The following is a 72,089-nucleotide window of genomic DNA, read 5'->3' as shown; positions in this document are numbered from 1 at the left end:
AATTGTCTCAAAGCTAATCAAGTTTTGTGTGGATAAAACATTGGATTATGATAAAAGCTCATCATCTTCTTATCAACAAACTGAGTTCTTGTTAGTTTATTGTTTTGGTTTGAGTAAAATAATTTAAAAGAAAGATTAAAATAAAATATCATCTACGTAGAGAATGGATGCATAAGAAGAAAAAACAATGCATCTTAATGTTTATCAAAAACTAAAAACTGAATAATACATATAAAAAATATTTGATAAGGATGCGTTCAGACATTAAAAACAGAATAATATATCAAAGAGATTTGATAAAGATATATACTTTAAAACATTAAAAACTGAAAAATTTTCTAAGGAGATTTGATAAATATACTTTTAGACTTGAATTCATATAGCTACAAGAAAATTCTAGAGACTACGATTCAATGTAAATTTATTAAAATAATGACGTGTAAATATTTTAGTGGTTCAGTATACGTAAAACTTTCCTCGTTAAGATTAATAAAATCTTAAACACTAAGAAAGAGATGAGACAAACTGATTGTGTATTCAAAATTCAAAACTAAATAATATATTCTAACGTGAAGCATATGAATAATACTTGGACGTAGGTGTCTATATAAATGAAATATTGATTATCTTTAACAAGTTACTAGTCCCTTATCTATCTATCAGGAGTATTACTTTATAAGAGCATTGTTTACACCATGGTTATCGCAAATTATGGGTTCCTAGAACACCCACTTTGTGTCCCTCAGGACTCATTAGAATGTTTGGGAATGATGAATTGGGAAGGCATGGATTCAATTGATTCCATGTTTTCTACCCCTTGGGAGAGTGAAAAGGAAAGATTGGAACAACCTGAAAAGGATAAAACGGAGAGGAAATCATTCACTGATGTGTCAAATAACCAAGCTAATCATATGTCTCTATTAACGCGGCTAGACGACGAGTCAAATTTAGCTGCTGAGAAGTCTCAAACTAAGATCTTGAAAACAAAAAACATAGCGGCTCGATCATTGTCCAAGTGCAAAATTGATTTTCTGAATTCGACACAGAGTGGGAGGGATGCTAAGATCTGGGAGAAAAGATGTGGTCACAAGGATGCTAGGATCTGGGAGAGAAGATGTAGTCATTGTGACGCCATAAAAACTCCTCAATGGAGAACCGGTCCTTTTGGGCGAAATACTCTGTGCAATGCTTGTGGTATACGATTCAAGGCAGGGAAGTTATATCCAGAGTATAGACCTGCAGATAGTCCAACGTTTGATGTAAGCAAGCATTCAAATGTTCATAAAGAGATAATGAAAATGAGAAACCACCTTAGTTAAGTTTACTCCTTTTTTTTTATAATTTAAGTTATGTTAGGCAAGATTTGGGTTATAGTTTCTTTTTCTTAGCTTTATTAATTTGAAATTTAGGTTAGTTTTTTTTAACCTAAATATTTAGGTTAACTTTTTTGTTAATAAGTTTGTTAGGCTTATTTCATTCATAATATTTTAACATCATTTTTAATAAAAGATCCCATTGTTACATTACTAGGTATTTCTTTCAATTTTGCGGAAAGAGAGTAAAAAATCAATTTTTTTTAAAAAAATAAATACAAATCTTGATGGTTCTTTTACAAGAACTACATCTCCACATGAAAATTCAACATCCTACTTCAATAATGGATCTTAACAAGATCAAATCTTAAGACTAAGATCTCTTTGCAAGATTTTATTTTATTTTTATTTTTTTTATATTCTCTCAATCTGGAAGCACAACTTTGCAGCATTTTACACACAATTAAGAATGGGAAAAAAAAGTTAATCATGACATATGTAGATAAATTATTCTATTAGTTTTTTTTTTATTCACCAATGTAAAAATAAATAAAAAATTGTTACTTATATAAAATTTAATATAAAATTTGGGCTGGTCCATACATAAAATATAGGGTGGTAAGCTTTCCCCTCCTTCCTTGGGCACCTTATACATAAATAAATAGAGAGATAGATAGTGGAGGGATCAAATTACATCAATGTAACTAAACAATCATTATACGATTTTATACCTTTTAATTAAATAATTTTTTTTAAAACTCACTTTTAGATTAAATTTTCTTTCACATGAATCACATATATAAAATTTTATATTAATTTAAAATTATTTCCCATCTCATTTGTATAAACTAAATTCGACATAACATAAATAATTCAAAAAATATGAATCATTAGATCACTTTGTTATTGTTCAGTTTTGACAAAAATTTACACAGCCCTCCTCATATATATATAGTGGGACCCAACAGATCAGCTCGCTAGCCTGCCCAAAATAACAATAAGAAAACAACGTTTTAGGATAAGCCGAAAGTTGACTTTAAAGAGGAAAACTCACTCTTAAGCGTTGGATTTGTGTTGTCTACCACTTGGACTCTAAAATACTGGAAGCTGATTTTGTTGGCATCCATTTTTGTTAGTGGTCGCTTTATAGTGTCGTTTACGCTAATAGAACAACTGTCGTGAACATGATTTGGCACTACCATTAATATTTTTATAATTTATTGTTTTTTCATATAGAGTCGGTTTTCCCAACTTTAATGTGATTAATGTTTTATATTCAATTTTTGTTTGTCTATTAAGTTGACTCAATATTTATCTTAATATTTTTTATTTTTAGTTTTTTGTTTTTGTCACTTTAGCCAACTCTTTTAATATATTTTATTATTTTTCATTTAGAGTCGGTTTGATCCATGTTGAATTTTTTTTAATTAGGAGCTCTTGTTTTTTCCTATTTCCATGCACAAACAGAGTACCAATTGTACAAAAGAATGAAAGAAGCATTTCTGTAGAATCCTATTTTTACATATATTGTACTAACATTACATACATTAGTAAGAATAATTAAATCATATTCTTGCTTAAACAATCCACAAGGATTTGCAGAAAATTATAAATTATTTTCCTAGTAGTCTAAGATGCAGTAAACTTAGGTTTGGGTCCTAATTAATTTGATCTTGTTTCCCATAAGAATAATAGAATAAAATAAATCTAGTTTTTTTTTTCCTTCTGACGTGCATTCTTTCATTTTAATGCACAACATATAAACTTGAAATACCTTTCCTCCAGGATCATCACTTGTCAATCGGTCAAGAGCTTCAGCTTGAAACTCCACTAAATGGCACAAATGAGGATATCTACAATTGGCTGAAATGAAAATACAATGATAAATACCAACAAAAAGCTTTATATATATCCTAAGAGTAAATTAAATCAGAAGAAACATAAATTTCCTGATAAATTATCATAGTGATCCAAGTTAAACATACCAAATTAAATAATGTGCACGAATAACCACCAGTCGGCTATGTAAGGAGAATTTGTCCAGCAACAGTTCACTCAAATTGTTGAACATTTCCTAATACCAGATATGCTTGTTTAGCCACAGAAAGCACAATTTCTATCAGATATTACAGGCACAAAAGTATATATCTGAATTTCTTTGAATCATTATTTAATCATCGAATTACCTGATAACCTTTAGTTTTGGTCAATCGGTGCAAAAGGGTATACATCGGTAAAGTTGGGCCATGTCACAGCGCAAGCATCATTTCAGTTTGTAGCATTCGGCTTCATTATACAAGATCCCAGTAGGATCATATTGTGGCATATTGAGAGATCTTTTGATTTTAGCCTATGCATGTACCTAAGGAATAAAACTGAAGTAAGCTTCCATAATGTAATCATATGAATTAAAAGTTTACAAAGAGGGATATACATATAGGGTGTGTCAGATAAGCACTCTTCCTAACTAATCGAGAAGGAATCACACTCTGAACATTTGTTGCAAGAGATGAACAGTGATATGAAGAAGACTTGAATAGAAATTAGCATCACAATCATAAGTAGTGGCACAAATGATAATTGTGAAATGAGGATATAACAATTAATCAAACTTACAGGCTTTCTACCACTAAAAACTTTGAAAAGCTAATCAACATCCTGTTATCACTTCAGTGTAATTCTCATAAAGACAAAAGAAAACCCATACATCATCTACCCATGCATATATAAGTAGCATTAAGGAACAATAATTATTAAACTACATCAAAAGGCTTTTAAGTGCATCCAAAAAAAATGACACCCAAATCAACATCCTTTTTCTTCAAAATTGTGATCAGATGGTTTTAATCATAGCTAAACTTCTCCCATGCATCATCACAAAATAAAAACATTATCTCAAAAGCAATATCATCTTGCATCAGGAATAACTTCACAAAAACAAACTTTGCTAGATAAATTGACAATATACAGTGTCATAACTTCACAAAACACTACTGCAAAAAAGACATGTAACGACGGTTAAAATACGCATTCAACAATGATTATAAATCGTCTTTATAATTAACATTGTTAAAAACATGAGACTTTTAACAACGGTTATAAAACAACCATCTGACAACCATCTTAGAAAGAGTATCTTTCTAAGACAGTTGTTAGTTGATACCGTCTTAGAAAATATATTTTCTAAGACAATCGTTAGCTAACAACCGTCTTGGAAAATCCACTGTCTTAGAAAGTACCCTTTTTAAGACTTTCTAAGACGTTCAACCAACGACTGTCTTAGAAAGTGTACTTTCTAAGACGGTCATTAACTAATAATTGTCTTAGAATGTTCACTTTCTAAGATGGTTCAGATAAGAACCGTCCTAGTATTCATCATTAAAATAGATCATCATTATTGTCAAGGAAAACTTCAATTTTGTTTTTACATAAATTGCAGGAATAAATGCCTTACCATGTGAGATCCAATCAATAAAGCTTTAGCTCCATCAACACGACCATGTACATTTCCCATTTGGTCCACCCAACTGCAAATAACAACAAAAGCATCTGTCATGTCCTCAGAAAAATTATTCAGAGTTGAACAAGTTAGAAGGCTAACGTTCTCAAACCAGCATCCTCCATTCATTTACGAATAAGATTGATTGCCCTCATGGATGCAGGACTCAAGAATGTCCTCTCCAAATAACCACTAGCATTATATCCAAAAAGCAACATTAACTTCCAAGAACAATAAACAATTCATGGTCCACCAGCCACTGAATGAGAATAATAAGCACAGTGAATTTTGACTATGAAGTTATGTGCATTTTCCTGGAAGGATTTGGATCATTCAGGTCAAGAACAGAGATTCATTCGAACTATTTTGACTATGAATAGAAATATTATTATAAATAAAAAATTATCAGACAAAAGTAAAGCTGTGTTTAGATTAAGTACCTTCCCAAGCTCATAAAGCCTTGCCACTGGCTCGTCTCTTAGAATATGTGGAAACAAATCATTTTTTTTTTCTAAATCTCCTGTCTCAATACCTAATCATTTCATTTCAAAATAGGTACTTAGCCCATTCACGCAATCAATCACATCCATCAACAAGAACTAACAAAGCTAACTTGTGCTTCCCGTTTTCTTTTCCCCTTTTTTTAACTACTTTAATCAAGCCATACACACAATTTCTCATTACAAATTAAGAAAAAGAAGAAAAAAACATTTGTCATCATCAAAAACAAGATACTTAATTACTTACATCATCCTCATTCTCTTTTGCTAACTGGCCCCCATATTTAATTTAATTACTTAAGATATTTATTCATGTTGTTATAAATTAATTCATGCACTTCAACAAAAAGTACTATTTTTCAACTTAACCATATCTTATACAAGTCTTCAACTTAACTAATTAACTCAATTAGACAGATTGTAAAAATATAAAAATACTATTTTTCATGGTATAACTAATGATTAATTAATTGCTATCCCCCAATTTATACAGTTGTTCATCATGCCGATAAGAAAACAAGATATTTATTTTTTTGAATAATTTCAAAGTAATCATATTATATTGTTATTCAGTTTGGCTAAAATATATTATATATTTTTCTTATCATGCTAAAATATTTATATACTTATATCATGTGAGAGATCAAAATGTGCTCTTCTCTATATTATATCAGCAAATAAAAAGCAAGAGAACAAAAGTCAAAGGAACAAGAGGAAGGTTAGAAACTTACCGAAGCCAAACTGCCTAAACGGAAACCCTGTAGCACGAATTCACAAAGCAATGGAAATAGATGAGTTTAAAATACAAACAGAGGAAGCCACTAGAAAGTAATGGAAGTCGAGAATGAGAAACTAAGAGGAAGTTGTGAGAGCCAAGTATCAACAACAGCATATAATGAGAATCAAGTCGAGAATGAGAATCTAACACAGCATGTAATGAATAATATAAATAAAGTGTTAACATAATAACATAATCGATCAATAAAATCATACAGATTATTCCCTACAAGTTGCTCCATTGAATGGATACATGTACCAAATAGGAACACGAGCACGTGAAACAGAGAGACTAACTATTAGTGATATCATACCTACCTCAATTGATTACCCATTTCCGTTTCCTCAACCAGTAAAAACGCCACAGACATGCATCTCGTACAAAGCCACCACTTCTTGAATAATATCTTCTCAACAATATTAATTCAATTGCCTTTCAAAGAAAACACTATTAATTGAATGAGTTCATTTGTCAGATAGTGCTAGACAAGAATCATATTCACGGTAAAAAAAATCTGCAGTTTATGACAATTAAAAACTATTTCTGAAAATTTAAAAATCGTCACACTGACAAATTGTGAGAATACTGCAAATTTCAGAAAAATTATAAAAACAAGACTTATATTAGATCTAAAAGTGAGTAGTTATAATTTAGCTCCAACCCATCAATCTTTACTAATTTCTTTAATTTTAATTATTGTTTCCTTAATCAAATTAAATCCAAATTACAATATCTTTATACTAATGTTTTATTTTTTTATATTATTAAAATATTAAATAATTCTATATTAAATATTAAAAATATTAATTAAAAAATCAATTGTAAAAGTACACCAATTCTTCAGTTTTCTTTTATTATTCATTATATTATGATTAGAACAGAACATTTTATTTTCCTCTCCTAAATATTCTTCAGTTTCAAAAAGTAACAAAAATTAGAAAAAAAAACTTGACAATTACACCAATTATGTAAAAGTACTACCTAGTTATCATTTTTGCTTTTCACTTTTCAGCTTCCATGATGCTACCATCATCCAGCATCTCATCATTGTATTATCAACTTGATCAATTTGTTTAGTGTGCTAAGGTTCTACTATTCTCAAATTCAATTTCATACTAAACTGAAATGTTAATTACTGATGACAAACCATTGCTGAACAATAAACATAAGAATAACTCCTATGAAAATAACAAAATGAATTTACATTCTACAACTCAATAACTGATTCTGCCACTCAATATGTTCAATTAATGATCAAACATTTAGTTAATTTTGTCCATGTCAATAAGGGTCTACACTAAAAAAGCATCCACAAGAGTCAAATGACAACAACTGAAATCAGAGTAAATATGATCAGCTTGGCTCATAAATATGAAAAATAAGAATATGAACAATTTAGCAGGAAGTTCATACCAAGTAAAGAGTAAAAGTACGAAACAATATACAAAGTTTGAATTAAAATCTTCTCTGGGGATGAAACAGCCACCAGAGCCTTAGTAGTCAAGCAAGTGGATAAGAAGGGCAAGTAGATAACAATAACTTCAATGTGACATTGGTATAAAAATTCAAAATGCAAGGTGTATAGCCAACCTAACTTGGTCAAGCTTGCTGATTTTTAAAAAACTGAAGTATGAATTCAGAAGAGGTAAAAATACTAACTACAAAATTAGAAAACAAGCTAAGAGTAATGAGACCACTAATATGAAAACTAAACATCAAAGCATGGCAGGGATATATGCTTAATTTTGAAAAGAGATAAAGTACTTTTTTCTAAAAAAGATAATCATGGAGTGAAAAATGTGAACCTCACGTAGTAGCCAAAAAGATGATGCTTGGTTTATGTCTTGTGCAAGAACACCATCAGATATCATTTCATTCTCCATAGAGCCAAGTAGAAATGCTTCAGGCTTTTGCCTGGAGGTATCAAAACAAAATGTGACATCATATGTGAAGGGACTTAATTACATGCTCAGAAGTGATAACTAAAAAAAAGGAAAATAATTTCTATGGACTATCACATGACTGAGGCACAATGATAATTTTCTGTTTGATCAAACACATTTATATTGAAAATAGCAGCATAGTAAAAGTTTCATGTATCCAAAGTAATTTATTTTTTTCAACAAAAGAGATTCAACAAATTAGCACCATAAAGTCAACACATACCTTCTGTAAAAAGGTATGAATATCAGCCAGTAAGAGATCAAGGCTAACAAAAGAATACATACAAACTTCAGTACCACTGTAAAATAAGACAATTACACAATTATTAGAAAGAAACTTAACCAACAAATTGATCTTAATTTAATGTAGTTCAAATGACTTACATGCCTGAATTTTGCCCCATTTTTGTGTTTGGAGTTAGTCGAGTTATGCTAGAGGAACCATTTCCTTTCAGGTTTATCTGATAATTGTGTATCTCGGTATCCCTGATGCCTACAATGTCCATAGACTGCAATAAGAAGTTCTGTGACAAAATGTTCCAAACAATACAGGATGGTAAAAAATACAAAGAAAAAATAATAACAGCATTCCAGTAAAGCAACATATAGTGCATATAATTCTTTCTTGCCTTTGAGGAGTACAACCAATAAAAAAAATTGTCAATTTCAGACAATATATTGCTTACCATTAAATTGTCAATTTTTGTTTTCAAAATATTCACACATAACAATATTACTATACTAGTACCTGTAATTAAGAATATAATTATAAGATGTCTCTCTGTACATAACAGCAATAAAATTTAAATTTATATACTAATTTCACATAATTTACTAAAATAATTATATATATATATATATAACTACGTAATATATTTTATTTGTTTTTATATAAGAATATATTAATAAATTAAATTTAAAACGTACTTTTATATATAAAAAAAGTATAACTTGTTAAAAGTAGGTATGGCTGGCAAAAACTTGAATACCTTGTTGTTAGCAATTTCCTTGGCGTGCTCCCTAGCTATCCATTCATCAGCTTCACGGTCAAATTTCCTTGGCTTGCACACAATCACAATCATGAAACAAACAAAAAAATGGGAGATAAAATAGGAGTAAAAGGCAAAAAAAAAATGTTTGGGCAAACACTCACACACTGCGGCAAGTACTTGGATCAAAACCAGGAGGCAGATTTCCACTTGGAATTGGTTCAATCTGCAAAATGAAGAAGTGAAAAAGGAAAGAAAGGAAAAAGAGGGCAAATCAAGAGGAAATTAGAAGGGATGGAAGCCAGAATTGAGGCTTGGGTAAGGGTCAATGTGGAAAAGAAATTGGCAAAAGAGGATAACCACATAGGGTGGGTGATGGCAAATTCTGATAGCATTTTTAATGGAAAAACCAATGGTATAATGTCACATGAAAAAACTGTAATTTAAAAAACAATTATAGTCAATAGAATATGAAAGTTAACATTTCCTTTTAGAATGCCTTGAACTCTAGACCCCATGCTATGATTAGACGACAAAAAAAGTTTGAATAATAAAGAAAAATATTCTAACCTCCCTTCTATTTGCAATTCTTACACAAGACCCCCTGTATTTCTAAAATCTACCAAAAATCTCTCCTGTTTTTGCAAGTACGCAACACATAATACCCACCGTACCAACCTTTATTTTTTTGTATTAAATTGGCATGAATACCCTTATTGCAGATTTTGACACATTACACAAACCCCCTCCTCTATTTGATAAGTATATTACAATTAAATCCATCTACTATAAAGTAAAAATTAAAATTATTAAATACTTAAATGATAAAAAATTTAAAATAACATCAGAGAACAAAACAAACAATAAAATAAATTATAATTTTGTATCTTCAAAATAACAACAATTATTTCAAATTTATTTCCATAAAAACTTAAACATGTGAATTAAGAAATTAACAAAAGGATAGAATAAAACATATTTATTAAAAATAATCTTTTAAGTCCATGCCGCCATTATCATGGTTCATTTCAGATTCACAAGAAAAGGAAAGGTCGAGTATGTGTTACACTTACCAGATTCCGCGTGCATTCATCCCGTTTTCCATGTCTTCCTTCTACGATGTTATGTCGGACCACCACCCATTCTCTTCTGAGAGCGTAGCTGAAGAAAGTGTGCTTACTACAAATGAAGAAGAAACATCTACTTTAGCTTCTGAGTGCCTCCCAACATCAACTTGGAGTATTGAGCCCACCACCGCCCTTCAAAGCCACTTAAACACAAGCCACGTCACCTATATACACAACTTCCAAACCCACTTGCACAGCTGGTCCGCACACTGGCCTCTTCGATTCTCATCAATCAGCTCAAGCGTCCAAAATCCACAATACTTGTGCACCGTTGGATACCGATCCTTCTCTTCCAGCATGTTCCTTGTCATTGAGGACAATGACCGTTCTGAATTGGCGGGTATTGACAGACCAAAAAGCGTCCTCCCCATTGTGTAGATTTATTACTATGTTATATAGCATAATAATAAATTGTTTTTATATTATTATAATTAAATTCATTAAAAATGGTATATAAAAGATTCAATACTGTAATTTTACATATGTCATCATCGATTTAATTATTTATATTTATAGTTTATATTGTCAATCCGTTCTAATTAAATTTATTAAGATTTAATAATGCAATTTAACATATTTCCTCCATCCATTTACGAATAAGTTATTCTTCAAAGAAACTAAGCAGATAAACAATTATAACCAAAAGAGAGCATTGATTTCAATATATTTAATTCTACTCAGAACCACGGAACATTTCATTCCATCATTTATTTAATTTGACACCTTGTGATAGAGTTTTGAGGAGGGTCCGCTTCGGCACCAAAATATACATTGTATACATTCATCATGTGAAGTACACGTGACTTACTTGTTCTCAAAGTTTGACAGCCATTTAATATAAGCAGCACCAAAATATACATTTACAAAGGGTTTGAATAAGAATTCTCGATTCTCATCTGCTTCATATGAACAATAACCTAATTCACTGCAAGCTGTAGTCAACCTTGGTGAAACATAATCATTAAATAAGGTATACAAGAAATAAGGTATTGACATCTAGCCAGTACCTCATCACCACCAAAGGCATATCCCACCCAAGCTCTATTGAAAACATTACTGATAATAGTTTTGAATTCTTAATACTTATAAACTAAAATTCAATTACAATTTTATCCCTCAGATCTTTACTCATGCCAAACACGAGAATAACAGTTTAGTCAACTCCAATTCTGACAGTACTAAAATTGAAATAAGAACTACACTCAGCAGAACCCCTCATCCTCATTCTTTAAACTTCTAATTAAAACAAAATGACACCAAGCCATTCTTCTAAAGCATATAAATATAGTCTTAAGTATAGCAATGGCCTTAGCCCTTATGGGCACTTAATAACACTATTCCACCAAAATCCTAATAAAACTATTCAATCAATGATCCTTTACTTAACTAATTATAAAACCAATCAAAACAACACAATCAGAATCATTACAAAATCCGCACATACACAGAGTTACAATTATACCTGCAGCTTCCGATGATGATTCTCCGTTCTGCAACCGCGATGGCGGCAACACAACCGGACTCTGCTCCCGCGATGGCAAGCTCCCTGACGTCGACACGCTATCGGAATTGCTCCCCTTATCGCCCCAACCTCCGGTGGCGGCGGCACCGCCGACGGAATCCTCATGAAACCCCACCCTGCTCTGGTTCCCCACCTACTTCTTCTTCCCACCGCCAGCGCGGGCACCGACACCCGGCCGGGAGAGGTTGTTGCCGCCGAGCACCGCCGTCCCTTTCTCGCCCCTGAATCCGAAGAAGCTCTCCTGCGGCAGCGGCCCCGATCTCGTCTTGATCCTGTTCAGCCCCAGCAACGATGCCAGAATCGGTGACACCGACAACGACGAACTAGATTCCCGTCCCTCCTTTGACGATGACGTCCCCGCCTCCGCCAGCGCAGCCACCACTGGCTTCGCGGCTTTGCTGACTGTCTCCGCCGCCGCCTCAGACACGCAACAGCAGCAACGCCAAGCCGAGAACAGAGCCCACAATGATTGCGACATATCCATGGCTGCAGTTTGGTGGTTTAGAGTTAGGGTTCATGAGTATAATAGCTACGAAAAGACGAGAAATAGGGAGCAGTCATTACTTTTATTTCCCTAACCTTTAAAAACAAAGATGGTCCTATACAAAACCCTTCCTTGCCGGCAAAATCACCAAATTGCGTGACTTGACAGGACGATGGGACAGGGGTGGAAGTGGTGGCCTGCCAGGCGCTATCAGTAGTGGTGGGACCCAGGCGCGTCCACTAGTGGTGGGCCTAGGCACGTCCCTCTTCCCTATAAAACCTCTTCCCCTCCGTTTCATTTTCACACAAAAACGTTGAAGTGAGCTGAGTTAAAACGTGTTAAAGCGCTTTATATCGGTTAGAATTACTCTAGATAAATTAAATTACTGTCACAACAATTTCCTACTTCGCACACTTATGACGCAAAACAATCGGCATTTATTTTTAATGTCTATGTATAAATTTTGGCTATTAAAAAAATATACCAACAACATCAATAATTATGAGCTTAACTAATAATAATAATAATGTGCTAGACATAAAAGCTACTACAATAAATAATTATTGTCATCAACAAACAAATATAACATAATTATAACCAAAAATTAAATTATTAAGTTACCAAAAATTACTAATTATCACACAAAAAATATAAACAAAATTACTATTTCATTTTATAGTTCGTGTCAATTTGTTTATGCACCTACAAAATATAATCATTATTATCATCAACAAAATAAATATTAATTAACGCTATAATATATTGAAGATAAAAAATATTTACTAGTTTTGAGCAAAATTTCTAACTGGTATAAAGCGCTTCAACACGTTTCAACTCAGTTCACTTCAACGTTTTTGTGTGAAAATGAAACGAAGGGGAAGAGGTTTTATAGGGAAGAGGGACGTGCCTGGGACCCACCACTAGTGGACGCGCCTGGCAGGCTACCATTAGTGGTCGCACCTGGGGCCCCACCACTACTGGTAGCGCCTGGCAGGCCACCACTAGTGGTCGCGCCTGGCAGGCCACCACTAGTGGTCGCGCCTGGCAGGCCACCACTTCCACCTCTGTCCCATCGTCTTGTCAAGTCACGCCACGTGTCGCGTTCTGGTGGAACGCGCCCCTCAGGTACGCGCTTTGTAGTAAAATAACAGATCCCCTTGGTAAATAAAAATGAAACAGACCCATTTTGGTAATTAATTTGTAAAAGGGACCCAATTTGGTGATTTTACCCTTCCTTGTATGCCTCCAAACAAATATATTATAACACGGTTTTATAAATAACCATCCTAGAACAACTCATGCCTTTATTTTAAATCTCAATATTTACAAAAATGTTATTGGTATGCTTTCTAAGATGGGTCTATGATAATTGTCGTTGAAACTTTTTAGTAGTGAAAACTTCCTTAAAAAAATAATTTTAAGACGGGTATGCTTTCTAAGACGGGTCTATGACAACTGGCGTCGTAAAAAATAATCTTTTTTAGTAGTGAAAACTAAGTATCTACCCATCTGTTGATACAAAAAAGGACATAAGAAAAAACTCAACTTCCTAAGTTATATATCCTTCTATTAAGTTAATTTACACAAAACTAGATATAACAAAGAAGTAAATGAAACTTCCTTAAACTTCCTAAGTTATATACCCATCTGATAGTTTACACAAAAGTGATGGACCTAAAAAGTCAATATACCAAAAAAAAAAGACTAAATAGTAAACTTAAAAGGAATCAGCTAATGACACTAACGTTGACGTGCTGGGGGCTCTCGTCATCTAGTGGTTGGGCATCCAAGTCCTTAGCTTAAAGAGGGTTCACTTGACTAGTACCCGTCGAGTTGCCTCCAGTTCGATTGTCCAAAACCATTTGTAATTGTTGTTGCATCAACCGCATTTGCTCCTCCATTAGTGGATACCTTTGATTTGCTTCAACTAATCTTGCAGTTGCTTCAACCATCTGTGTTTGAGTCGACCGCAAACCCTCATGGTATTTTTCCTGGTTAATTACAATATAGGAAAATAGTTAGAAATCTATGTTAAACGTTGTAATTGCACTAACAAATAATTATGTACGAATAACTTACATATGTATCGCGAGCACAATCATCAACCCAACAACCTTTCCTATTTGTGTGAGTGACCAAAAACAAGACATCTAGACCGGAAGGTCGACCATATTAAGCTCTTTAACAAAATGTATACAGTTGTCAACATTATCATATAGAACTTAAGTGGGAAAGAGAAACAAAAAAAAAAGAGAAAGAGGGGAAGAGAATAGAAAACAGAATAGAGGGAAATAAGAAAGAAATGGTTCGGTCTTTAATAAAAAGGCACCAAGTTTATTTTGTTTCGCCTTTCAATGAAAAGGATTAATAAAAAGAATCATGTAGTGACTTCTTCCCCCAATAGGTCAATACATGAACTGTATTACTGTAGGGGCATGAGTTTATTTTTACTAGAACGCGTGTATTTATAAAACGGATATGAACACGGAAATGACACGGATCGCCTTGAAGTTTTCAGACTTAGAAATTGGTTTAGTTTCCATTTTAAAAAAATATTGATGTTACACTTAAGAAATAGGCGAGAAGGTAAGTGATAAGTCATAGATTTGATCACCATAATCAATAAGATCAGATTCAGTTCTTTACCCAAGAATCAAAGGGAAACTCTCATAAAATGGAAAAAACTCAAACTTTTATTTAGACTCAAATCTCCTTCAAGGCTACAAAGTTTCTACTATTTATAGGTTAGGGTTCCTTAGAATTAAATTACCACTAATATTAAATATCTACTAGCAATAAAACCCCACTAACCACTATAATAACTTGAGAAGCCTTAAAACATGGAAACTTACCTAAAAGATGTCAACAACCATCTAAACTTATTACATGAAAATAAAATACGAAAATGAAAGGAAAATTAGAAAATGAGCCTTAATTAGTTCTTTAGATCAAAAGCTATATAATCCATCCAAATAAACTTCATCCCATAATTACATCATGAGTATAAACTTTTGGTCTCATTGTACTATTCAAATTATTATCTTTAAGTTTATTGAATTTATCTTCAAGTTGTACAAATAAGAGAATTATTGGTTTAGGCACTTGCATGACTAGGCTTTGGAAAGACTTCTTAGTTCTTTTCAGTCTTACTTTGGTCATTGGGTCTTTCATCCATTGTAAAAGATATTTCAAGTCATTGGACCCTTGTTGGATCATATCATTCCCTCCCTCTTCAAAATGAGTTGTCCTCAAATTGAGTTCATCATCTACATGAAACAAAGTGAAGTCAACATCCATAAAATTGACATTGACTTGACACTTACCATGAAACTGAAGGTTATAAGCAGTATCATTGATCTTTTCAACCAATTGGAAAGGACAATGCCACTTGGTTGCAACATCAAGTGTCTTTGAAAACTCAAGTTGATATTCATTTTATGCTTTACTTTCCACCTTTTGGAACAATTCTTCAAATCCTTTCACAAGATTATTATGACAATCGAACAATGGGTTAGAATAAAAATAAGAGCAATCATGTTTCTCTTTATCTTTTGCTCTTTCTTTTTTACTCTTTTTTTCAGTTATTTCTCTTTCTCAAATATTTTTTTCTTTCATTTCTTTCTCTTAAATATCTTTTTCTCTCATTTCATTTTCTTTTTCCCATTTTCTCTCAACTCATTTTCTTTCATCTCTTTTTCTTTTAACGCATTTGTCAATGCCTTCCACCTTGGGCATTGGTGTTGAAAAAGTGGCTTCAATAACTTAAGAGGAGGGGGGGCTGAATTAAGTTTTAAAGAATTATTCGATTAACAAGTTTTAATACCTTTTTAAAAATATTTGTGATAGGTTCAGAATATAAAAGATGAAGAAGCAATTAATTCGATAATGTTCTTCAATTATGCAAGACAAAATAAGTGCAATAAAAAAACCGAGATAAGGAAAGAGAGAATTGCAAACTCATTTTATCCTGGTTCGGCCACTTCTCGTGCCTATATCCATTCCTCAAGCAATCCACTTGAGATTTTTCACTATCTTTGTAAACTCTTTACAACCTTTGAACACACCTTGGGATCCCTCACCCTTGTGTTCAAGATTCTCATAAGCCAAGAGACGAATAGTCTCTTGATTACAACTATGTTTATAAGATATACAAAAAAGATTTCTCTCCTTTTGAGCAGATGATACAAATTGAAGATCTAAGAAGAAATCTTAATTGATTTGCAATTGTTTGGTCAAGTAGTAGTTTTTGAGAGAATTTGACAATTAGGTTCTATTTTGAAAAATCTCTGAATATTTTCGAAGTCAAGACAAGCTCTTTGATGGCTATTCAAAAACAATTTTGAAGAAATGTGTCTTTTTAAAATATTTTCTGAAATTCTTTCACTAGTAATCGATTACAGCATTTTGGTAATCGATTACACAGTTAAACACTACTACAAAAACTAGATTTAACATCGGTTTTGTCAAAACCGATGTTAACATAAACGCGTGGCATAATTGTAAATAATGTGCATTTGTTAACATCGGTTTTCTTAAAATCCGATGTTAACGAAGTGACGTCAACATCAGTTCTTGTAAAACCGATGTTAACATTAATTTGTTAACATCAATTTTGGAAAAATCGACGTTAATGTTTCTTCGTTAACATCGGGTTTGAAGAAAACCGATGTTAACCTATGTTCGTTAACATCGATTTTTTGAAAACCGATGTTAACGTATGACCAGTTAACATCGGTTTCTTGAAGAAAACCGATGTTAATGTTAACATCATTTTGTTAACATTGGTTTTGTAATGGAAACCGATGTTGGACATATAGTTTAAATTATGTCATACGCGACCTATTTTGCTCGCGCTCTCTTCTTCTCCGTGTAACCTCTCGTGTTCTCCATCACGCTTTTTGTTGTCCATCGCCAACTTACCTAGGTACATTTCGTCTAAGCTTCATATCTTCATTGTAACTTAGCTATGTCGTTTTGGTTAACCCTAGGTACATTTCATGGTGACCTGAGGTACGAGGAAACTTCAAGTCTCCGCGCCATTGTCACTGATCTTACATCCAGTCTCGTTGCCATTGTCACTATTGGGTTTAATGTAAGCTTCGTCTTTTTTTCATTTCTAGTTTAGTTAGCAAACATCTTCAAGTTTGTTTCTGTTAAGAGTTTGATTTTTCAAGGAATCTATTACTACTTTGGTTTGCTGCAACCCAACCTAGATATATGAACATCTTTAGATCGACTACTGTACCTCAAAATTTGGAATGGTTTAGTAAATTGATTTTGTTTAATTTTTTATCCCCATTGTTAGCTTAGACAATAATAATGATGCACGTTACAAGAAAGTAGGAACCTATCACTATCTAGTTAAAATTTGTAATCAAGTCCATTGAGCATTTGTTACTTGCAACTTATAACTTTAAATCGCATTGCATAAATTGTTGCTACTGCCAGGACGAAGAGATTCCTGATTGATAACTTGGGAGCACGATTTGTCTCCCCTTCGATGTACTCTGCCAAATTGAAGTTCCCTACACACAACTTATATTTTGTTAAAGCATCAAAATTTATATAAAAAAAACATGGAAAAGAGGATATGAAGATAAAATATAAGTGTCCGTGGAAAGTAGTTAAACTAGCATCCTGACCTCATTGTCATGAGTAGCTGGAGCCAACATTTAGTGCATATCCCATTTGTTGTAGAATAAGAAATTAGATAGTATGTTATCAATGCAATTCAGCACTAGGTGTGTTTTAGTTAGGCATGGTCCACTACAGGAAAAATCAGTGGCCTCCAGTGGTATGTTAATATTCCCAGATGGGTTTAATCTATATGCTTCATCACACCCAACATAAATCTGGGAAAAATTTAAAAACAGGCAAAAGAAATGGTAAAAGAACATGTTAGAAAGGAAGTGAGATTGTTTGTTAATTTTTTAACCAGTTGGGTTGGTTGAGACAAGGGAAGATGTGGACTAGAGAGTGGTGTGCAGAGTGCAGGTAGCTTGGCTAGTTTGTTCGTCAACAATGGTGCTGCTTCATCTAAGCAAAATCAAACCTATAACTACCATAGGATACTAGTTGCTTTGTCACTTCTATTTCCTTTTTCTTTCCTTGCTTTATTAATTAAATGGTTCCTTCAAAACTTGTTGATCAGTTACCAACTATATAGTAAATCAAAATGTTGTCCTCTATTTTATTTTAAGAAAACGGGTATAGTTTTATAATAGGGGTACAAAGAGCTTGTAATTGCATTACAACAATTGAAATCGGACATCCATTTATGTCTCTGTGATTGTTAGTTTCCTTGATTCACTGTCTTCTTCTCTATTCACCCGATAATAGTTAGTTCATTTGTTGTTTTGTTGTGCATTTCTCCCTGTTAGCTGAGTATTTTTTCTATATGATTCTCTTTCTTGAGAAATTTTACATACATTAGAATTCAAGACCTTGGCTTTCAATTGATTTTCTTGATGAATGTCATCAATATGTAATTTTAGTGTTTTTTAAACTTTCTATGGACACATGGTTTGCCTTCTAAGTCGATAAATCTCACTACCCAGACTCTTCAGTAGTGTGCATGTATTAGGGGGATTGTTTTTAGTCAAGTAGTCAACGAGAAGTTGCCTTCAGTTCATGAGTTTCTTCTGATATTAGTTTCTTGTGAGTTGACTTATGATTTCATAAACGAGACCCATAAATGGGGTCCATGTGTGTAAACTGTGAACCATTCGATCAAGATTTTAGCTGCCAGCTTTTTTATTTTATTGGTTATACTTTTATAAATTATATGTGACTATTTATATTTTGTCTTACCTATGTTTAAACTACCTAGGTTTAGTTTTTGAAAAATGAATGATTAATTCGAGAACTGTGACTAGCTTGCCATGGTAGGAGTAACATATTTTAGTTAAACAATCATCTGATACAATCTTAGTAGAAGATATAGGAATGGAAAGTGACTAATCAACATACATAAATAAATATTTATCATTTAGGTGAGTGACTTAATTAACTACTTACCATTAATGTTATCCTACAAATGTAACATGTTGGACATTCTCCCTTCACATTTTTAACCATGATTGCCCTCGAGACTAATCATTAGGCTAAGAACTATGATTCATATCAAATTAATAATTTTCTATGTTTGGCATTCGAACAGGGTGTAGCAAGAGGACTGAAAGATTCTTCTTTTCATGTGATTGAAAACCAATTTGCAATTTCATGAAATCTAGGAGAGGCAACAACAAAAACAAGGAAGTACCATAACAAGGAAGGAGCAGAAAAAAACCATTCAAATTGAAAGTATCATGTCCTTAAAGCAAATAAAGTAAAGTACCATAATTGAATATAGTGCTAAAAATGTACCAAAGCCTAAATAACCAAAGTCATGAAGTCTGAAATACAAAGAAATAGAAAGGCATATAGCACTACTAGAAAATACATTTTTTACATCGATTATTTATGACTTTTAACATTGGTTATTAACCGACGTTGAAAGTACTGATGTTGAAAAGTATTATCATTAACATCGGTTTCTTAAAACCGATGTTAACGTAAAATTGACAACATCGGTTATTTAAATAACCGATGTAATATAGTAAGAATTACACGAAAAAAATGTATCAATGTGCATAACAGCGTTGACACTTAACATTGGTTTTAGTTAAAAACTGATGTTAAATGTCAATGTTCACATCGATTTTATATAATATTGATGTTAACTGATACGTCAACATCAGTTTTGTACAAAAACCGATGTTAACTTTTGGAAGTTAACATCAGTTTTACTCAAAAACTGATGTTAACTCATACGTTAACATCAATTTTTGTAGAAAACGATGTTAAGATTCTTGGAAGTTAACATCGTTTTTTTAACAAAAATTGATGTTAACGTTGTTGAAAGTTAACATCGGTTTTTTTAAAAAATTGATGTTAATATACACAAACAACATCGATTTTTCCAAAAACCGATGTTAACTAACAAAGATTTTTTTAATACACTGTCTGTTTTTTCAATAAACCAAAAATTAACTTGCAAATTTCAAATCAAACCACACAACACAACATATATCATTTGCATTCTACTTTGAAACAGTTTTTAGCAAAATGCTAGGTAGTAAACTATGAATTGTAAAAAATGAATTGATAACTATCAATAAATAATTTATTAATAACTATGAATAAATAATATTCAATGTTAAAAGGAAACATGAATTGTAAAAAATGTAAAGGAAGCTAGTCAACTAATTAAGTAAAGTAAAATTACAAAGTTCCCTAACATCCTAAGTTTGATTTCTAACTTTGAGATGATACTATGCCCACTGGATGCAAAGTGCCTTCAATCTCTTTGCTTCCAATGATCTAACATCATTACAATATTGCATAATAAAATAAAACATAAGTTAATAATGTAATACCAATCATAAGAAAATCAAATTTGTTTGAAATAAACAATTATTGTTTCCCAATTATTCCTGAAACTTCCTAAGATTATAGTGGACATCCAATGCATCACATAATAGCCACACTCAGTGCTTCCTTTTTGTCTATTACACTAAATACATAATGAAATTTAGATATTAAACGTTAACTACAAATTAGTGTAGACACACATAAAATATATATAAGTAGAAGCTTTCTTTAAATCACTTACTTTAACAACAATCCACCTAGCACTAGCCTTGGATTTTTGTTGTGGAGTATTGTCCAGTTCTTTCAAAGCACTATTGAATACAAGAAACATTAAAATATTGATGTTGCTAAGCAATAGTAATTCAAATGTATTGAAAAACAACACTGATCTGTTAATTATTCCTTTAAGGTAGTATGACCTATTATGCAAGGAACAAAACCAGACAACAAGATTTTCCTTAGGCAAAATGACCACTATTTGTCAGTGTGCACTGCAGTGGAGACCAATATAGGTTATTGTAGTATTATACAGTATTTAAATTCATTTGTTCAATTATACTTACCCATTCAGGTAGGCTCCTAGGTAGACATCCCATTTTGAATTCTGCATCCAGTTCTTCATGTAACTTTTTTATTCAAATTGCGATTGCCCAAATCTGTGGATGGACTGTGGCTCGAGGAATTTATACACACCGGAATTCACCACTCACATACTTGTCTTAGTCAGATGCCTATTGTTGTGAAGACAAAGTAAATTATGTATCAATTTAAAACAATAACTTAGAAAATTAACAATAATGTAAATTGATCGACTTACATAATCCACAACTGTATAACAGAGATGTTGAGACATTGACCACCTTGTGCTATTTCAGATAGATCTTCATGCTTTATGTACAAGGGGATGTCTTGGTTAAACACCCCGAACGCCGTAGCATCCCACATAACCTGCAACGGCTTCAAAAAAAGATATGGGATGGTCAGTGTCATCATATATAGGGGATCATCTGTGAATGTATGTATACATGATTTTGATGATGTCTAAGAAGAATCAAACAAGGCTGCTTCAAATAATAAGCATTTGCTTCAAGAATAATTCAAGTTGCTTCAACAAACAAAGCCTTGTTTCAAGATTCACTAAAGACCAAATCTTGCCTTAAAACAAAGTGCTTTCAAGACATGCAAGGCTCTGGTAATCGATTACCAGGAAGTGTAATCGATTACCAGAAGACAGGGTTGAGAAATAACTGTTGAAAAAGGTTTTGAATTTGAATTTTCAACATGTAATCGATTACCATATGATGCATTCATGTGTTCCCCCATTGTATGCACTTTGTGATTTGTTTTCTCTTTTTAATTTACTGTCAAACACAAAACTAGAGCTGAATCAGAACAAGAAACTGTTTCCAACACAAAAGACTAGAGCTAAATCCAAAGAAACAGAAACAATCATGGCTAGAAATTAAAATAATAAATTAAAATAGAATTAGATTGATGGAAAATTTGGGACTACTATTCTTTCGTTGGCGAGACTGAGAATGAGGTGACAAAGTTAATTCATGGCTTATCAGACCAGCCTGGGATTTGAAATAGGCTAGGTCAGGCCTTAAGAATTGGTCCATAACAAGCGTTGGTCCATAACAAGTAAAAACCTTGATTTATTTTAATCACTAAATTGATAAAATTTACATTTTATAAAAACTAATTAAAAGTGTAACTTTATAAAATTTGGCAAACAAGCCAAAGACTAGAGAAGGTAGGTATATAAGTGACTTACATACTAGGAAAAGATAATAAATTAATAAGTAATTATTGAGTCATTAAATTAACCCAGCTAATATTCTTTTTTTTTTGGAAGGCAGAAAATATATATTATTAATAAGAAACATAGCAGTACCAGAGGTACTGGTGAAATATAAACAAATACAAGACACCTATGGTGCCACCCTCCAAAAACAAAGAAAAAACCCAACCAGGACCCCACCACATAAGATAAAGATACCCAACCCAGATTAACCAAAAGACTCCGCAAGATTGGAAGACCAATGGTTAAAAGGAGTTTTGAAATCTTTCTCTCTAACTTTTAGCCAGGACCATGCTAGGAATAAAGCATCATCCATCACTTTGGATGAGTCAAAAGGATTGCCCTAGAAAATCAATAGATTCCTATGCTGCCATATAGAACTAGTTAATGCAATCCACCATCCACACCATCTTCTATGATTTCTCCCTGCACCACCAAAACCATCACAGAATTGGACAAAGTGAGATGCTGGAGAAACTGAAAGTGCTCCTACAAATTCCACCTCATGGATTCCCACCATAAGCCTCTAGTCATTTTGCAGTTGAAAAACAGGTGACCAGCCTCCTCTTGCTCATTCCCACAGAGAGGACATCCAGATTCCTGAATGGACACATTTCTTCTAAGAAGGTTATGCCTAGTAGGGAGCCTATCTTTAATAAGTCTCCAAGAGAAAACCGCTGCCCTTGGGGGGATTTTCAACTTCCAAATTGTCTGGAAAATGTTTACATCTGAAACATGTCTATTGCAAGTCACCAATATTCTATAAGCTGACTTAGTGGAATACACACCACTAGGATCAGCTTTCCACAACATGTTATCATACAGATGACTCTGAATAGGGATATCATTGATTTCTTCCATAAAAGCCACTGCTACATCATCCTCATGGTCAAATAAATTCCTCCTCCACTTCAAGTCCCATCTCCAATTACCCTGAGAAAAATTTCCTATCATAGAGATGGTATTATTCTGCTGTCTACTAATCATAAACAACTGATTATACTGCTGCTCAAGGTTACAATCCTTCCTCAACCATTTATCTTTACAGAAATTAATTTTATCCCCACACCCAGCTAATATTCTTATTAACCTAATTTTTATTTTGCTCAACTTCTTTTAACTAACCTAAAACTTGAATAAATAATGGACCTAAAATTTTCTCAATATTTGTGTTATTTATGTTGAATTTAAACCTGTTTAACTCCTTATTATTTAGAACCACAAATGTTGATAACTAATTATTGTTTAATAAACTATTGTACCCAAAGATATATCACTGTCATTTTCTTTATTAAGTAAGTTGTAGCAATGTAGAGGAAGGATCCGTTGAGGGAGAATGAGATGATTGATCATTCAAATCAATGGTAGAAGATAGAAACCCCATCCCATGTGAGAATGGATATTAGGAATAGTGGGTGCATCATTCTATTTGCACCCTCCCACTCCTTTCCCTCTACAAGACATGCTCATATTTTCTTACTTGTTGTCCACTCTAGCATAATCAATCAGAGAGAGAGAGAGAGAGAAGTCTATGTATCCATCATCAAGGTAGTAGCAGTAGTAGTAGGAACACCCAAACGGTAGAGTAGTGAATGAAATTGGGGAGAGGAGAGGATGAAGGGCTTGTCCTTTACAGACTGTACTTACTCCTTCTCCCCCACCAACCAACACTCTCCATGCTCATTTCATTATTCTATATAAATAACCAAACCCTACTATACTATACTCTCCATTCTCTATACCAATGTTGATGTTAACCTCCTGCCCCTAGGATGTGCTGTAAAAAAAGAAGAGAAGAGATGGTGGGAGTGTCGTAAGAGAAGATTGTGAGGGAAGATGGTAGGTAGGTAATTTTACCAATGCTGGGGGATGAGATTTGGGGGTGAGACTAGAAACCCCCAACTAATTAAACTAGAGTCACTTTGGTTCAATTCTATATTTAATCTAAGCCACTTATGTATGACTGGCCACTTTTACTAGTAACAACACCTATTTTATTAAACTAATTAAGACATAATTTATTATCCTTTTAGTTATTCTAAGTACTAATATAATGTAAACAATTTATTCTAAGATTCCCATAAATAGACTTTCTCACGAATCATAATTTTCGAATATAAAAAAATTTCTCCCTTACCAAACGCGTCCTCAGTGTTGACAGATCTCTTTATTTCCCTTTCAAAGAGACACGTAAAAATGCGTCAATACAATTGTTTTTGGATTCAAGTGTGTAAGTCAACAAAATTGTTTTGAAGCGATATAATGGAAGGAAATGAAATTTGAACTTTATTAACTAAATTAAACTTACACTCAGGAAACTATATCACTTGTTAGTGGCTAAGTGTGTGTATGGAAACTCGTTTCACCATGACTGGACGGAGGTTTTACACATTCCAAAGTAATAAAATAAAAGAAAGGGGAGAGTTGAATAGGTCAAACACACCCTAAGTCTACATAACTCTTAGAAGCTGGTAACCTACTGCACACATCACACACACACACACTAGAGTTCAAGCTTCATACAATTCTCAACTGTTTTAGCCATTGGGAATGCAAAGCACATGAGTATGGCTTGCCTTGGGCAGTAGCCTTCTTAGAGAGAGAACAAAACCAACCATTTCTCCATTTGAACTGCAAGTTCAAGTATAACCAAGATAAGAACTTATATATCTAGTGACTCCAATATTTATTCCACTAACCCTATCATTTACCTCCTTAACTGTTGTGGGAAAGAGGGCTACAGTTGGAGAATATGCACATAAGCACTCTTCCATGGCTTCTTCAAATGTTAACCTCTTTTCATTTGTTGCTGTTGATGCTAGTTCTGTTATAAGGCTAGACAACTGAAAGTGCAAACATCAGTCAGTTCTCATTGCAGTGTTAACATTTTTAGCGTTGAATACGTTATCAATATTAGCTATAGATGTTTGTAAAAAAATCTCTACATTTTCTTCCTTCTCTTGTTATGGCCCACATTTTATGCCCAAATTTGTATGACAAACATAGTTTATTTACAATTTATATATCATAGATTTCATTCAAGGCAACAAATCAAGTTCAATATCAGGTCACCCATTTTGGACAGAGCTCCTTTAGTCCTGGATCAACCCTTCAAGCAAATCAAATCCAACCAAATTTGAACATATTTCATGTTAACTTGATTTCACCCAAGACTCAGCCATAGGAATTGAGAACGGTCATTGAGTAGTGGGTAGACACCTCTTCAAGATCCAAAACAACAAAACACACACACACACACACACACACACACACATACATATATAAGAGAGAGAGGATATTGATTGCAAACCATCCTATTAACTACCCAATTTTAATCAGATCATGTACATCTAATATTGTCTTCCAATCAAACGAAATGTCATTCATTAAGACCATGTTTGGATAAGTTTCTCCATAAGCACTTATGAGAAAAGAAAATAAAAAGAAAAAAGATGAAATAAATTGTCTCCCATAACCTACAATTAACTTAACATAAGTTAAAATGAACTTTTTGAAAAAAAGTTGATTTTAACTAATGCATAAGTTAATTTTAGTTTTCTGAAGAAACTTTTTTCCTTCTTATTTTATTCTCCTATATAAATATTAATCAAGAAGCTTATCCAAACAAGTTTAACAAAATTAGCATATTAACTTTGAGAATATGTCAATTCTGAAACTTACTTCAGTGCGAAATTCCTTTTCCACAACACCTACAGAAACCCCTCCATGTCGTGCTCCAACAAGCATAACGGAACAAATCCATATAAGCTTCTCCAACATCTACTTTTGAAACGCCTCCTTGTCAAGAACCTGGATTTTGAGACATACATCAGCGTGTGATATACATATCAGACGTGTAAATATTTGCTTTTGACATTGCACAAGGACATCCTACCACTTCAACCTCGAAGTTAAGCAAATCAAAAACACTTAAATCCCAAAAATTAAAAAGAACCACCCCCAACCTAAATGAGCACAACTAAACAATTCCCAAGTATCCTATAGTTGCTATCAAACTAAATAAACTACAACTATAATGATCCTCAAAGTACAGGCTCTTTAACAGGTCACAAGATTAACAACTTTGTGGATATGCTGTATTTAAGCTGCTTGAACATCTCACAATAACATAAAACATATCCAAGAAGTAAAGCTTATTCCATGTTTGTCCATATCTAAGAAGCTTTATGATATCTAATTGATATTTTAGGATATGTAAGTTATTTGTTTGTTTTTCCCTTTTATTGCCTTAGTACCATCCTTTTGCATTATCTCATATTGTTTTTTTTTCTTCATTATGTATCAGATTTGATAGTGACTGGAAAAAGATTGAAGCATTTGTTGTATCAAAGACAGTCATCCAGGTAATTTCAAATACAAGTTGTAATTGGTTATTTACATTAGCTGTTGTTTCTGGGTTGTTATCCATTAAATGTTGTGGATTGAATTAGGCATGTTATAGTTTTTGAAGTGTGTTTGATTATGTTACATTAAGGATTTTGGCACTTTCCAAATAAAGAATTGGTTATTGGACATGAAATGCCAAAAAAAAAGAAGATTTCAGGACATGAAGTGGTTCCATTTGTCAAATCACCTATTTTGGTGTCCCTAGGTGGCTATTTTTGTCCCTCTCCTTCTCAACTACAATTTCCACCTCAGAATAGCTCTTTTTGGAGCTTTATTATTATGCTCAGCACTTAGGTTTCAACCAATTCTTCCCTTTAAGCAAACTTTGCTCCAAGAAATTCTGAAAACTCTTCCTTCCTTTTCCAAATTGTTCCCTTCAAAAGTTAAACAAACTTCAATTACTCTCGTTCTGTTGTTGCCACAGGATCTGCACTAGAATTTATAGGATAACCACAGGATCTAACAATGCCCCTAGTGTTTATTAAATGCCTAAATAGAAACTCAAGCCCTTCTTCAAGATCTTGAGTAACAGACTCCACTTTCTCCAATTGGTTTTGCAGCTTATTCATGCTTTCAAATTTACTTGTCTCGGCAAAAACACACCCTCATGACGGGAAAAATCATACCTCTCTTCAATCCTAAGTATCTTTGTTTTCCAAATGTCCTCATTTTTCACAAGATTCTAAAATATGCCCAAGAAATTACAAGAAGCATTTTCTTCAAATCAGAAACAACTAAGTCACCAAAAGGAACTGAAACAATGAAGAAGGGAACAAAAAATATAGAAAAAGAAAAATACTACAAGTGGAAATCCACTATTGAATTGGTGTGACTAACGCTTCTGCTCCATCATTGCTTTAAGAAAAAAAATAAAAAAGAATCATCATAAATCTCAAATGTACGCAATCATACCAAATTTGTTATTCACCAAGAAGCACAACAGAAATCCAATCAGAAGCTGCCATTTGAATAACAGTCTCAATATGAGGAGAAATAGACAGTGGAGTCACTGTGACCTGTTCCACCAGATCACATGCAAGAATCGGTCAGAATGAGGGAAAATTGCTAGCACCGGAAGATACCGGCATAGTAGCATGCACCAATATGGAAAATAAAAATGTTAATCGAAAAGACACTATTCCAACTTACGTATCCACTTTCAAGTGACTTCATTAGTAGATAAATGTGAGCGAGATTTGAGTACCATCATTATACTAGATTAGAAGCATTAAAATCCCTTCAGATTACAGAGAACAAAAAGACATGATATGTATGTAGGACACCTACAGCTACAGAAGCATCTTGGCCAAGCTGTGCAAACTGAAGACCAAGGCCACCTTGATTGGCCAAGAAATGACCGGTTGGATAATGGCTGGTGGAAACAGCTAGCCAGTTTGGAGTGGATCTCCACATACTTTGCTTGGTTAATTTGAAGCCCTATTAAAAAAAACTATTACATTGCATACAAGTAAACAATAAACCAAAGAATATTATAAAACACTCCCCATCTAACTGTGAAATGTTTTAAAACATTAGAATCTAATCAGCAAGAATATTATCATGCACACTAAATTTTGTACACCATATGGCCCAATGCCTACAACATTTTCTTAGTACACCAAAACATATGGAAAAGTTATCCAATATATACAAAATTTACAAACCTTGTTACTCAAAGGAGATGTCGAAATTTCTACATTTAAAAGGCAGCTTTTGGGAAAAGTTCCCTTTTCAACATCCCTAATAGTTGTGTTTATTAATAGTAAACAGACTGATACAACATCCTTGAAATTGTTTTCCTGACTTTCATCCTTCTTCCTACAACAGGACATGATATTAGTTCATAACACCCAGCTTTAGCACAATTTTAAAAAAATGTGTAGAATCATCAATTTACCAATTTAATGATATTGATAATGTCGATACACCACATAACAACGCTTCCCTAGCTCCGGCAACAACCCCTGAGTAGAACCTGCATATTACCTAAGTATCTTTGTTTTCCAAATGTCCTCATTTCTTGGGCATATTTTCCAAATGTCCTCATGATAGACACACACACACACACACACACACACACACACACACACACACACACAGAGACACACACAGACAACTGTTGATGTCATTGTATGTTCTTGTATGTCATGAATGTTATATGGTATACAAACAACTATTGATGTCGATATTTGTCTGTAATTGAAATTTATATTTTGTATGTTCTTGTACATCATGAATGTAATTTTCTATATAAACAACTGTTGTTCATGCTGAGTGAACCTTAGATTTCCGTTTAAGACTGAATGCAATGATTCTTGCGGACAGTTTGCATTAGTCATTGTATTTGGTCTTGAATTGTCCCTTTGGACAGTTTGGGGAGACTAGCATTTTTATGTTAGATTCATTCGTTAAGGTTATTATTATTTTGATTAATTTGATGAAATTTTGGTTCAATGCATTTCAAGTTGTTCTCTGAGTGCATACTTGATTATCGGGAAATTCATTTCACCGATGTCATGTCGTGTACTTAGAGACCAATGTGAAATGCTGTCGAAATTTAGTCAAAATTTTCAAAATAATGCTAACCCTGACATTTGAAGCTAACATAAAAGACAGTCTTCCTAAATGGGATAGGGCCACACCTATAAATAAAAAAAGTGAGATTTTCATGCATGGAATTGGTTAGATGGATCGAAGTTGAATGAATCAAAGTCACATGAGCCCAGAATATGAGAATGGTGTCGAGCAGTTCTTGCAATTTGCTTCAAAAAGAGGTCGACCGAATGAAGAAGGAAAATATTATTGTCCTTGCATCAACTGTTTGAATGGAAGATGACAACTACTGGACGACATACGAGACCATCTATTGTGTGATGGGATTAAGAAGAATTACACGACATGGATATGGCATGGTGAAGTGACAGACATGCAGAGTGGGTCCCAATCTGATCTGTTTGATGTAGAAATGGGAGATCGGTTGGAGGACATGATTCGTGACCTTAGACAAGAGTCTTTCCAGCACGCACACGCCCCTGTGTATGAAGGATTGCAGAGTGATTCAAAGAAGCCTTTGTATATAGGGTGCAAGAATTCCTTAACCCTGTTGTCTACAGTGTTAAGTCTGGTTAATGTGAAGGCTAGGTATGGGTGGAGTGAAATTAAGAACATATTTGGGGATTGTGGCACGTGATAAGGTGGACGTCACCTACGAGAAGGTGGACGAAGGTCCCTACTGCTCAGAAGGACCTGATTTGGGAGGATATTCAGGTATTTTTCTTTTCTTATTTGATTTTGTTTAATTAATAGCTAAAAAATACATTATTGTAACAAATAAACCTTATTTGATGTTTTCACGGAGAATTTGAAATCCTAGAGGCTTCTAATAGTACGACGAAAAGGAAGTTACTTCAGACCATGGGCGAGAGATGGAGGCAATTTAAATCAGACCTCACGAGGAAATGAGCCCTTGCAGCCGATCAGGACGGTGTGGAGGACATTGTCTGTGAGAAATATGGCATCAGCAAGGAAAAATGGGTCCAGTTTTGCCAGACTCGCTGAGACCCTTCTTGGGAGGTGTGTTCCTTGCCATTTAAGTTGTTTTTCAAAAAACATTAACTTGTTATACTTCATTCTAGCAATTTGAAAGATTATTGTTTTATTTTTGTAGGATGTGCGCAAAAAGGCACAGGCCAGCCAGAAGCAGAACACTGCCCCCCACGTTTTGTCTCGTGGGGGTTATGACTATTTGGAGCAGAAGCTCCTGGCTGAGAAGACGAAGAAGAAGCTGGAGGAAGTTGCACAGTCAGGAAGCGTTGATGACGTCATCGACCCTCCATCCCCGGTCAGACGCCACGTGAAGTGGAAGATGGCCCGTACGAAGAAAACAAGGGAGATGATGACTGAGGCCGCAAAGGAAATCGCTGTGAAGATCGTAAGTCATTTTCAACTAACCATTAGAATTATATTTCAATATTTTGTGAATGCCATGTACAACTGTGTGTTTTTTGTGCAGGATTCCTTTAAGGAGCAGGTGACACAGGGATCCTTCATCCCCCACGGACGTCAGGATGTTCTCACCACTGCTATTGGACGTCCAGAGCACCCTGGACGTGTCTGTGCTGTTGGAACCGGTGTCACCATCAAGCAATACTTTGGATCGGCTCCACGGACGTCCCGCAGCTCTTCCTCCCTGCCTCCTGAAGAATTGCAGCAGCTGACCCAACAAATCAGGGACCAACTAGAGGAGTCCATCACAGAAAGAGTGACGCGGCAGCTCATGGCATCCTTCAGCCAGATGCAGTCCCAGATGCAATCTCAGGGACTTGCACTACCTCCCGAGCCTCTGGTTGGTCCCTCCGCTCCTCGAGTAAGCACAAAGGGGAGTTGTGTTGATCCCTCAGGAAACGATCTTGAGATGGGTGACTCAGATAGGTGCGGCTTGTACATTGAAGGAGATCATGCCCGCCTGGTTTCCCTAGGGAGAGTTTATGAGGGATCCACTGTTGTTCATAACACTCCTTTGTTGCCTGGCCAAGTAAAGGTGGGTGTCGAGGAGGTTACAGATGCAGATGCTCCAGTTCCTGTACCCACTGATGAGGTTTCCTTAATGGGGCAGGCACTTCACACCTTCCTTGCTTGGCCGACACATCTGGTCAAGTCTTTATCACAGCAGGTACTTTACTCTTACTATATGTTTCTTCTTTTTAAATCAATTCATTCAGCGTGCCTCAAATTAGGCCATTTAACTTTGTTTCATGAACAGGTAGCTGTGTCTCCGGCAAAACCACCTCCAAAGCCCGATCCGGAGGTCGATGATCTGCTTTATCTGATGACATTGAGCATCCCAGAGCTTTTCTTGAGGCCTTATCAGGTTACATGGGATGCCACCGTGTTCGGGGTCTTTAATCCAGATTTCCCGCTGTACATAAAGCACGAAGACCTCTCTGAAATCACACATGGTGGTCAATGTCTCAGCATATCAGTGTTACAGTTATGAATTCTATAAGTAATTTTATATTACTTTTAATTACCTAAGTTATTGCTTTCAATTCATAAATATTTAACTTTGACTTAACATAAACAGACATCTCACTGAAACAAGTATGCGAGCGGGGAATTCTGATATCTATGGATTCCTCAAGCCACAGTCCATTCAGAGGTCTGGGCAATCACAATTTGAGTCTGAAAGTTACAGAAAGACTTGGATGCAGAGTTCAAAACACGATGTCTATCTTAGAGCCTACCTAAATGGGTAAGTCACACAAAATAACTTAATTTAATTAATGTTTACTAATATACTAACTCATATTCGTCTCCATTGCAGCGTACACTGGCAGATGTTGGTCATCCTGCCCAAGGAACACCTAGTTGTCTCTGGTTTTGTTCATTGCATAACAGGCCAGACAACTACCTTAAGGGGATTATTAACATGTTAGTGTTCTTTTCAATACATTTGCATTGAAATACCTCAACAACACCACTTTTTAATTGTTACTCGCATGGAATAGTGCTTTAAAAGGTCTTGATGATGGTCCACAACCTAAATCAAAGGCTCCTGCTAGGTGGATTGTCGTCAAGGTACGTCATTTACATAAAACTTCCACTTATATATATTTCTTATGTGTCTGTACACTAGTTGTTTAATTAATATCTAAATTTCATTATGTATTTAGTGTAATAGACAAAAAGGAAGTACTGAGTGCGGCTACTATGTCATGCACTGGATGTCCACCATCATTTTAGGAACTTTTAGAAATAATTGGGAAGTGATACGTTTATTTCAAACAAATTCAATTTTTTTATAATTTATATTACATTATTAACTTATTATGATTTATTTCATCATGAATAAAATGTTTATTTGCTGTGAATTGGGTCTAAAATTGTATTTTACAGGTACAATTTTGGATTTATTGTAAAAACAGAAAGTTTATATAAAAAACACTTGAAAACAACATCGATTATTAACAAAAACCGATGTTAATATAGTAAACAACATCGGTTATTTACAAAAACTGATGTCAACATGCACCTTAACATCGATTTTACTAGAAAACCGATGTCAATGTTTACATATTAACATCGATTATTTATACATAACCGATGTTAACGTTTGTATATTAACATCGGTTATTTATAAATAACCGATGTTATATACAAAGAACTACAGCAAAATAAGTGTATGCATCATCAACGTTGACATCGGTTTTCTACTGAAACCGATGCTAATGTAATATATTAACATCAGTTTTGGTAGAGAACCGATGTCAATATATAACATTAACATCGGTTTTACTATAAAACCGATGTCAGCATTCATCATGCATACACTTTTTTTGTTGTAGTTCATTGTCTATAACATCGGGTATTTAGAAAACCGATGTTATTGTATTTATGTTAACATCGGTTTTTCAAAATCGATGTTAACAATAATACATTCAACATCGATACTTTCAACATCGGTTTTAGAACCGATGTAGAACGCCGTAAAAACCGATGTTGAAAGTGTAATTTCTAATAGTGTCTTCCTTTAGAATTGCTGCTGCTTCTAAATCCTACAAAAATTTTCTAATTCCCTCTTGATTTCGCCTCCTACAAGTGGCATTAATCTCCAAATCAATGGGGATCAAATCACCTGCAGTAGATCTTCTTTGCATAAAAGAAAATAGAACAACAATTATTCAGTTCAAAAGAACAATGAATGTGCTATAACTACTATGTTAGTCAAAAGAATCAATAAATCAAAGAAAGCAAAAATAAAGCAATGCTACAAAACTGAACTAAACTCTACTAACAGCTTAGTTCCCCGGCAGCAGCGCCATAAATACTTTGGTGGATTTCCCCTATAGTTGCTTTTTGTTCCACTTTTTCTTCATTCAAACATATTCAAGGGAAATCCGATTTGCCGGAAAGCACACCGGATCGTCAAGTATTTAAAAATTAAAATGGATGAATCTGAGTATCGAACACAGGGAACTAACGTTAGCCTGAATTAAGTTCAGAAATGAAGCATTGTTGAGAGAACATGTATGATTGATAATTTCTAACAGAATTTAAACTAAACTTTTATGCTAAATCTATAAAATGCAAAGTAACTAAAAGTGACAACAGTAGGTAGAAATGTTGGGTCTTTCTCACAAACAAGCTGATGCATATAAATATATTTCTCTAATCAATCATGCTTTTGTGTTCTATGTTGTAGCCGAAATTACTAAACCTCGATCCCTCGTGAGACCGAATCAATCAAAGCTTCGTCCTCAGATCCCTCTTGTTGAACTAAGCCCAATTGAGATAGCCCTCTTAGGTTTAGACTAACTTAAACTGAGTTTCGTCCACAGATCCCTCTTGTAAGACTAGACTCAGCTCAAGCAGCTTATGAAAGTTTAGTCTAATTTAGCCTAAGCTTCTTCCGTAGATCCCTCTTATAAGACTAGGCCTAGACTAAGCAGCATTATTGTAACAACATAATTAAAACCAAAACTTAATCCGCAAATCCCTCTTGTAAGATTAAGTTCCGATCCTGCTTCAATCAAGTTCTAAGGCAACAATACATTTCTCAATGCTAAAGTCACCTAACTATGCACACAAATGGATGATCAGACCAAAAACATACAAACATTAATCATTGAAGGAAGCATTGAACACAAAAAACATAATCAATTAGATATTAGGTATTTACATCAGATGTTCATTAGAAATCCCCAACTAGGGTGCTTAGCCAGCCATTACAAAGAAACCCAAACAATAATAATCTTACAAAACCTAGGTTTCAATGCACAAGGTGCTCCTCTTGATGCTTCTAGGGCTCTTTCCCCAAATAGGCATTGTGGTGTGCTTTGGAATCTGTGCCCTTTCTTTGGCCTACAATCATTCTAAAAGTCTATAAAAGTGTGTGTCAATATGTGTCAAAAGTGTGTACCCTAATTCTGCACAAGATAGGCTTTAAATAGGCTCTGAATTCGCGACGTTGCGCTTAACGCCACCCTCGTGCTTAGTGCGGGTAAGTGGATTCGAGCTTAGCGCCAGTCGTGCGCTGAGCCTGGCTGAAGACATCTGTTGCGCTTAGCGTGCGTCCTTGATGCTGATGCTCTGCCAGATTCTCCTTCGCGCTAAGCGTGCTGAAGCTGCGCTTAGCGGTGGATGCGCGCTTAGCCCAATTGTTGAGCTAAGCTCAATTGTCACTTTTTGTACTTCATGACTTAGCCTCTTTTTTACCTGAAAATGCACAGATTTCATCATTAAATCAAATGAACATATTCTGAAGACAACTTTAACCATAAAATAAGATTTATTTACAAGATTACTCCAAAACAACCATAAATTGGGGAACTATACAAGTTTTGGAAAATAATTTATATAAAAAAGTTAGTTGTATAAGACGACTAACACCTAACAATGGCTCCACCATGAACCATACTCAACTATCATGTTGCAATACATTTCAAAGGCTTCCTCCAGCATTAATATAGATAGTGGTTCTACCTTAATTTTACTATAGAAAGTCCATGCTGAAACAAAAGTATCAAATTAGTTTTTACAAATATAAATTATTCAACAATTAGACTCTATTGTTGACTTGGATAATGAATAATATGAGATGGAGAATTAAGAGTACAAAAATATTAGGATTTTTTTTTTAATTTCTTTATTTTTAATTAATATAATTAATTTAACAAAGAGCCATACTCACACAAAAAATCCACAACAGTCGGCCAGGGGCAGACCCATGTAGGAAGGAGGGGGGCCAAGGTCCCCCTTTGATTTTTTTTTCAATTTTAAAAAATAATATATTAGTATTTAACTCTTATATATTTATTTTAAAGAAAATTAATTTGTTATTAAGTATATAAATATAATTTAAAACTGAATATTATATATTTTTAAAATTTAAATTATTATGCAATTAGTTTTTTTTATCTCTTAACATATTTTTAAATTATTTAATTAATAGTAATTTTTTTAACAAATCTTATCTCAATATATTTTATCGAATTTAGTTATTATATAATCAATTTTTATCTGATAACTTTTTCAAATTATAAAATTAATGGTAATGTTAATTTTTTAATAAACTGGGATCTAAATATTATATTTTATTAAATTGTAGTTATTATATAATTAATATCTAATTGTTAAAGTCCATTTTATTGCAACTAAATGAGTTCTTGTTTTTCAAATCTTATATAAACAAGAACCCATAAAAAAACCATATAAATAAGTGTTATTGGATTGATTGAAGATTGCTATAAGTTTCAAACTATGAAAGCGCACAATATCAGTTGTTGTAGTTACAAGTTAGACATTGACAACATTAACAAAGAGAGAAAGACATCACACCACATGAAAGAAAGATATTTTTAACTTTTCATATTTTATATTTAGTATTTTAGTAACAAGATTATACTTCGTAATATATGAAAGATAATTTTTTTGTGACATATAAGAAACATGTGTTTTTTTGTGATAAGATGTTATGTGTTTTGATAGATTATTAATGTAATTTAACAAATTGGAAAATTAAATTATAAATATTTGTATAACAATTAATGATATATAATTATTGAATGAATTTTTTTTTATTGTCCCCCTCTCGTCCCAGTTTGGATCTGCCTCAGAGTCGACTAATATTAAAGTAACACAAACTGGGATAGGTTTTATATAGCAAAATAGCAAATGCTAGCTTTAGGTTGAATAAAATAATTTGTACATGTGGGGCTTGTGCCCATTATGTATATGCATGCATACAGAGGGAGAAAAGAATTAGACCATGCGTGCATAAAAGAAAAATAAATTAAATTTCAATTTAATTATCCCTCCATAATTCAAATGCAGAAAGTGTTATAGAAGTATAATAAAAAAAATGTTGGTCTAAGGGAAGTATTCGAATTCAATTCGAAAGGGCCTTGGTAGTGCAGTTTTCAATTTTTGGAGGATGTTTTTCAATTGTGTCAGATATGCACTTGCCGCTCTGGTAAGGCAGCAGAATGAAGAGCCTCCACGTAATGGCACTCTGAACAATCAGACTCTACTACCTTATTTTTATTTACTGAGGAATTGAAGAACACATAAGTTAATTACTGCACATGCAGTGCACCACCTAAGGCCCAATACAGCTTGTTCCATCATTTTAATGCCTCACTCGGGTCACAAGCCACCGTTAACTGGCTCGGCAATTTCCGTAGTTTGTGGGTTCTTTATATAGACTGAATTGTTTCCTTGTCTATTCAATGTGGGCCCTGATAATTAAAAGAAAATGCAAACATTGTTTATTATTTTCTGAAGTGTGACTACCTCACATATTCCTTTGCTTCTCCCTCATCTCTCACTGCCCACCTTAAAGTAGAGAATGGAAAGATACGTCAACAAACTTGTTCGCACGTTTAGTCCCATTTTTTATTTTATAACTTTGCTTTTTTTTTTTATTTGTTTTGTCGCACCTTAAAAGGAAAAACGTACGTTTAGCAATTTTATTATTTTTCCTTTCTCACCATTTTTTTTTTGCATAAGATACGGAATGAAATGGGTCTAGTTAGAGTTTACACAAAACCACAAGGCCAACTGCCTAAATTCAGTGATCATGTGGTTCTTTCTTGTTAAGAAAACTGTTTTATGGACTACACCTGACATCTTTATCTTTTATTATTTTAGTTATTGAATAAGTTTTTTTAGTTAAAGTAGTGGTTGCTAAACTTTAAGAGAAAATATTTCTCTTTAGCTTTTCTGTTTTTATTGTTGCTGCAAGCATTATAAATATATTGTGTGGTAGTTGAATAAAAGTACTCTTACGATTCTGTTTCTCCTCAAAATATTTCCATATTATTCTTTTTTTTTTAACATTGCCTTTTCATTAAAACCAACAATTGGTATCGTGAGCTTTATTCTTACGGGACCTGTACCATGAAAGGTGAAGCAAGTTTTTCTCACGTAACTCTTTGAATCTTTGATGGAGAGAATTATGATCTTTGGGAAGTGAAAATGCAATCCTACATGGAGTCTTTGGATTTGTGGGATGTTGTGGAAGAGGATTATGAAATATATCCTGAAAATCCCACCATGGCCCAAATTAAAAATCACAAGGAAAGAAAGATGAACAAGGCAAAGGCGAGGTCATGTTTGTTCACTGGTGTTTCACAAATGATATTCACCAGAATCATGACTCTCAAAACACCCAAAGCAATTTGGGATTATCTGAAAGAGGAATATGCTGGAGATGATAGAATACGAAGCATGCAAGTGCTAAATTTAAGAAGGGAATTTGAGCTTCAAAGGATGAAAGAGTCAGAGACAATCAAAGAATACTCAAACAAACTATTGGGTATTGGCAACAAGATAAAGTTGTTGGGAAGTGATTTTGCTGATTCGAGAATTGTAGAGAAAATTTTGGTAACGGTGTCGGAGAGGTATGAAGAATCTATAGCTTCATTGGAGAACACAAAGGATCTGTTGAAAATCACATTGGCAGAAGTGCTACATGCTGTGCAAGCTCAAGAGCAGCAAAGGTTGATGAGGCAAGATCGTGTTGTTGAAGGTGCTTTGCCTGCCAAACATCATGAAGTTGATAAAAGCAAAAAGAATTTTTTTCAAGTAGAATCAGGTGTCAACCAGTGAAAACACAGCAAACAACAAAATCAAAGGCAAGGGAAGAAAGAAAAACTTTCCACCTTGTCAACATTGTGGCAGAAAAGGTCATGCACCTTTCAGATGTTGGAGGAGACCGGATGCAAAATGTAACAAGTGCAACCAGATAGGGCATGAAGTGGTGATCTGCCCCAACAAAAATCACCATGATGAGGGAGCTCAGATTGCTAATCAAGAGGAGGAGGACCAACTGTTTGTGGCCACATGCTTCTTGAGTAGTGAATCAAGTGAAAGTTGGTTGATTGATAGTGGTTGTACCAATCACATGACCTTTGACAGGGCAATTTTCAAGGATTTGAGGCCAACAAAAGTCACCAAAGTCAGAATTGGTAATGGTGATTATATCTCAGTCAAAGGAAAGGGGACAGTTGCAATCACAAGTTCTGCAGGCACAAGATGTATTGTTGATGTCCTATTCGTTCTAGAAATTGACCAAAACTTATTAAGTGTCAGCCAACTAATTGAACGAGGATTTAAAGTTGTATTTGAAAACAAAAATTGCTTAATTAAAGATGTAGCTGGTCAAGAAATCTTCGAGGTGAAAATGAAAGGAAAAAGTTTTGCTCTAAATCCATTGAAGAAGGAGCAAGCTGTTTTCTCTCTCATAGAGAATCACACAGAAATCTGGCACAAAAGGCTTGGGCATTATCATCATCAAGCATTGTTACAGTTGAGTGAAAAAAGGTTAGCACTTGATGTCCCTATGCTTAAGAAAAAAATGTCAAATTGCAAAGCTTGTCAATTTGGCAAGCAAAATAGAAAACCTTTTCCAAAGACATCATGGAAAGCATCAAGAAAGTTGCAATTGATTCACATAGATGTTGCAAGGCCTCAAAGAACACCTTCATTGAAAGGTAATATGTATTACACTATATTTATTGATGACTTCACCAGAATGTGTTGGATTTTTTTCTTCAAGTTCAAATCAGAGGTGGCTGAAATTTTTTGGAAGTTCAAAGTCAAGGTAGAGAATGAAAACGGTCTCAAGATTCAAATTTTGAGGTCTGACAATGGCACCGAGTACACATCTGCAAAATTTAATCAATTTTGTGAGGATTATGGCATTGAACATCAACTTACCAGTTTCTATACCCCACAACAAAATGGGGTTAGTGAGAGGATAAATAGATATATCTTGGAGATGACAAGATGCATGTTGTATGAGAAGAATTTGCCAAAGAAATTTTGGGCAGAGGCAGCAAGTACTGTTGTTTTTCTTCAAAATAGACTTCCCACCAAAGCATTGAAGGATCAAACACCGTTTGAGGTTTAGTATGGTTACAAACCATCTCTGAAATTTCTTAAGATATTTGGTTGTTTGTGTTTTACTCATGTTCCGTAGAGCAAGAGAGACAAGCTACATAAAAACATCAACAAGAATTTTTACAGGCTATAGCATAGCTAACAAAGCTTATAAAATTTTCCAACCGCTAACTAAAAATGTAGTTGTTAGCAGGGATGTTCACTTTGTGGAAGATGAAGAATGGAATTAGGATAATCCAAGGATGATAAATCAAGCCCCTGGACATCTGAACTTTAACTTTCTTGCACCAAGTTCAGAAAATTGGCAAGATGAGCTTGTTGATGATGTTCCAATAAGAGGTACTAGACTTCTCTATGATATTTATGATAGGTGCAATATTGATGTATGTGAACCTGCAGACTATGAAGAAGCCAAGAAAAATCAAATTTGGGTTGCTGCAATGAAGGAGGAGCTCTCAATGATAGAGAAAAATCAAACTTGGCATCTTGTAGAAAGACATTAAGACAGGAACGTGATTGGAGTCAAATGGGTATATAGAACTAAGCTTAATGTTGATGGTTCTATTAATAAACATAAGGCAATACTTGTGGTGAAGGGTTATGCTTAAGTTTTTGGAGTACATTACTCAGAAACATTTGCACCAATTGCTCGATTAGACACCATTAGGTTGTTGCTTGCTGTTGCTACACAAAAGAATTGGAAAGTCTATCAACTTGATGTTAAATCGACCTTTTTAAATGGTTTCTTACAAGAAGAAATTTACGTTGAGAAACCTTTAGGCTTTTGAAGGAAGAAGAAGAAGATAAAGTTTATTTCCTCAAGAAGGCTCTTTATGGGCTGAAACAAGCCCCAAGATCCTGGTACAGCAGAATTGATGAACATTTGCTAAACTTGGGATTTGCCAAAAGCTTAGCTGAAGCGACATTGTACGTTAAGAGTGAAGGAGCTGACATTCTTATCATCTCACTCTACGTTGATGATCTCTTTGTAACAGGAAGCAACACAAGTCTTGTGGAAAAGCTTAAGAAAGAAATGATGGAGGAGTTTGAGATGACAGACCTTGGTTTAATGACCTTCTTTCTTGGCATGGAAATCAAACAAGGAGAACATGAATTCTTTATTTGTCAAAAGAAGTATGCCAAGGAGATTTTAAAGAAGTTTAAACTTGAAGAATGCAAAGAAATGAGCACTCCAATGAATCAAAAGGAAAAAGTTTGCAAGGAAGATGGAACGAAGAAGATAGATCAAGCATATTTCAGAAGCATGATTGGGTGTTTGATGTATCTTACAGCAGCTCGACCTGATATTTTAAATGTTGTAAGCATTTTATCTCGGTTTATGAATTATGCAAGTGAAATGCATCTCAAGGCCGCAAAAAAGGTGATGGGATATGTCAAAGGCACTAGCAATTTTGGCATCAAGTTCAAGAGAACTAAAGAGTTCAATCTAACAAGTTTCTCAGATAGTGATTGGGGTGGCTCTATCGATGATATGAAGAGTACTTCAGGGTGCTGTTTTAGCATTGGATCAGGTGCTTTCTCATGGTGCTCAAAAAAACAAGATATAGTTGCTCAGTCTACGACTGAAGCCGAATTTATTGTTGTTGCCGCTGCTGTTAACCAAGTTTTGTGGCTTAAAAAAATCTTGATTGATCTTAACATGGAGTAAAAGGAGAGTACACAGATTTTTGTTGACAATTAAGTTGCCATAGCCATTTCCCATAATCCTGTTTTTCATGGGAAAACTAAGTATTTTAATATCAAGTTGTTCTTTGTAAGGGAAGTGCAAAGAGATGGAGTTGTTGTTCTTGTTTACTGCAAAACAGAAAACCAGGTTGCAGACTTATTCACCAAGCCACTACCAACTAGCAAGTTTGAATTTCTAAGAAAGAAGTTAGGACTTTGCAGATCCTAAAGCAAGGAGGAGTGTTAAGAAAACTGCTTTATGGACTGCACGTGACATCTTTATCTTTTATTATTTCAGTTATTGAATAAGTCTTTTTAGTCAAAGTAGTGGTTGCTAAACTTTAGGAGAAAGTATTTCTATTTAGCTTTTCTGTTTTCTTTTGTGGCTGCAAGCATTATAAATATATTGTGTGGTAGTTGAATAAAAGTACTCTTACGATTCTGTTTCTCCTCAAAATATTTTCATATTATTCACTCTGTTTTTTTGAACATTGCCTTTATTCATTAAAACCAACATTTATGTTGTATGTTGCATCAACATTATGCTTACTGCGAACTAGTGTCCCTTAATATATTTAACTATTTTGAAAACCTTTGAATCCTTTTTTTAATTTTCTAATCCATCATACATGGATATCACTTTCTCTGGAAAAATTAAAATTGTTGTTGGATAAAGGTGACTGCACTATAGAAGACTTCTGCAACCATGTACACAAAATTTTGGTGAAGGGTATCTTCTGGTCTGGGGTACTAGTGCAAGGCACTACCCGAAACATTGTGGTCTTAGTCATAATCTTCGTGATGAGGATGTGGTTCAGATTGTTAAGAAAAAGGTCAGGAAAGGAACCCTTCATCTTGTTCAGATTGATACATCAAATTTTATGTTCTCTACTTGCTGCATGTTGAACACCTTTGTATTTCTGAAGTTGAGAGATTGAATGTGATATATATGTAGAGAATCCTACAGGGAAAGGACGAGCGAGGAAGGGGACAATTTAAATCACATTGCAAGGCACCACTGAAGACATAATTATATGACATTGCATGTGATTTCATTGATTTTTGCCTGGTGGATGAGAAAAATGACTAGAGATGATGATACATCCAAAGGCAAAGGTTCTTATCTTGATTTCTCATGCCACATAGGATTGAATGTTCCTCCTTAGCACTAAGTGGGGCACCTATCACCTAAGTCTTGTAACACCCCCTCCACCTCTTTTTCAATTAATAGTTTTTTTATCCAATACTAGAAAAATTAAAATTAGCGACGAACCTCAATAACGGATTACATTCCCTCACTAATAGTGACTACCTTTGAGATGGATAATATGTTTTTGTGATGGACAAACTATTTTCTTACTTAGTAACGGAGATAGTGAAGTGTTTACCCTCTATAAAACAACTGTCACTCTGTCAGTAAATAAATAAAAATAATTTTGTTAGGTTCTTTGACGGATATTTATTCATCTCAAAGTTGTCCAATGGATAAGGTGTCACAAAATAAATACGTAATGATTAGCGAGGAGTTTTATGACAATTGTATTCGTCACAAAATTGTGTGCCACAAAGTCCTTCACAAAAAATATGAACGGTTTAGTGAAGGATTTTGTTATGAATTTTTGTTACTCGCAAATTTATAATTCACAAAATCTGTCACAAAACTTTCAAATTAGATTTATGGATGTATTTTATCATTTTATGAAAAATTAATCAGTCTGTAAGTATTTCTTACCCCAATCTTATTGAAAAATGTAATTAATGATTAAAGTGATGTATTTAATCACAAATAATATTTTTGGAAAACCTTTTATTTTAATTTATGGATATTATATATTTGATGAAAAATTACATTTTACTATGTAAATTTAAAAAGCAATATTTTTTTGGAAAAGAGATAGTATTTTTAAATTGAGGATGATCATTGCAAATTTGATCCTCGTTTAATTCCTTATTGTTATTTTGATATTCTATTTTTTTTTTTGGAATTTTTGTGTATATATTTTGGAAAATCTACATTTTTTTTATCCAATTCTCAATTTTGTATATGTTTATTTTAGAAAGTTCTTAGGCATATATCATTTTTTATGTTTAAGGTCCATATTATATGTCGATTATTTAGACCATTCTACGACTGTTATTAACCGTCGTCGTATGCAATGTCGTAGAATGTTCACATCTATGATGACAGTTCCCAAAAAACCGTCTAAGAAAAACTATAATTCTAAGACAGTTGTCAAGAAAGTAATTGTTTTAGAATGTTTGGAATCTAAGATGGTTTTTTAAAGAACCTTCTTAGAATTTTTTTTAAATTAAAATATGTTGAGGATTCTAAGATGGTTTTTTGAGAAAACAGTCTTAGAATTTAGACATTCTAGGACGATTTTTCTGAGAACCATCTTAGAATGATTTTTTATAAAAAAAATTAAAATATTTTGAGGATTCTAAGATTGTTTTTCCAAAAAAAAAATCGTCTTAGAATGCAAACATTCCAAGACGGTTTTTCAAATCACCGTCTTAGAATGTGTTTTGTCTTTAAAAAATTAAAAATTTCATATACATTTCTTACAATCAATCTCAGATCTCTATTCCTAGCCACATGTTATTTGAATTTCATATATTATGAAATAATAATAATAATAATAATAATAATAATAATAATAATAATAATAATAATAACAACAACTAATAATAATATCAAGACTTTTTTATGTGATTTTTCAGAGTATGGTCTCACTGTTTCATTCCATTTAAACTAATAGACTAATCTCTTTTTTGTTATTAGAAATTTGCGGATGAAAAATAAATAAACAAATAGAGTGCTACCACTATCAAGAAAAGTGAGGGAAGAGAGTAGCAACACATGTTCACAACCTTTCTTCATATATGAAAATCAACTTTCACTATCAAGAAAAACCAATGCTCTCCAAGAACGATAATAGAAATTAAGATCCAACATTTGATTTGCAGTGCAAACTAGGTGAAAGCTCAATATTTTCCCTCATGAGACCTAATAAAATTTTGAAGCATAAACTTTAAAATTTTATTTCAATGATATTTAATTCTAAATTATAACAATTACTATTATATTTAAATTTTAAATTACTATTATATTTATAATAACTGACATATATTTGGTATAAATTTTAACATTCAAGCAGAGAAATTAAGGTTGAAAACATGACAAAGTCCTAGCAGATCACCAATAGAAAAATCATTTCAAACCATTCAGGGCAAAGTACACATTCCGATAAAAGTGAAGAAACCAACTAAGTTGGTGTGTTTGAACATTACTAGGAAGAACCAATACTGTTGACATATCGATATGGTTTGTCCCATGGAAACCAGTACTGCTCTTGGTCCTTTCTTGAAGTAACCTCCTGTACAAAGTCTGCAATTCCTTTCTATCATACCCTAATTTCGTCCAGGGACCATTGTTTGATGGCATGCAACCTTCGCTTGACCGCTTCGAGGAACTTGACACCCATCGTTAAGCAATCCGTGAAGTTCCGCAACATGTCGGGAGTCGAAAGGAAACATTATTGCGCAATCCGTATAGTTCCGTAACATTCCAGAAGCCGAAGAGGGGATGGTTGTGTAATTCGTAAAGTTTCGTGACATTACGGAAAGAAAACAAGTATCATTACGTAATTCGTGAGGTTCCATAACGTTACGGAAAAAGAATCAGCAAAAAAGGGGGCAAAGGGGGTGTATTTAGTAAAATGGGGGTGCAAATAGTAATTTTCATGGCAAAGGGAGTTTATGGGCATTTTTTTGCTTAAGGTGGAAGCAACCTAGCTCGCCTGGCCGAGTTGAGCTCACCTGGGCGAGCTGGGTGGTAACCACCTCCCCTGTTTTTGTTAAAAAAATGGTTTCCGGGACATCCGCAATGCTTCTGTAAAATTCCCATAACCCTAAATAAGCATATTTCACTTAATATGGGTGAGAAGGAAGAGAAAAAAAGAAGAAAATCAAGTCCTATAGGCTTTCGTAACTTTTTCGTAAATTACGAAAGAAGGGGTTGAACTTATCAAAATGGGGGAGGGTGCAAATAACAATTTTAAAATTTTGAATTAGGCATTCCAGAGTGTTTTTCGAAATGGGGGTAGTGCGTATCCAAGGTATCTTGCTACCTAAACATACACACACACACACACACACAGATATATATATATATATATATATATATATATATATATATATATATATATATCTGTGTGTGTGTGTGTGTGTATATATATATATATATCTGTGTGTGTGTGTGTGTGTGTGTGTGTGTGTGTGTGTGTGTGTGTGTGTGTGTGTGTGTGTGTGTGTGTGTGTGTGTGTGTGTGTATGTTTAGGTAGCAAGATACCGTATATAGCAAAAATACCTCACAAAAATATACATATGTTTAGCTAGCAAAATACCTCATGAAAAAAAAAACATAAACATAAACAAACAAGAACAAAAAATATATCTTTCGGCTAAAATGCCAGCATGCTTTTGAAAAGAAATAACTTCCAGCTTTTCTTTGAAAAAAGAATTCACTGATCATAACCAGTTTTTGAAAAAATGTGTATACACCTAAAGAGTGAATGCTATGAAAATTTTCCCGAACGCCCAAGATAGACTCGGATGAATGCATGAATTGATGAAAGAACATATTTTGGAAATACTGGGTTGACTTAAATAGGGAAAATGAATCATGAGCCCTAGTGTCACATAACCATAAAATCTTGATGCTTGAGTGTCCACATGGGTGCATGCATGACCGGTTTTGCATAAAATTTTCTAATCATCATTGTTGCATGTGTATCATGGAAATAATGTGGGACATCCCCTTATCCCCGAACTGCTGGCCAAACCCTGACATATATCATGTCCAGCCGTTCTACAAGCCTTGAGCCAAAATCCCAACTTACCATAAACCTTGACCCAGGGTGAGAATATCAATCTTTGTCCTCGAAAGAAAACAAAAAAAGGAAAATTCCCAATCAAAGAGTGGGAGAAAGCAAAAAAGAAAGAAAATTCCCAATCAAAAGAGTGGGAGAAAGCAAAAAAGAAAGAAAATTCCCAATCAAAGAGTGGGAGAAAGCAAAAAGGAAAGAAAATTCTCGATCAAGGATCAGAAGAAAACAGAAGAAACATCCAGAAAGGTCTTTGCACCAGACAATATCTGAAGAATACTGAATTGTCACCAAGTAAACAAAAAAAGAAAGGAAACCACGTCCTAAAGTGGTCCTCTCCCTTTGATTGCCAACCAAAATCTTGTGTGTCGGTGGCTTGTTCACCTCACACTAAACAAAAACAGAAAAGGAAAAGGCCAAGAACACTCAAAGCCAAAATTCCCACAAAGAAACAAACCATTCCCAAGAAAAAGTCCTATTGATCCATGATCACGCATGTAATCTTTGATTTGATAGGAATTGATTTGCAAAATCAAGTCATGACATATCTATGGTTCGAAATTAGGATGAAACACTTACCTGTGTGAGGTTGATACACTTTAAGTGATTTTCTTCTATTTTTGTTGAACCTAGTGTTTCCTCTAAATGGTCATTTAGAAACGAAATGCTAACATCCAAAATCTCATTTATGGTTATGAGAAAATTTCATCAGCATACTCTCTTTCCCCAATAGACACATTGTTTTTCATCAAAAAAAAAAAACATCATATGTTGCTCTGATCAGTTGGAGGTTTTGTTTGTTTAGTAAAGCATGTTCGCATTTTAGTGAAAAAAAAAACACCGAGATTGTTTTAGTCTCACAGTTATCAAGAACTACGTAGGTCTGAGTTCCTCATCACAAATCGAGGATACGTAGGAGCAAAAGCCCTGCTTTTGTCGACCACCCCACCTTTGTTACCGTGACCCAAGAGTCCGGTGGCATGCGGAGATACCCGACGGTAACCCATAAACTTTCTTTTGCTATCTCTAAGACTCAACGCATGATAGCATGCAGAGACTAACGTCGTCTTCTGCACCCTTTGTCAATCGCGGCCTACAAACCCGTTGACACGCGTAGATTTACGTCGTCTTCCGCAAAGACAACCTCTGTCAGTACTAACTCGTGAAGTTAAGGGGTAGGCAGAAATACCCAAGTGATTATCCGTATAAACATTCTTTTGCTATCTCTAAGACTCAACGCATGATAGCATGCAGGGACTAATGTTTGTTTTTGTTATTTTTTTTCCGATTGTCATTTGTTTTGTGCATACATTTTGTTTGGATTGTTGCGTTAGTGCTTATTTCGTTATTGTCAATAATATTTGTTGAAATTCCAGAACCGTGTAGAGTTTTCGTTTAGGAATGTCATCCTAAAATAAAACGAACAAACGTCATAATAACGCCAAGAATAGAGAAAGAAAGAGACGTTGTGAACAAAATGTCATATCTGTATATAAAGAAAAGAAAAGAAATTTTTGTATATAAACAATGTGTGAAAAGAAATTCTTGTATATGAGCAATGAGTGTATATAAAGGAAATTTTTATATAAACAACGAGTGTATATTGAAAAGGGGAAAAGAAATCTTTGAAAAGGAATAGAGATTTTATATAGACCATGTCGGTATAGAGAGAAAGAGTTTTTCAATGCGTGTGTATATAGAGGAAAAAGTTTTTTTTCGTGTATAGGAACGTAGGTGTATAGAGAAAAAAAAATCTTTTCTCATAGATAGCGATGGATGTATAGTTTTTTGCAAACATGCATAAGAAAAAATGAAACAAAAAGAAAAGAGAAAGAAAGACCTCGAAGGTCGGCATGTTATGGTCATAAGGAAGCACAAATCATTCGTAGAGAGAAAACATATCTTTTGGAAACAAGAAATTGATGCTAAGAGTTTATTTTCCAAAATAACCGAGATAAGAATGGATGGATTCGTTGAACCAATGAAAGAACATAATTTGGGAACGTTGGGTCTACTTGCGTAAATCCCAAGCCTTAGTATCATAATGCCATAAACTGGACACTTGAGTACCCACCTAGCTGTATGCATGACTAATTTTGCGCGTTGTTTCCAAATCATCATTGTTACGCGCGCCTCGTGGAAATAATATGGGAGTTTAACCCGAAACCGACACTCTGACACATGAATTTGTTTTGCCCCAAATATCAAAATCAGGCACGCACGGCAAAAAGACTATGTTGAGACACAACCTTAAGCTACCTTGAACCTTGGCCCATGAAGAGGATCCTCATCCTTCCCCCCGAAGAAGAGGACAGCAGAATCTCCTCAAGGGAGAGCGAATAACGAATGCTAAAACCCGAATTCCCAATCAAAGATCGAAAAAAAGGGAGAGAAAGAAATAAAAATGAAGAAATGAAAAGAAAGAAAAGAAAAGGAAAAGAAGGATTCCCGATCGAAGATCGGAGGAAAACAATATAATTCCCGATCAATAAAGGAAACCAAGAAAGAGAACAGAAGGTCTTCGGACCAGATAAATTTTTGGCGAGATAAATGACCGCCGGCAAAGGGAAAACCCATTTTTGAAGTGGTTCTTCCTTTGGGATTGCCATTCAAGGTCGCTCCCAACTGGCGATGTCCCGCCCCATATAAACAAGGAGGAAAAGACCGAAACACCCAGCTTTCTTTCCAAAAACACTAGCCTCGAGAAAATCCTATTGGTCTGTGATCGTGCGTGTAATCTTTTGGTTCGATATGAAATCATGTGCAAAATAAAGTCATGGTGCAACTATGGTTTGGAATTAGGGTAAAACACTTACCTGTGTGAGTTTTTATACACTATGAGTGATTTTATTCCCTTGAATGTTCATTTAAAAGCTAAACGTTGACATCCTATCCTTCATTTTCGGTTACAAGGAAAACTATTTTGGCATAAGCATATTGTTTCTCTAAAATATGGTGCTCTCGTGAATGATTTATTTTTCCTTGCTAAAGCATGTTCGCCTTTTAGGTGAAAGAACCCGGTGGACCATTCGATCCTAAAGTCAAATCGAGTCCGGAGCCCCACGAATTGATTGCCTAGCGCTGTTCGTGCATCCTCCACCATCAAATCTTATTCGGAGCCCCATGAATTGATTGCCTAGCGCTGTTCATGCATTCTCCACCATTGAGTCCAGAGCCCCACGAATTGATTGCCTAGCGCTGTTCATGCGTCCTCCATCATCAAGTCCAGAGCCCCATGAATTGATTGCCTAGTGTTGTTCATGCATCCTCTAGCATCGAGTCCGGAGCCCCACGAATTGATTGCCTAGCGCTGTTCGTGCATCCTCTACCATCAAATCTTATTTGGAGCCCCATGAATTGATTGCCTAGCGCTGTTCATGCATCCTCCACCATTGAGTGCGGAGCCCCACGAATTGATTGCCTAGCATTGTTCGTGCATCCTCCATCATCTTATTCGGAGCCCCATGAATTAATTGCCTAGCGCTGTTCATGCATCCTCCACCATTGAGTCCGAAGCCCCACGAATTGATTGCCTAGTGTTGTTTGTGCATCTTCCATCATCAAGTCCGAAGCCCCATGAATTGATTGCCTAGCACTGTTCATGCATCCTCCATCATTGAGTTTGGAGCACCACGAATTGATTGCCTAGCGCTGTTCGTGCATCCTCCATCATCAAGTCCGGAGCCCCATGAATTGATTGTCTAGCGCTGTTCATGCATCCTCCATCATTGAGTCTGGAGCCCCACGATTTGATTGCCTAGCGCTGTTCGTGCATCCTCAATCATTGAGTCCAGAGTCCCATGAATTGATTGCCTAGCGCTGTTCATGCGTCCTTCGTTATCAAGTACGGAGCCCCCGGTGAGGGGAAAATATAGTTTTTGTTATTTTCCCAATCGGTTCCTTCACCAAAAATGTGTATACGTGTATATTATGTTATTTTTTGTTTGTTTTGTTTTGTGTTGTGCAGAGAAAAAAGAAGGAGAGATGAGAGTCAATCATTTCCAATCGTTTTGGTTGGAACTATTGTGATTAAGATCAATTAAATCCCCATGATGGGCAAGGATGGCCTTCGGGAATCATCATAGGTTAATTACGGAAAAGGCTAAGACGTAGGAAATCAGTGTCTTATCTTTACTTTCCTCCTATATCCGATAAAAGGTAAGTAAAGAGGGGCAACTGTCATACTCTAATTTCGTCCGGGGACCATTGTTTGATGGCATGCAACCTTCGCTTGACCGCTTCGAGGAACTTGACACCCATCGTTAAGCAATCTGTGAAGTTCCGCGACATGTTGGGAGTCGAAAGGAAATATTATTGTGCAATTCGTAAAGTTCCGTAACATTCCAGAAGCCGAAGAGGGGATGGTTGCGTAATCTGTAAAGTTTCGTGACATTACGGAAAAAAAACAAGTATCGTTACGTAATTCATGAGGTTCCGTAACGTTACGGAAAAAGAATCAGCAAACAAAGGGCAAAGGGGGTGTATTTAGTAAAATGGGAGGTGCAAGTAGTAATTTTCAAATCTGGGCCCTTTTAGAGGTTTCTCGGCATTTTCTTGCTTAAGGTGGAAGCAACCTAGCTCGCCTGGGTGAGCTGAGCTCGTCTGGGCGAGCCGGGTGGCAACCACCTCCCCCGTTTTGTTAAAAAAATGGCTTCCGGGGCTTCCGTGACACCCATAATGCTTCCGTAAAATTCCCATAACCTTAAATAAGCATATTTCACTTAATATGGGTGAGAAGGAAGAGAAAAAAAGAAGAAAATCAAGTCCTATAGACTTCCATAAATTTTCTGTAAATTACGAAAGAAGGGGGGTGAACTTATCAAAATGGGGGGTGCAAATAGCAATTTTGAAATTTTGAAATGGCCTTCCAGTGTATTTTTCGAAGCTGGATTGCTTCTAGAGGAAGCAACCCAGCTCGCCTGGGCGAGCTGGGCGGCAAACTCCTCCCCCTTTTTCCTATAAAAAGGCAAAAGGGGGTTGTTCTAAGGGTGCCTGATTCCCCTTGCAATGCATTTCAGCTGTTTTGGGTGAAAAAAATTGTTTCCGTGAAGAAAATCGAAGCAGACGTGCTTCCGTAACGCTTCTGAGAGGTTTCTGTAAGCAAATCCGTGAAGGTTTTCCTCCGTTCTTCGTTCTTCAACGGGTAAGTTTCCAAATCCGAGACTTTTAATTCATTTCTTGTTTTTTGTCTTTCATCTTTATTTCGTTCAATTTTAGTTTCTTGTTCTTCCGTTTTTAACGAGCTTTAACCGATCGTTTAAGCCGTTTTCTCGCCTAATAAATGATAAAATGAATTTCAATCAATCATTTGCGTTGTAATCTCGTTTAATCATTGTTAAAACAAAATCTAACCGATCGTTCACGCTGTAACCTCGGTTAAACCAAAAAAGGCAAAATGATAATAAAATAATCAAAGTATCTTTAAATAAAATAATAAAAAAAATCGATCGGACGTTTTTCTTTGAAAGTTTCCTTGAATGAATTGACTAATAACCAAAGTGAAACTAAGGCTAAAATCAACTCACAAATCAGGCTTTGTCCGCAAAAATCACAGAAAACCGTTTTAAGGTCCAACATCTTAAACGATCCTCTTTGCTTTTATCGGTTAACATGGACCGTTTGAAAGCGTAAAATCAACACATCACTTTACAGCCTTTTGCGAGAACTATGTAGGTCTGATTTCTTCTTCGATGGAGGATACGTAGGAGCAAAAGCCCTGCTTTTGTTGACCTCAAAAATAAAAAGAGACAAAAAATTTAGGATACATGATTTCACGCAACTCTAAATCTAAGGCTGTTGTCCTTTGGGACAAACGCGAGAGGTGCTAATACATTCCTCAAGCGTAAACATAACTCCTGAATCTGGAATATTCTTTATGACCAGTTTCCTTTGATTTTTCTAACGTTTTCCTTTCAATAAACGTTGGTGGTGACTCCGCGCATTTTCCTCATATGGAAGACGCACCCGTGAGCCCTCGTGTCGCCCTCCCGCCGATGGGTAGGTTGTGACACTTTCCTTTTAGGGCATTTGAAGTCTGCGCTCTCAAAAAAATTGAGAACATTCTTGTGTGGACCTTGGTAGATAATGTGGGCTTTTGAAAGCAAGAAAATGTCATCAAAGAAGTCAAATGTTTCTGGTGGAGGTTGTAAAAGAGAGATTATCATTGTAACATCCATGACATGCACTGGCTGCCTCAAGAACTTGACAATTTGGAAGGTTGTGGAACTATCCAAACTAGTTGAAATCTCATCCATTAAGAAAACTTTTGAAGTTCCTACTAACATTTCACCAGCATTCATGATATGAATGTTGTCGCAACCTACCCTTCGGCGGGAGGGCGACGCGTGACTCGCTGGATGCGTGTTCCATGAAAGGAATACGCGCGGAGTCACCACCAACGTTTATTTGAGGAAAACGTCGGAAAAACCGGAAAAGACGCGATCTACGAACTTTTAAGTGAAAGGTTCGAGAGTTGTATTTACGCACGGGGAAGGTATTAGCACCCCACACGTCCGTCCCAAGGGACGACAGCCTTTAATCGAATGTGCAAACATGACTTTGATTTTTATGTTCCCTTTTTTATGTCTTTATATCCTTTATACCCTTTTTATATTTTTCTCTTTTTGTGGTCGACAAGGGTGTTTCCCTGTGCTCCTACGTATTTCTCAATTGCGATGAGGAAATCAGACCTACGTAGTTCTTTCTTATCAAGTGATTCTTTTTTACTTAAGAGGTGATCATTTTAAGGCGTTGGACCTTGAGAATGATTCATTTTACTTAGTAAGAAATTGAAATGACAAACTTCAAAAACCTATTTTTATGGACGAGCTTGACTAGGCGAGTTGATTTTAGCCTTAGTTTCACTTTAGTTATTAGTCTATTCGGTTAAGAATGAGAAATCCCAAAGAGAAAACGTCCGATTGATTTTCCGCTTTATTTTACCTAAAAGATGTTTTTTTTATTATTATATTATTTTTTACCTGTTTTTTTGATTTCCAACGTGGTTACGGCACGATCGAACGGTCGGAATTCATTTTAACCGAAGTTTACGGATAATACAATTCAAACGATCGGTGGAAATTTATTTTATTTTTAGGTTAAGCGAGAAATGACTTAAGTAAAATGGCTTAAGCACGTCAAAAGGGGGTATAAAAAAGTAAATGAAATGAGAATAAAAATATACAAAACACAATGTGGACCACCATGGGTACATAGAATGAATCGAAAAGCTTGGTTCGAGGTACTTACCCGTTGAAGATCGAAGAACGATGAAGAACGAATGAAGAACGTCGAAGAACGGTCGAAAACCTTTGCGAAATTCCTCACGGAAAACGTTACGGAAACGTTTCGGAAGCGCCTCGGCTTAGATTTTCTTCACGGAAACAATTTTTCCAAGCAAATTTGAAAGAGAGAGAAGTGCCTAAGGGGCTAACCCTTTTCTTCTTCACTTCCTCCCCTATTTATAGCAAAATAGGGGAAATGCTTGCCGCCCAGCTCGCCCAGGCGAGCAGGGTTGCTTCCTCCAGAAGCAACAGCCTTCTGGAGGAATATTCTGTAGGGCCCAAGTGGGCCTGGGTGCTATTTGCACCCCCATTTTTACTAAGTACACCCCCTGCTTTTTTTTTTTGTGATTCTTTTTTCGTAAAGTTACGGAAACTTACGAATTTCGTAATGATACTTGTTTTCTTTCCGTAATGTTATGGGACCTTGTGGATTACATAATCATCCCCTTTTTGACTTACGGAACGTTACGGAATCTCACTTATTTGTGCAATGATGCTTCCATTTGATTTTCGGTGTGTCACGGAACCTTACGGATTGTGCATCAATATTTTCTTTTGTTTTTCGGCATGTCCCGGAATTTCACAAATTGCCTAATGATGGGTGTCAAGCACCTCACAAGGACCAAAGAAAAGTTGCATGTCATCAAGCAAAGGTCCCCGGACGAAATTAGGGTATGACAGTTGCCCCTCTTTACTTGTCTTTTATTGGAAATAAAAGGAAAGTAAAGATAAGACACTAATTTCGTTCCTCTCGGTTGACGAGAGTCGCGGGTGACCATAAAATTTCTGCATGCAAATGACTTGTTGTTCCCGGGGGAACAAAAGGTGCAGAAGACTATGTCAGTCTCTGCATGCTATCAAGCGTTATGTCTTACAGATAGCAAAAGAATGTTTATACGGATAACCACTCAGGTATTTCGGCCCGTCAGCATGACTCAAAAGTCAGTATGACAAATCTTGTAAGTGCGGAAGATGATGTAAATCTCTGCATGTCATCGGGCCCGCCGCCTCTGGATGACAAAGGGTGCAGAATGACCAAATTTTGTCTCTGCGTGCCACCGGACACGACTGTGTCTGAATGGCAAAGGGGTGCGGAATGACCAATTTTTGTCTCCGCATGTCATCGGGCCCGCCGCCTCTGGATGACAAAGGGTGCAGAATGACCAAATTTTGTCTCTGCGTGCCATCGGACACGACTGTGTCTGAATGGCAAAGGGGTGCGGAATGACCAAATTTTGTCTCCGCGTGTCATCAAGCCCGCCGCCTCTGGATGACAAAGGGTGCAAAATGACCAAATTTTGTCTCTGCATGCCATCGGACACGACTGTGTCTGAATGGCAAAGGGATGCAGAATGACCAAATTTTGTCTCCGCGTGTCATCGGGCCCGCCGCCTCTGGATGACAAAGGGTGCAGAATGACCAAATTTTGTCTTTGCGTGCCATCGGACACGACTGTGTCTGAATGGCAAAGGGGTGCGGAATGACCAAATTTTGTCTCCGCGTGTCATATGGCCTCAGGGTCAGTATGACAGATCTTGTGGGGCGGTCGACAAAAGCAATGCTCTTGCTCCTACGTATCCTCCAATGAGGAACTCAGACCTACGTAGTTCTAGATAACTTGTGAGACTTGAAAAAGTCTCCACCGGAAGATGTTGACATCCCTGGAAAGGGTGCAAATGACCACACTGGCCTTTGCTCATCAATCACACTTGGGGTCACTGAATGACGAGGTGCGGATAACCATAAGGTGTCTCCGCGGGCTACCAGCTCTTGGGTCATGGTAACAAAAAGCGGTGCGGTCGACAAAAGCGAGGCTCTTGCTCCTACGTATCCTCCAATGAGGAACTCAGACCTACGTAATTCTGGATAACTTGTGAGACTTGAAAAAGTCTCAGTGTTTTCTCCACTAAAATGCAAACATGCTTTAGCAAAGAGACAAATATTCCAACTGATTAGAGCAGCATCTGCTTTTTTGAGTGAAAAACAATGCGTCTACCGGGGAAGGAGAGTCTGCTGATGAAACCCCCCCCCCCCATAACCATAAATGAGATTTTGGATGTTAGCATTTCGTTTCTAAATGACCATTTAGAGGAAACACTGGGTTCGACAAAAATAGAAGAAATCCACTCAAAGTGTATCAATCTCGCACAGGTAAGTGTTTTATCCTAATTCCGAACCATAGATATGTCATGACTTAACTTTGCAAATTATTTCCTATCAAATCAAAAATTACATGTGTGATCATGGATCAATAGGACTTCCCTTGGGAATGGGTTCTTTTGATGGGTTTTTCGGCTTTTGTGTGTTTTTGGCTTTTGATTTTTTTGTTGGCTTTTTCCTTTTGGTTTTGCGCGAGGCGAACAAGTCACCGACGCACAGGATTTTTGGTTGGTAATCGAAGGGAGAAGACCACTTTTAGGTTATGGTTTCCTTTTCTTTCTTTTGTTCATTTGGTGACAATTCTGTATTGTTCAGATATTGTCTGGTCAAAAAGACCTTTCTGCACATTTCTTCTACTTTCTTTGATCAGGAACTTTCTTTCCTTCCCTTTTTTACTTTCTCCCATTCTTCGGTTGGGAATTTTCTTTCTTTTCTTTTTCCTTTCTCCCACTCTTTGATTGGGAATTTCCTTTCCTCTTCTTTTCTTTCTCTTTGATTGGAAATTTCCTTTCCTCTTTTTTTCTTTCTTTGATTGGAAATTTCCTTTCCTTCTTTTTTGCTTCCGAGGGTAAGGATTGACATTCTCACCCTGGGTCAAGGTTTATGGTGAGTCAGGATTTTGGCTCAAGACTTGTAGAATGGCTAGACATGATACATGTCAGGGTTTGGTTTGGTTCAAGGATAAAAGGGATGCCCCACATTATTTCCATGACACAAATGCAAAAATGATGATTTGGAAACTTTATGCAAAACTGGTCATGCATGCACCTATGCGGACATTCAAGTGTCAAATTTTTATGGTCATGTGATGCTAGGGCTCAGGATTGATTTCCTCTATTTTAAATCAACCCAATGTTTCCAAAATATGTTCTTTTATCAATTTGTGCATTCATCCGAGTCCATTTCGGGCGTCCGGGGAAATTTCATAGCGTTTACCTTTCAGGTGTAGACACATTTTTTTTCAAAAACTAGTTATGATCAGTGATTTTTTTCAAAGAAAAGTTGGAAGTCATCTCTTTTCAAAAGCATGTTGGCTTTTCAGCTAGACAACTTATTTTTCTTTTTTCTCTTTTTTTCCCTTGTTTTTTCATTTGTTCATTTCTTTTTCTTGTTTGTTTTTTGTTTTTGTTTTTGTTTTTTTTTCATGAGGTATTTTGCTACCTAAACATGTGTATATTTTTGTGAGGTATTTTTGCTATATACACGCATATCCAAGGTATCTTGCTACCAAAACATACATATATATGTTTTGTAAGGTATTTTTGCTATATACATGCATATCCAAGGTATCTTTCTACCTAAACATACATATATATATTTTGTGAAGTATTTTTTGTTTGCATACATGCATATCTAAGGTATCTTTCTACCTAAACATACATATATATATTTTGTGAAGTGTTTTTTTTTGTTTACATACATGCATATCTAAGGTATTTTCACTACCTAAACATACATATATATATTTTGTGAGGTATGACTACCTTCCGAGCTTGCGCTTGTTTTATTTAAATTCCCAGGATCATGAGCAACTAGGTGCGTCCTACTATAAAAAGTGATCAAATAACAAGCATAGATTCAAAAGGTACTAGGTTGCCTCCTAGTAGCGCTTCTTTAACGTCTTGAGCTGGACGCCTTATGACTTGTCGGTCACGGACCTAATACTTTGCTTACCTTTGGCTTTGGATTTGGTAGCCTGCTGGTCGGCCATGTGTCGTAGGCAACACTCTAACCTTTTTATGGATGAGCTGAGGTGAACTTTAGAGGTGGTGGCGGTGTGTCTATTGCCCGCTACCGGCCATCCTAATGCTGCTGTGGTGTTTCGCCCTGCGTCTGCCTGGGGGCGCAGTACTTCTTGATGAAAGCTCGATTGGTAGGGGGCCTGATGACCTTGCTGGGGGCAACAGGCACTCCCTTGAACTGACAGAGACCCGTATTTAGAGCTGGCAACTCCAAGACCCTGTTGGACTTCTTCGGGTCCACTGGGTGTCTTGCGGGCACGATCCCTGCAAACAATAGATGACATCAGAAATCAGTTGGGGGAGGTGCATACTTACCTATGTCATGATGGCATGAGCTTGCTGGGGGGACGGGCGCCCTATAGGGCCGACAGAGGCCCGTAACCAGAGCTGGAAACCCCAGGGCCCTGTTGGACTTCTTCAGGTCCACTGGGTGTCTTTGTAGGTGCGATCCCTGCAAACAAATAGATGATATCAGAAATCATTTGAACCATATGCATACTTACCCATGTCGGGACGACACAGACCAACTGATACTTTTGCAGGGGGAGATTGGCATTGCGGTCGCTGGGCAGAATGGTTCTAAGAAGCAATGTCATCTATATCTGTGTAAGAGTGGTCATGTTGGTGCGCATGATCCGCACTCGTCTCTTTGCAGCGGCACGGGTGAAATCTTACCCCGGTATACATAGTAGCAGTGTGATAGCCTCCCTCTCTAGTTGTGCTCGCACAGTTGGCCCTCCTCCAATATCAGGGGGTGGCCCAGGAACTGTTAAAAGGAAACTCCTGGCCCCTTAACCGGGAGCGCGAGCCTCGGTTAAGCATTTAAGGACAAAGGACCTTAAATTCTCTTAAGGTGCGGATGTGGAGCCCACTGAAAATGAGGACACGTAGCCCTTTAAAGGTGAGGGCGTGCAGCCCTCTCAAGGCGAGGATGTGTAGTCCTCTGGAGGTGAGGGCGTGCAGCCCTCTGTTGGCGAGGACATGTAGTCCTCTAAAGGTGAGGGCGTGTAGCCCTCTGTTGGCGAGGACGTGTAGTCCTCTAAAGGTGAGGGCGTGTAGCCCTACGAAGGTGAGGACATGCAGTTCTCTGATGGCAAGAGCGTGTAGCCCTCAGAAGGTGAGGGCGTGCAGCCCTCTGACGGTGAGGGTAACTAGTACCCAAGGTGAGGACGTGTAGCCCTCTCAAGGCGAGGACATGTAGTCCTCTCGAGGTGAGGGCGTGCAGCCCTCTGATGGTGAGGACGTGTAGTCCTCTGACGGTGAGGGTAACTAGTACCCAAGGTGAGGGCGTGTAGCCCTCTCAAGGCGAGGACATGTAGTCCTCTGGAGGTGAGGGCGTGCAGCCCTCTGATGGTGAGGACGTGTAGTCCTCTCAAGGCGAGGACGTGTAGTCCTCTGACGGTAAGGGTAACTAGTACCCAAGGTGAGGACGTGTAGCCCTCTCAAGGCGAGGACATGTAGTCCTCTCGAGGTGAGGGCGTGCAGCCCTCTGATGGTGAGGACGTGTAGTCCTCTGACGGTGAGGGTAACTAGTACCCAAGGTGAGGGCGTGTAGCCCTCTCAAGGTGAGGACATGTAGTCCTCTGGAGGTGAGGGCGTGCAGCCCTCTGATGGTGAGGACGTGTAGTCCTCTCAAGGTGAGGACGTGTAGTCCTCTGACGGTGAGGGTAACTAGTACCCAAGGTGAGGGCGTGTAGCCCTCTCAAGGCGAGGACATGTAGTCCTCTGGAGGTGAGGGCATGCAGCCCTCTGATGGTGAGGACGTGTAGTCCTCTCAAGGCGAGGACGTGTAGTCCTCTCAACGGTGAGGGTAACTAGTACCCAAGGTGAGGGCGTGTAGCCCTCTCAAGGCAAGGACATGTATTCCTCTGAAGGTGAGGGCGTGCAGCCCCCTGTTGGCGAGGACGTGTAGTCCTCTAAAAGTGATAGGTACAAGTACCCAAGGGTCCACCCTTATGAGAAAGCAAGAGATCGACTCATCGAGAGGGCCGGTCATCCCAAATCCACAAGATTTGGACATTAGATGTTGGAAATCTATGCAGTTAACATGATTTTTAGGGATGCAGATGCATGCAACCTTTGTCGTGAAATTTGGTAAATGCGGACTTCATATGAAACAATGCAATGTAATGGAAAGTTGTACAATGTTCATGACATTCTTTCCCTATTTTGTGATTTTGATTTTGATTTGATTTTTTTTTTTTGGAAAACATAGATTGACTGTCCTTTTGAAAGAGGTGATAATTCATGCGACCTTATCCTATCTTTTGCAAATCTCTCCGGGAACTCCCTCAAAGTGTATGTTCTGTTTGATTTAGTCACTTGACCGTTTTGGAGTGACGGGAATGGAGCCGTTTGATGTTTAATCAATCTATTGAAATTCCAGGGCTTGTCTCCCCTTTTTTTTTCTTTTTTAAAAACATCGACGGGTGAGAACTTTTGATCTGCCCCTATGTTCACTTGAGGCTCATGCACGATGCCCCTCATTGCCCCAGTGTAAGGCTTTGAGGTACCAATTGTTATCTTTCATCATGACCTTGTAGCTGGGAACCTATTGGGTGAAAACTTCTAATCTGCCCCTAGGTTCGCTTGAGGTTTTTGCATGGTGCCTTTCGTTGCCCCAGTGTAGGGCTTAGAGGTACCAATTGTTGTCTTGTTTTCAAAACCTCGTAGTGAGGAAGAATGAAAGAAGCAGTTGATTCTTGCAAAAAGAATTTTCCAAGGACGAGAAATAGTTGAAGGATTTTTCAGTTGATGGATTAAGTCAAATGACTCCTATGTAGAAGCAAGATGTTTTGATGTCTTGATGATGCTAAAGGATCAAGTGCTTCTAAGTTTTATTCAAGACTAGAATCCAAGAAAATCAAGACATATGATCAAGTTTGATCTCTTAGAATCTTTAGGAAGGTTTCCAAATTGAAACAAACAAAAGGTTTGACCAAAGAATTCTATCATTTCAAATTGAGATTTGCTCTCTGGTAATCGATTACCAGCAGTTAAAAATGTTTTAATTCAAATTTTTAAAACCTGTAATCGATTACATAAGTCTTGTAATTGATTACCATAGGGGATTTTCAGAAAATAATTTCCAAGAGACATATCTATTTAAATGTTTTATGAACGGCCATTCAAATGTTTTAAAGAGAGTTTTCATTGCCCAAACAGTTTTATCCTCTCGAAAGATCAAGAGTTTTTCTGAACTGGAATGTCTTATCCTCTCAAAAAGATTCCTTGGTCAACCACTTGCATATTCGATAAGGAATTTTTGATTGATCTTCATTTTACAATCTACCTCTTTTACGAGAGACCTCTTCTTCCCTTCTTATTTCTGAAAAGGGATTAAGAGACCGTGGGTCTCTTGTTGTAGAGGATTCCTGAACACAAGGGAAGGGTTATCCCTGTGTGCATTGTTAATCCGAAAAGAGAGAGTGAAAGTTTAATTGGGGAATAATCTTCGTATCTTAATTCAACCCCCCCTTTTCTTAAGGTAACTAAGGCCATTTATCCAACATCCTATTCTTGATAACTCACTTCTCTCTAAAAAGACAAACTTTCCGGAATGATATAATGAGGTCACATGAATGTCTTGAAAACACAGTCAATCAAATGATTTTTTTTTCTTTTTGAACTCCCTTTTTTATTTTTATTTTGAAACTTATTTGTTTTGAGCTTTATTTGTTGTTTTACGGCAGCCCCGCCAACGTGCAAGACGAGTAACCTCTGATTGAATGGTCACAGGTCGCTTGAGCAAATAGACCAATGGCTTGCACCCAATTCCGGTGAAAGTTGAAAATCCTGGTGAGTCATTAGAGACATCTAACAACAGCTTTCAAAATTGCCCCATGTGTGGCATCTCTTGTCAATGTCAGGATTTACACGCAATTCTCCTCAAATTTCAGCCAACCCGCATCAATTAGACCTTGCACCTTACGCTTGAGGGTCATGCAGTGCTCAATGGAATGCCCCAGGGCTCCTCCACGATATGCACATGTTGCGTTCGAGTCGTATCCTCAGAAAACTGGGGATTTGAGGGAACCTAGCAGGGGTTATGGATACCATTGCATTATCAAGTAGATGTGGGAGCAAGTTAGCATATGACACCGGAATTTGGGGTGAATCCTACAGGCTTTTCGCTGCAAAATTCATTTCTTGGTTGGTGTTTTTTGGTTTGTGCTAAAGGTGGTCTTCGTCATTGGAAGTGCGGTAGACAGGCTTTGTGGTTGATTTAGGGATGGCCTTTGTGGATAACTGGGCGGTGGGTAAGGAGGTTTGTTATTGGCTGAGTAATGACATTGTTGGGTTTGGTGGGAAACTTGGCCGTATAGGAATGGCAGTCACAGCATGGGTTTCTCCCTCTTTCTCACCCTCTTCATTTGCCCCAGTTTTCTCAGTCGTCCTAGTAGGATGATCAAATTTGCCTCTTTTCGGACCCACATTGATCCTTTCACTGGCGAAGACCAAATCTGCAAAGCTTTGAGGGTGCGTAGCCCACCATCTTTTCATAGTAGAGTACCGATAATGTGTCTACCATCACGATTATCGTCTCCCTTTTTGCACATGTTCTGTAGTTGCATCCTATTCGGAATCACATCAGAATAGTACTGATACTGCCTAACAAAGGCAACCATTAGGTCCTTCCAAGTATGGACTCGGGAAGGTTCCAAGTTAGTGTACCAGGTAGCAGCTACCCCAGTAAGACTTTCTTGGAAGGAATGTATCAACAATTCCTCATCTTTTGCGTATGCCCCCATCTTCCGACAATACATCTTTAAATGGTTCTTGGAGCAAGTAGTCCCCTTGTACTTTTCAATGTCCGGCACCTTGAACTTGGGAATGTCCATGTTTGGGTATCAGGAACAACTCTTCTAGGTTAGCAAAGGCATAATCTTCACCTCCTTCAATGGCCCTGAGCCTTTCCTCTAGATGATCCAACTTTCCCATTCCTGCCATAGTCATGAGGGTTTTTAAACGCTGTGGGTGATACTGAGGGCCCTCCAAAGTGTTTTGCAAGGGGTATACCACCAACTGCTTGCCCTTCAGTGGCATATTCGAGCCAAGGCTCGAAGTCGGCTAGATCGTGGTGGGGAATTTCATGTGTCTCCTCCATGGGTCGAGAGACATGTGCATGATCAGTTTGGGGTTGCTGGCTCTCAATGAGTATGGGAGTGGAGTTATTGAGATTTTCATTGAGAGTGTATGCCACATTGGGTGGTGTATAGTTGGGAGGCAAGCCATATGATGGGAAGGCGTGCTCGTTTTGAATTTGCACATCATGGGATTGTCCGTACTTCCCAAATCTTTGCCTACCATATTTGAGGTTGGATGATTCATTTGGTTAAGGCCAGATGGGGGCATCGGGTTCACCTTAGCGACAGCGCTAGTAGCGGCAACTATAACCGCATTGGCTTCCATTATCTTCTTCATGCTCATCATGGCCTCCATCATTGTGGCCATTTGCTCTTTCATGGCCTCCATGTCGGCCTTCATCTTCTCTTGCACCTCCTCTGCTTCACCCATTACTCTAGCTCTAGCACGAGTTCGGTAAGGGCGCCGTAAAGCGTGTCCTTTTCTTTTTTATAACAATAATTAAGTTCATTTTATTTTATTTTATTTTATTTTTCAAGGAAAGAATGCAATGAGCAATGCAACCAATGAAAAGCATGGATGTATGCGAATGATGTACAATTGAAGTATTGCGAATTTTTACGCAGGATATGGGGTTGAATCAATTTAGATTTTCAACATGATCCATGACATCTTTGTCAAGGTGAAACTGGAAGTAACAAGGACATCAACAATCCTAAATATGTTTGGCAGTAGACGAAGCAATGATGTGACTCGATTCATCTTTTGCCCCAATTTTGCAAGACGGTTACTTATATATTTCAACTTGACTTGATGAACCTTTTTGTAAAAGCATGAGCTTGGTTCAACCCTATAATCCAAGGAATGGCAATTCTGATTGCCAATACTTCAACAACATCTCATGAATGACTCGGGCATACTTTAAGCTATGCATGGAAAATGTAATTATGAAATTGAGATGCCCGAAGAAACACCATTTCCTAGTTAACCATGCATTAGGTACCATGTTCAATTATTTTGTTTTGTTGTTATGTGTTTTTTTTTTTTAGAAATGGGTTTATGATCCCAACATGGTTGGCTCATGGTGCCTAACACATGCAACTAAGAATGTAGTGTGAAGTTTCATGCTTCCCCTTTTTTGTTTTTGTTTTGTAGAGGAAAACGCAAGGATGAGCAAACATGAAAACAAATGGTATGCAATTTTGCAGATCAAAAAGTTTGTTGAGCGCATATGCATGATGATGCCATGACTCATGCAAAATGTGAGGCTGTAATATGATAACTGACAAATGCAGGAACGATATGTTCATTATGATGCCATGAAGAGATGTTTATGCGATGCATGAATGAATGCATTTTACGGACACGAGAGCCCGGAAAATTATCTCTTCTTACTTGCGCATTTGGGGGCTCAGTGCCCCATGTGTACAATTAAGAAGGTGATATGGACCTTCCGGCTTCCCGTGACAAAGGACGAGGCCAACATACAATGCATGCTAGAGATAAAATGCGGGAGTGACTTGATTCACACTGATTTTTGGAGTAAAAACGTGGGATAAACTCATTTTATTCAAAAAAGTTATAACTAGTCAAGATCTGAGCGACAATACAAACTTCCTAGCGATTTCTAATCATATGGTCCATTAAGTCTATCATATGCTGATAATAGCTGAGAAGTCCGTGGATCTCCTTGGGGGTGGAGTAGGTGTCTGCCATTGCTTTGGCCTTGGCTAGCAATCGGGGAAGTTCTTGACTCCCGTTCAAGGTAAGAGCAAATCGGTCCATCCACATGGTTGCCTCTTGGTGTAACGAGTCGATCACCCTTCCTTTAGCCTCCCTTTCTGCTGATATCTTGGCGTACTCATCCTCTAGCCTTTGCTCGTGAGTCGCCGCTAGATTTAGCTTTTCTTTGCACTCATCGATGATGGCCCACATATTCCCTTCAGTCTCACCTTAACTGTTGGGACAAATTTCTTTTCGACCTAAGGCAAGCCTTTAGCTCGTCCTTCCAGATCATGCCTTTGACCCGTGATGATTCCTTTCACCTCTTCGGAGTTTGAGCTCACTATTGCTGCCCTATAAAGCCCCTCAAAACTTGTTTTGGTCGTGTTCTTCCTTTCAGGCCTTCTTGGTTTCTCATTCCAAGGCTTCATCGGTGGCCATATTGACGTCCCTTAGTTCATCATACTCTCTTCAGACTTTGATGGCTATGGACTTGAACTTCTCTTTGACTACCCGGGCTCTTTCAAGCTTTGCCTTTAGGGCTTGTACCTCATCACTTTCTTCCGAAGCTTTAACCTCATTGTCTCTCATAGTCTTTAGATTTGGGAGCCAATCCAATCCTTGTGTCCGGATTCTCAGCCACTTATGATAGCCTCCGATGATCCCATTACTGCTTCCCCTAAGCTCTCTGTCCTTTCTTCACGCCGCATCCCATGCCTTGCGAACTCCTTGGAGTACCCTCGCGTTGTGGTCACTGAAACCCCGTGCGATGAAAGGCGTGATGCTTTCGTCTGATGGCACTTCTCTCATGGGGTAGTCAAGCTGTCTTATGGAGAGGACGGGATTATAATTAATACAACCCCTTGTTCCCATCAAGGGAACATTTGGACATCCTTCGCATGAAGATAGAATCCTGATTCTTCCTTCCTTCTAGCGAGGGAACCAATTAACAGACGCCTCTCCATGCTAGCCAAGAGTTGGTCCCAATTCGCCTTTCCTTTTTCGACGCACGAGCGGTGACCTTGTAGCAGATAGACAGGCCTACCTTCTTGGAGAAAAAGGTGTGAAACCAGCCACACATAGAGAGCCAGTGCACAACAAACAATTCTTGCGCTGCTCTTTTCACATCCCCGGTCGAACGTGTCATACATGGAAAAAATGGCGACGACCGGGCTTTCCTTGCCATGATGTAAGGCGAGGAAAGCGTCAATCGCTGCTAGGTCCCACTAACCCTTCCATATTCGGAAAGAGGACAACTCTAAAGATCAAAAGCGCCAAGATGTCAATAAAAGAAAGCCCATTCGCCTTGATTTGCCAAGGCCTTTGCCCTTTCCTCCAAACACTTCCTTGGTACTCCGACTACCCCATTCATGTTTTGCTTTACACGGTCCAACTCTTGTGCTGAGATTTTCACCACCTTGGCAACTCTTGTCGTGGAGGGATAGAACCCAGAGAAAAGATATGGCTTCCTTCCTCCCAGTGGGCATCCCAGGATTTCTTCAAACTCTTTCACAGTCGGCACTAGCTAGAAGTCCTCAAATGTGAAGCACCTTAGGGGCTGGTCATAATACTGGGAAAGGGATGCAATCGGTTCCATGGAGACTTTTACCCTAGCTAGGTCCCAAATCTTACCATAGGCTTTGCGGAAGGCTTGCCGTTGAAGTTGACCTATTAATTGCCCCAACTCTCGTAAATTAGTGACCTCTAAGCTCATGATTTTGACTTGATAGAACCTCTTTTTAAGCGAAGGCTTTTGACTTGATCCCATGTTTTACTAAAGTAAAATAAAATCTAGTGCGAATCAAAACTCCAACATCTATCATGGGTGGAATGGATGAATGCATGAAGAAATGCATATGACACAGATGCAATTTATGAATACGGGAGCCCGAGAAATTGTTTCCTTCTTGGATACAACGTTTGGGCAGCGTGGCACCCAACATATGTTTTTAAGAAGGCGACACGGACCCTCCGTCGGTTTGCTAAAGTGAGGGGATCAAAGACGAAACCCACGCATGATGCATATGCGAAAGGCACAACACGGGGATGTACATAGTAGGACAATATTCACAAACAAATATAAGCAAAAGGGTATATGATACTTATGCATGGCAGTGCGAAAAATGGCACGCAGCGTGTTTGCTCCGTGCCCCTATTTAAGGGACCTATAAGGGAGAGAGCTAACTAGGCTTTTAGTGATAACCCCCAAGTTAGTCATATCTCTCTTAATGGTTTCTAGAGGTATCATCCCCTTCGAAGAACATACTGCAGCAGTAGGGACTACTAGCAACAATATGTTTTCAAAGAGAAAAACTCTAGATGAGGGTTCACTGTAATCAAGCAAGTCGGAGACCTAGCATTATCACAGATTCACCTCCACTCCTTATGTTTCCACGAACCCGGGTATAGGGCCCTTTTTCACTCACAGTGTGTGCAAATAGTGTTGGTGTTTGTGTGCATCAAATGAATAAATATTTACTTCATGCATATATTTTAAAACACACTAAAAGCAACAAAGAGTTTATATACACAAGAACATAATGAAGGGAAACCAACAAAAGGGGTAAGTCACGGTAAAACATTGCACAAGATTAAATGGCCTAACTCTCTAAAAACAGTCCCCAGTGGAGTCGCCAACTGTCGCAACCTACCCTTCGGCGGGAGGGCGACGCGTGACTCGCTGGATGCGTGTTCCATGAAAGGAATACGCGCGGAGTCGCCACCAACGTTTATTTGAGGAAAACGTCGGAAAAACCGGAAAAGACGCGATCTACGAACTTTTAAGTGAAAGGTTCGGGAGTTGTATTTACGCACGGGGAAGGTATTAGCACCCCACACGTCCGTCCCAAGGGACGACAGCCTTTAATCGAATGTGCAAACGTGACTTTGATTTTTATGTTCCCTTTTTTATGTCTTTATATCCTTTATACCCTTTTTATATTTTTCTCTTTTTGTGGTCGACAAGGGTGTTTCCCTGTGCTCCTACGTATTCCTCAATTGCGATGAGGAAATCAGACCTACGTAGTTCTTTCTTATCAAGTGATTCTTTTTTACTTAAGAGGTGATCATTTTAAGGCGTTGGACCTTGAGAATGATCCATTTTACTTAGTAAGAAATTGAAATGACAAACTTCAAAAACCTATTTTTATGGACGAGCTTGACTAGGCGAGTTGATTTTAACCTTAGTTTCACTTTAGTTATTAGTCAATTCGGTTAAGAACGAGAAATCCCAAAGAGAAAACGTCCGATTGATTTTCCGCTTTATTTTACCTAAAAGATGTTTTTTTTTTTATTATTATATTATTTTTTACCTCTTTTTTTGATTTCCAACGTGGTTACGGCACGACCGAACGGTCGGAATTCATTTTAACCGAAGTTTACGGATAATACAATTCAAACGATCGGTGGAAATTTATTTTATTTTTAGGTTAAGCGAGAAATGACTTAAGTAAAATGGCTTAAGCACGTCAAAAGGGGGTATAAAAAAGTAAATGAAATGAGAATAAAAATATACAAAACACAATGTGGACCACCATGGGTACATAGAATGAATCGAAAAGCTTGGTTCGAGGTACTTACCCGTTGAAGATCGAAGAACGATGAAGAACGAATGAAGAACGTCGAAGAACGGTCGAAAACCTTTGCGAAATTCCTCACGGAAAACGTTACGGAAACGTTTCGGAAGCGCCTCAGCTTAGATTTTCTTCACGGAAACAATTTTTCCAAGCAAATTCGAAAGAGAGAGAAGTGCCTAAGGGGCTGACCCTTTTCTTCTTCACTTCCTCCCCTATTTATAGCAAAATAGGGGAGATGCTTGCCGCCCAGCTCGCCCAGGCGAGCAGGGTTGCTTCCTCCAGAAGCAACAGCCTCTTGGAGGAATATTCTGGAGGGCCCAAGTGGGCCTGGGTGCTATTTGCACCCCCATTTTTACTAAGTACACCCCCCTGCTTTTTTTTTGTGATTCTTTTTTCGTAAAGTTACGGAAACTTACGAATTTCGTAACGATACTTGTTTTCTTTCCGTAATGTTATGGGACCTTGTGGATTACATAATCATCCCCTTTTTGACTTACGGAACGTTACGGAACCTCACTTATTTGTGCAACGATGCTTCCATTTGATTTCCGGTGTGTCACGGAACCTTACGGATTGTGCATCAATATTTTCTTTTGTTTTTCGGCATGTCCCGGAATTTCACAAATTGCCTAATGATGGGTGTCAAGCACCTCACAAGGACCAAAGAAAAGTCGCATGTCATCAAGCAAAGGTCCCCGGACGAAATTAGGGTATGACAAATGTCAATACTTGACAATTAATGGAAAATGAATTATATTCACCATGTTAGAAATAATGTGCAACTGAGATAAAGATAAAAGAATGAACACTCCAATTCACCATATTCCTAACGTGACCATGATTGGAATGAGTTGAACTCAAAAGCAGCGAGTGAGAACTTGAAAGCATTAGTATATGACAGATATTATGGGATATAAAAATAATCTGGGAAACTTATGATTTTTTTAAAAATAAATAATATGGGAAACTTGGGTCCATTTTATATTTTGTCCATTAGTTCACACATGACATGTATATGGTGTACCAACAAAATGCATGCACCGCCATGTTAATTTATTTTTTCCTATTCAATTATGATTTCATAAATTTTAATATGTTTCCATGTTTAAAGTTTGCAAGCTTAGCATTTCAAATCCCAAGTTCATGGATAGAAAACTCACGTTTCATTAAGCCCAACATCTAGTCCAACATGTCATTTTAATATGTTTCTACGTCCTGCACAAAGTTTAGTAATTCAACCCTCTTGTATACTACTGCAAAAAAAAGACATTTAATGATGGTTAATAGATGCATTCAACGACAGTTACAAACCTTCTTTATATCCAATATTGTTGAAACTTGAGACCTTTAATGATGGTTATAAGACAACCATCCTAAAAAAGTTTAACTTTCTATGACGGTTGTCATTAAACAACCGTTTTAAAAAGTACCATTTTTAAGACGGTTATTAACTGGGACCATCTTAGAAAGTCTTAGAAAAGATACTTTCTAAGACGGTTGTGAGCTAACAACCGTCTTAGAAAATACCCTTTCTAAGACTTTCTAAGATAGTTCCATTGCGATGTAGGAGAGCCTCTTGCAAATTCAATGCCATCGAGGGCGTCCTTTTAATGCCAAGATTTTAGAATAATAGTAAATATAAATATATAAATTCATAAAGAAAGAATTAGAAGACAAAAGCAAGGGAAGAAAGTGGTACTTGCACATAGGATTCTATGGATGATGTATCAATTTCATCATTAAGGTCAAAACCTAAATAAGACATTCAATTAATTAGATAACAGAGACAAGTTCAAATAAATTTTGTTGAGAATAATTTTCAACTTAGGGAAGAAAAATATACCAGCGTTAAACACCCATATCGGCAATGCCCCGAGGTCCTCTGCTAGCTGCTCAAGAAATATTAAATCATATTATATTTACTCAACTAAAGTAGGAAAAATTTATGTGTAATGTATTAAATCAATGTATGATCACTATTTAAATTACTATTCCTCATTAATTAATTAATCAATCATTATTCATAATAGGAAAATGCTAAATGTTATGATTCAATTTTCGTAACAAACTCATGAAAGGTGATTTCGGTCTAATTATCTGTTAGGCGTTTGACAAGAGTACCAAATGTCCAAGTAATAAATCTCGAAAGTTCGAGTGTCGAATTCCGCAGGAATTTTGTGTTGTACTTATCTTGGATACTTAATCAATTTATAAGTGATGAATTAATAGAAAAAAGGATAGAAGAAAGAATAGGAAACGATTAAAGGGAGTAATAAAAAGTAAGAGAATTAAAATGGAATAATTAAAGAAGGAAATTCAATGAAATGTGAATGTTAAGACTTGACATACCTTGTTGGCCTAGGATGTATGAATTTATGGTTTTTCTTTATCAATTTAATTGGATCTATTCTACCCACATCTATCCATTTACTTTCCCCTGATGCCTCACGATGACAAACCTATTTTATTTACCTATCTCCCAATTCCTTTGAAAAGACTCAATAAATAAAATGCATGAAGAATAAATTCTAGATGTTTGCTAAATGCATGGGCATAAAGTTATCATTCTATGTCTAGCAATGATTTCCTTATGATATCTTTGGTTTATTGTTCTATTAGAAGTTACCCTCTCCCAAGCATTTAACCTCTAAAACAAATGTCTGCATCTTTTCTTTAAATCTTATTAGAAGTTACCCTCTTCCGAGCATCTAACCCCCAAAAGAATCTAAAGATGAAAATGCAAGATAATAGAATAAAAAAACCTAGAAAGAAATCCTTTTGCATTGATAAATCTGAAGTACACAATACATCACTTGGCTTTTTAGGCCTGCCAGACCCTAACTAGGGGATTAGCCACTCATGGCCATGAAGGCTTTACAATGAGAGGGGGAAAAGAAAGAATGGATACAAAAGAGAGAATAAAGTAGGAGTTCTCAGGCTTTAGGTAGTAGTGAGAATGCTCTGAGACTCGGTGTGACGTTTCCCCTTGGCCTAGCTCTTTATTTATAGCTGCTGAAGTGGGCTTTGGGCTTTGTAGGCTCGCTTAGCGCGACCGCCCTCTCTTAGCACGTGTAGATCGTGCGCTTAGCGGGCACCTCTCGCTTAGCACACTCTGTTCTGTTGGATCTCGCGCTTAGCGAGCTCCTCTCGCTTAGCACATTCTGTTTCTGTTACACGCGCTTAGCGCGTGTTGTGCACCAAGCGCAAGTACCAACTCTCGTGCTTAACGCCTCGCTTAGCGCCTGTGTCTCCTGGCTCACTCAGCGTGAGCTGCACGCTAAGTGAGGCATCTGGGCTGGGCCTTGTTGCTGGCTTTTTTCTTTTCTTCATAATTTCTCCAGCTTTTTTCTTTTAGCACCTCTAGTTTTTATATCTGCAGCCAAGATTTGGGAAAACATCAATTCTTAACAATTAAGCGCAAATAACTGCTAAATAATTATTTTTAAAGAAAATTTTGCTTTATTTTCTATCATCAAAGTACAATTATTTAGCAGTTATCAAAATCCCTCAACTTAAAACTTTGTTTGTCCCCATGCAAATCAAAATAAAAGCAGGCTTTGACTATTCCAACACTTTCAATGGATGCTATTTCTCAGATTCTTCAACTAGTCCTTTTTGCATTTGTCATAATCTCGCAATGGAAGCACAAACAACATCAAGATGAAATTGGTTAGTATCGAAAATCAATCAAGTTGGCTTGCCTCACTTTCCTCACAAGGTTAGTGTTTCTCTCTATGCACAAGTGTTTGGGGTGAGTGTTTGAAATTTCTACGACCTGCAATAAAGATTCCAAAATTTTGCACTTCATTTCAGTTAAAGTTATTCTTACTTACATTTGGTGGATCACTAAGGACTTTTATTGTCTTGTAATGGGGCCTGGCTAAACAAGAAATCATGGTTCTTTTGGGATTTCAAAAACTTAAGGTTATAAGAGAGCATTCATCCTAGAAAAACTTTCCCTTATTCTGCCTAGGCTTATTTATTTCTCAGCCTTTATTATTCTAACAACACTTATGCACTCTATTTTTCTTATTTCCAACTTTGCACTTATGGCACCTCTTCTTTTCTGCCCTTATTTGCAATTTTTTTGCTTTTTTTTTCGAAAACCGTGGGCTTGCAAATTTATTTTTATTTTTATACTTTTTTTGTGAGGGTGCCCTATTAAGTGCTACTTTTACATTCCCAAGACCGTCTTCATTCTAGCCATCCCCCAAATTGGGGGTTATCATGACTAAAACCCTCATGCTCTCTTAAAACCCTAAAACAAGGTC

At 36.5% G+C, this 72,089-nt stretch overlaps 3 protein-coding genes, 1 long non-coding RNA gene and 1 pseudogene across 6 annotated transcripts; 1 reads left to right on the top strand and 4 right to left on the bottom strand.

The window, feature by feature from the left end:
• The first annotated feature begins 695 nt into the window (after positions 1-695).
• On the top strand, positions 696-1,319 carry LOC114409892 (GATA transcription factor 9-like). Its single transcript, XM_028373589.1, has one exon. It carries the CDS (start codon positions 696-698, stop codon positions 1,317-1,319), a length of 624 nt encoding a protein of 207 aa, XP_028229390.1.
• A 3,477-nt stretch (positions 1,320-4,796) lies between these two features.
• Positions 4,797-11,749, bottom strand: LOC114412791 (D-2-hydroxyglutarate dehydrogenase, mitochondrial-like). 3 transcript variants are annotated; one of them, XM_028376838.1, is made up of 8 exons: positions 11,612-11,749; positions 10,096-10,535; positions 9,023-9,248; positions 8,422-8,557; positions 8,257-8,332; positions 7,896-8,004; positions 4,915-6,522; positions 4,797-4,840 (listed from the first exon to the last, which is right to left on the bottom strand). In XM_028376838.1, the coding sequence occupies exons 3-7, from the start codon at positions 9,113-9,115 to the stop codon at positions 6,409-6,411; spliced, it is 528 nt and encodes a 175-aa protein (XP_028232639.1). In that variant the 5' UTR covers positions 9,116-9,248; positions 10,096-10,535; positions 11,612-11,749; the 3' UTR covers positions 4,797-4,840; positions 4,915-6,408. The 3 variants fall into 3 exon arrangements, with proteins under 3 accessions (XP_028232639.1, XP_028232655.1, XP_028232648.1); XM_028376854.1 differs by lacking the exons at positions 4,797-4,840; positions 4,915-6,522 and having other exon boundaries at positions 6,544-8,004; positions 8,418-8,557; XM_028376847.1 differs by lacking the exons at positions 4,797-4,840; positions 4,915-6,522 and having other exon boundaries at positions 6,544-8,004; positions 8,257-8,259; positions 8,418-8,557.
• A 12,882-nt stretch (positions 11,750-24,631) lies between these two features.
• On the bottom strand, positions 24,632-26,177 carry LOC114404173. The gene is made up of 3 exons (XM_028367284.1): positions 26,053-26,177; positions 25,083-25,214; positions 24,632-25,002 (listed from the first exon to the last, which is right to left on the bottom strand). Exons 1-3 carry the CDS (start codon positions 26,149-26,151, stop codon positions 24,889-24,891), a joined length of 345 nt encoding a protein of 114 aa, XP_028223085.1. The 5' UTR covers positions 26,152-26,177; the 3' UTR covers positions 24,632-24,888.
• Positions 26,178-27,464: 1,287 nt separating this feature from the next.
• Positions 27,465-29,641, bottom strand: LOC114409815 (annotated as a pseudogene).
• A 39,729-nt stretch (positions 29,642-69,370) lies between these two features.
• Positions 69,371-69,692, bottom strand: LOC114406090. Its single transcript, XR_003665376.1, has 3 exons — positions 69,662-69,692; positions 69,518-69,570; positions 69,371-69,422 (listed from the first exon to the last, which is right to left on the bottom strand). It is a non-coding gene; the product is annotated as an uncharacterized LOC114406090 (long non-coding RNA).
• Between the last annotated feature and the right edge of the window lie 2,397 nt (positions 69,693-72,089).

Source organism: Glycine soja, chromosome 1 (genome assembly GCF_004193775.1).
Source record: "Glycine soja cultivar W05 chromosome 1, ASM419377v2, whole genome shotgun sequence".
In the NCBI taxonomy this organism is placed as follows: Eukaryota; Viridiplantae; Streptophyta; class Magnoliopsida; order Fabales; family Fabaceae; genus Glycine; species Glycine soja.
This window is presented reverse-complemented; position numbering and strand designations above follow the sequence as displayed.

What these genes read in the sequence shown, in the direction of transcription:
- LOC114409892 (XM_028373589.1), top strand. Translation starts at nt 696, where the DNA reads ATGGTTATCGCAAATTATGGGTTCCTAGAACACCCACTTTGTGTCCCT.
- LOC114404173 (XM_028367284.1), bottom strand. Translation starts at nt 26,151, where the DNA reads ATGTTGGAGAAGCTTATATGGATTTGTTCCGTTATGCTTGTTGGAGCA. An exon ending in AAAAGGAATTTCGCACTGAA is followed by an intron (nt 25,215 to 26,052) that starts GTAAGTTTCAGA and finishes TTGCACTTTCAG; the next exon opens with TTGTCTAGCCTTATAACAGA. An exon ending in TTCCCACAACAGTTAAGGAG is followed by an intron (nt 25,003 to 25,082) that starts GTAAATGATAGG and finishes TTGAACTTGCAG; the next exon opens with TTCAAATGGAGAAATGGTTG.
- LOC114412791 (XM_028376838.1), bottom strand. Translation starts at nt 9,115, where the DNA reads ATGATTGTGATTGTGTGCAAGCCAAGGAAATTTGACCGTGAAGCTGAT. An exon ending in AGGAAATTGCTAACAACAAG is followed by an intron (nt 8,558 to 9,022) that starts GTATTCAAGTTT and finishes ATTTTGTCACAG; the next exon opens with AACTTCTTATTGCAGTCTAT. An exon ending in CTTTTTGGCTACTACGTGAG is followed by an intron (nt 6,523 to 7,895) that starts GTTCACATTTTT and finishes TTTCTTTGAAAG; the next exon opens with GCAATTGAATTAATATTGTT.